The sequence below is a fragment of the Polypterus senegalus genome, chromosome 3 (assembly GCF_016835505.1).
Source record: "Polypterus senegalus isolate Bchr_013 chromosome 3, ASM1683550v1, whole genome shotgun sequence".
Classification (NCBI taxonomy): Eukaryota; Metazoa; Chordata; class Cladistia; order Polypteriformes; family Polypteridae; genus Polypterus; species Polypterus senegalus.
In genome coordinates this window covers 143,126,089-143,187,036 of record NC_053156.1, presented here as the reverse complement: position 1 = coordinate 143,187,036, position 60,948 = coordinate 143,126,089, and the positions used below count along the sequence as shown (strand labels likewise).

Sequence of the window (60,948 nt, the reverse complement as noted above, 5' to 3'; positions counted from 1 at the left end):
TGCTATCTTCTCAGTGACCATCAGATTGACATTAAGGTAGTGTGACATGCCACACTTCCTTAAGGAACTGTAGTGTTTTAGCATGAAGACAAAGATTTGACAGTCTCATGAAGGGGATGGTACATTAAAAGTCAGTGCAGCAGTTTGTTGAAGCTGTGCAAATGGCGGAGCTGGCCACCCTTCTGACTGTTGCCACCACCCTGCATGATGCTTTTTGTCTTTTATACTGACTTAAATTGTTATAGGTGGATAGACAAAGCATTTGCATTTCTATTCAGTTTAAAGGTGTTAAAAATAGTTTCACTGTCAAATTGTCTTTTGACAATTCCGGATTATATCTAAAAATAACATCCTTTTTAGGTTAGGATTAAAAAAAAAAGGCTGTTTTTGAAATGGCAAATCACTTTTACATTACACTTTATAAAAACAAAAAGGCAGTGGAACAGCACAAGTGCTTTTGGTAATAAATGCAAGTTCATAAATAAGCACCTTTGTCAAGAGTAATCAAAAGTACCAGAAAAGGATATCATGGCCAGCGTTGTGGGCCAATCACATATTCATGTTGCACACTGGGAGCTCTTTAAGGTTGAAAACTACAAAAAACTAATGGATTACAAAAGTGCACTTTTTCTGCACAAAGGGATTTGACAATTTTTATTTATTACACACAGGCACACATAGCTGGCTATGACAGGTAGCATGTCTCCACTCCAGAGTACAGCAGGTGGATCCTTGCCTACCTTCCCAATCTAGGCCTCACCTCTGCTCAAATTACAGTTTACCACCATGCTGCATTACCCCTCTGGTGTCATGAGGAACTCTTCAATACCTCAGCAGTACCTCTCGTTAAAATCTATGTGAAATCGAGCAGGGTTTTGTGCATGAACGTGACATCGTAACACATCCCCCATCTGGACTACAAGTCTTTTACAGTAGCAAAGTTGTGAGCTTTGCAAACTGAAAATGCAGTTAATTTTTTTTAAGTCTTCCCCTTCCTCAACAACTATGTAGCTAGGGCATGTTCATGCAACCACATAATTCACACAATGGTCAACTCAAGATGATATCAAAGTCTGACATGAGTATGTACTTTACATCGTGGTAAATTTTGGCTTGTGCACAGCTTTTGCTATTGCTTCTATATAAACAAGAATGCTGTTATCCCCCAGGCCCACAATACACTGCAGTGGCATCTAAGATCACACATGCACTCTGGTGGTTTACAAATGTCACATTAACAGACAGAAATTCCTGGAATTCTTTTCCTACAGAATCATGCTATAAAAATATATATTCCTTCAGGTAATGACACCAGAATTACTTCTTAACACAAAGTGTTCTGTGAAATGCAGAACTGGAATTTATTCAGATTAATAATACAATCCATTCACACAAAAAAAACCATTATATGAAATCAGGAGAATTTGCTGAATTACCGACTTACACCTTACATTAACTGTGGTGCAGTGCTTCAAACATTAAACAGACACAGTTCAAATACTGCCCTGGCATGCCTGTATGCAATATTCCCCCTACACCACAAAACTGTGAATGATGGTTAAAGGCAACTCTACACAGATCCAGCATAAAATATAAATGTGCCTTGCAGTGAACTGATGTCCTATTTAGGACTGGCCCTGGCTTTGAACTCTAGACAACCCCTAATGACCTTAAAATTAAATATAAATTAATTCTAAAGGATTGCGACTGTGTACTAGGGGTGTGCTGTGGGTATTTTAATATTTCACTCATCAGAAACCATACTCAAAAAAAGTAAAAAAAAATATATATATATATATATTCTGCAAATGCATTACCTAATTAAGTTGTACTGTTAAGATATTTGTAAAAATAACTGGAGAATTTACACTTGTAAATTCTGCCTATAGTTACTTTATACAGGCTAATTCAGGACCAAGAATTTGTACATTTTTACCACTTCTATTTTTAAGTTAAGTCTAATTAACTGCAGACTTTTAGCTCAGGAGTTCTGTATTAAAATCTTTGCGTTAGGAAGTTGTGCATCAAAAAGGAGATAATAGTCTTAACAATGCAGGCTGAGCTGGACATAGACCGGAGTGGAGACCAACTGTCTTAAAGTATGTAATGTTCTGCGATAACACATACTGTAAAATGAGTTATAAAAGTTACTGCCAGCACATGTAACAAATTAGCAAGTATTCATAGTAAAATTCAGAATTTTACAGCACACACACATGAAACTAAACACCTTTCCATGCTGGATTTGAGTACCTGTGTGAAAAGTTTTAAATTTAAGATTAACAAATAATGGAAGACAGGAATTAAACACTGAACACCACTGAATGTAAACCACTGTTTTTTAACTAAGGTTTATTACACTATATGGCCAGTAAAACAATTGTACAATGGAAAAAAAAAATGCAGAAAAAAATCTGTTAAAGTATGCTAGAATAAATAAAAAAAAATAAAATGAGTTAACCTATCGTAAATTCAATAAATGTCCAAGCATCACAAATGCCTTGTTTAAGTTCTGAAGTAAAAGAAGCCACCACAGGCACCTGCAGCATGAGGAATTCACATTGTATTCCTCAACACCAATGCCCTCCCTCAAATTCATTCTAAAATATAGAGAACTGATCTGCAAAAATTACATGGCATTCTACAATGCTTCATTATACATACAAGATCATGAAGGGCATGAACTGGACTTCCAGCCATTTGTAAAAAGAATCAGAAAAGCCTAATCAATTTTAATACAGCAAATGAAACATAGGTGGTCACTGGTAAAGTAGTAATAGCAGAGGTCCATATGAACATTAACATCAGGGAGCACTCCAAAAAAACCAGTTGCTGAAGAATAAGTGGTTACCAGCGACAAAAGCTTTAAACAGCCTGTGCCCACAGGGGAAATATGGCACTTCTGCAATTCTTGAATTAAAAATGCAGAAATTGCAGCAATAAAAAGGAACCAGCAATGTCAAATGTTGTATTCAGGAGACATCTGTTGGAAAGGAAACACATTATTAGTAAATCAAACACCACCATTTTATTTATCTACTATAGATTACCGGACATTCTCTTATTAATCAAGAACAAAGGGTTGTAATAAATTAATTCCATCTATTAACAGTATACAGACTGCTCTGTCTTCAGTTTATTACATGCTCAATTCCAAAATGCGCAATATCATATGAGGTAGAAACGTATTTTTGTTCTAGGAAATGCAATAAACAGCAGAGGTCATACACACGTTAATATGGCAATATTTTTGAAAAATAAAGTTATGTGCAAAGGCACAGAACGCAAGGAGTTAAATGCCACTATTTTACAGCTGTATGCAGCTGTTGAAATGGGGGAGAAACACAAAATATGACTTGTCAGAGGTTTTGGCCACTTCCTGTTAATGAGTCAATGTAGATACTTGCTGTCAAAACAAACATACTTCCGTGTGTATGCTAGTGCTTGCAATTTAAAGAAAGAAAAAAAAAAAAAAAAAGTTTATTCTGGGAGGAAAAAAGGACTACAACATTACACAAGGAAGTGTAAAAGAATTTGTGCTGGCCTGGCAAATAAATTGCTGCACAGCTCTTCATGTTAAGTATGGAATATGGAAAACCAAAAGGGTTCTTTCCATTCACTGATAAAGAAATAAACCATGAAAGCTCCACGAATTTAAGTATGATTTGATTTTATGCAACATTACCATACATCCTTAAGTTAGTTCAGGGCCATGGGGTGCAGAGCATGTCCTGCCAGTACTACACACAAGACAGGAATTTAGCCCTGTATAGGGATGTAGTTCACTGCAGGATTAGTACACCCCCACAATTCCAAATTAAAACTGATAACGCACACACTTTTTGGTATGTGAAATTAACACAAAAATACCTGTAAAAAGCCTAATGTACAAATGGGAACAACAAGCAAATTCACAATCCCCATGCGCAGATTTCAAGCCCAGAACTGCACGTGTGAGATGGCAGTGCTCAACACCATGCTGCTAATTTTAGCTAACCCTAGTTTAAACAATTTTGCTTTGATTGTTACAGCAACTCTTGCTGCACGTTTATATTATGAGATTTGTATTCTGTCAGACAGCTGTCTACAAACGTACTGTAATTACAATACTCAGCATGGTGCTTCATCTTCAACACTGGCAGTTATGTGCTGAGCATTTTCAGGATATTGGCCTTTTGCTCAAAATTTATCATTAATATGTTGTATGAAAGGTTGCAAGTGTGCTTATTTCTATACACTTAGCCATTTTATCTTTCGGTGCTTTGTCAGTGACCTTAAAGTAAAACTAAAGTATTCCAATGCTTTTCAGTTTCAAAATTTTGAAAAAGATGATGCACAAACTACCCTCCTATGCAGTAATGCAAATTGTGCTACTCCTCTGAAACTATTAAGCTAAGCATCTTTCAAGACTTGTCCTCCAGATGGACCTGAATTTGACTCGCAATACAATTTAGTGCAGTAGTGGGTGTGGGCTGTATGCTGTGCACTGCTCTACAAAATGTTTAGATTCATAGTAGAATGCACAACAGCCAAAGTAAGTGTACAGCTAGCACTCATGAGAAAAAGGTTTTTCGTGGAAAGTTTATAGAGGGAGATTCTAATGGGTCAGGCCCCAAAGTTATGATGCGTTACTCACGTAATAATGAAGCGACAGAAACTAAATAAATGCAGTGCAAACATTATAGATGTGTAAATGATCCAATCACATTCCGTGTTGGAAATGGTCACCTCCTTCTTGCAAACACAGATTGACGCGACACTCCATAATGGCAAAGGTATCTGCAAGCATTGCAAGGGCGATTGCAGTAATTTCCTTTTCAGTGTTTCGCAGTAATTGTTCTGCCGCCCGCTGACAGTCCCTAAAGAACAGCACAATGCCTCACTCATTTGTACATTTATCCAGGAATTCGGTGATCTCCATTTAGTTTGGACTGCTTCTTTATTAAGACAGTAATAATAATTCATAGCCTGGTGCCATACCCATTAGAATCACCCTCTATTTCATGTAATCCATGATGAAACCAACAAAGTCTACCAACTGGCCACATCTTACCCCTGGACCCAGAATCTTGATTCTGTTTCATGCATTTTGTAGCTAAACCGAAAATTGGTCAAGTTACAGTATATGTGCAGTGGCCAACCCTACTAGAAATCTCTTACATTTTTTAAGAGTCTATTTTTGGAATGTGGGTAACTGTGCTGCTTCTCAACCATGTTGTTACATAACCACCCAGCTCCCTCACACAGGAGTGGAATCACACTGTATGAAGTTTTATCCTCTTCCTAAGCCCCATTCTAGAGAACCATTTATGTTTGCCCCTGTGAAAACGTCTACATTTACACTAAAACACACACACACATACATAAATAAAAAGTAATACACTTACAACTGGCAGGCTGTTCTCCAAATCTTCGCATTAACTGATCATGTGTGAACTTCACAAATGCATCATATTGTTCTGTAAGGAGGAAAAAAAAAAAAAAAGATACAAAATTAATATGAATCTACAAGGATAATTGATATTTTGTTATTAATTAAAAAAAAAGTATGTACCTGCCAGTTTTGTAGTTAAAATTTCTTCATACTCTTCCCGTATTTTGTCTTCACGTTCTTTTAGCAAGCGTTCACATATCATTCCAACTTGTCGCAAAGTGAATAATGGCTGATCTTTTTTAGCTGGTGACAGTGAACCAGAAGATGACCCTGGTAGGAAGGAGGGGTTAAAGTTATTTGACAGTCACTGCTAAAAAGATCAACTACTATATAAGCCAACGGTGGGGTGGGAGCAACACACACACATATACATATTATATATATATATATATATATATATATATATATATATATATATATATATATATATATATATATATATATATATATATATATATATATATATACCATACATTTATTATATATAGATATATATATATATATATATATATATATATATATATATATATATATATATATATATTCAAAATCTAAGATATGGTTAAATTCATTACAACTAACAATGAAAACAAACTTCCATTTATTTGTTCAATGCAGACTTTGGCACAAATACAGTAAACAAGAAAATCATGGCAGCAGTTCAGTTTAAAAACTACAGTAAAGTATTAATCTTCTTTGTAAAATTAAACTGGAAACTTGTTCTGTTCGCTATCTCAAGACTCGGTCACGGGACCAACTCATATTTTCTTTCTCTTTTAACATTTCCATTAATAGATGTGGCTTATAAACTTTATTTGTATGCAGGTCCCACTCAGCATTATTTAACAAAAATTGATTCTTCAACTGCATTTTTAAATGCATTAGTAAAACGAGACAGAGGATTAGCGAATTCAACTGCCCTTAAAATTTGCAGTGGTGAGACGCAGTTTAGTGGGTGGCAATTCTGCTGGGAAGCAATACATAATTAAGCGCTGTAAACCTTAAGTAATGCCATGAACTTTAGTTTTCCCCGACTCATCCATATATTTTATCAACTCATAGGTGTGCGTTTAGGGCAGGGTCAAGGGTTATATTAAATCTATCCCTGTAATCATATGGCACAAGGCAGGAGCAACATCTGTACAAGGCTGGCCTACTTATTGCGAAACTTGACTATTGTCAACGATTTAACATTTACTTGTCACACTACTAATGGCTCCACTCTACTGCTTGATGCTGCAAAACTGAAAACTAGCCATAATCTAAAGGATACATACTGCAAAGACAATTCATTTGCATCAAGTTGAACACACTACAGTAATACATAATTCATAGCTCTGAATACAAATTAATTCAAACTATAGCAGTAAGGACCATAAAAAGAACTATGACTAACACTCCAGGCTTAAAAATCACACTAAAGCAGATATTAAAATTCTACTTTTGAAATATAATCTCCTTCTCCCCCAAAACACCACTTAAACATAAGATAAAAACATCCAAAAATATTTAAAACTCCATCCATAAGTTTTATGAAATTACACAACCTAATTCAGGGTCACTAAAGAACTATAGCCCTTTCCAACAGCATCAGCCAGGATCCAACTCTTGATACAGCAGCAGTAGAGCCCAAAGTAAACTCCAGTAAATTCCCTTAAATGGGGCCAATTTAGAGTTGGCATTTTAAAAGTTAATATAATTTTTAGATCTGCAAGTTAAAGTGCTGCCCAGGGAAGACCCCACACAGACACTGGCAGAATATAACCACTCCATATAGGTTACGACAGGCCAGAATATTACATAGTGCAGGAAAACACCAGTACCCAGTACACAACTGTGCTGCCCAGGTGATAAATTATATAGGAAATTAATTTAAACAAACTTGCCAAGTGTCTAAAAAGAGGATTAAAAGAAGATACAGTACAGTACCTGGCAAAGTAGGTCCACCAAGGATGGATGCATTGGGATGTGCTTCAGCTGAACAGCAAGAGTCCGATTGCTGAAAACTGGTCTCTAGATGTCTACGCTTCTGCATACGCTTGTACTCCTGTTTTATGTTGTACAGAATTTGTTCTATAAAAAAAAAAAAAAAAAAAGGATGAATACTTAGATTCCAACATTAAGGATTTCAATATTAACTAACTAGCAAAATGCGAAGTACTGCCTTAAAATTTTTATTAAGAAAATTAAACCTTTTTAAACTGAGGGAAAATATACCAATAATTATTTGTTAAGGATCTCTTTGTATACCACATTGTAAGTTCGGCCCTCCGGTTGTAACATGACCAAGCTGTGCGCTGAGCTTACTCTTAAGCATGCAACTTACAGTTGGCCTTGTGAACAGTAATCTTGTTTCAAATCTCACAGCTTGGATTGCTGCTGTCATAATTGGTTTGAGTTTCATGGTTTGTTTCAATTACGACAGTATTTGCAGGACTTGTGTTGAAGAGACATTCGGCATCTGTCAAGCGTTGTAAGCATACAACCAGTTTCATTGATAACATTCATAAACATCAAACTGTCCACTACTGAAATCGTCACCTGTGAATCTAAGATGTTTAAGAGGCATTGGCGGTTGTTGAAAGGTGTAAAATATTTGGCCATTTCGGTACACTTGAAAGCGACAACCGAACAATTCACCGGCAGCCATCAACTCGCAATGCAGAACCATAGGTGAAGGGCTTAAGCATTTCACTCTTCTAGTTCTCCTGTGTAGTATAATTATCTCCTGTACCGTCATCAGTGCACACCTTGAACCTGTCCCACTCATTCAATACATAAGACACAATGTTCCTCTGGATATCAAGAGCGAGCCTGATATGGCCGTGCAATATGTAACAAAGAGAATGGAAAAGGTAGGTGCCATCTCTGGGCACGGAAACAACTCGGTAAGTGACAGTTCTTTGATCGATGGTGATCACCTCGATAGACATGTTAATGGGGGTAGGGTTGGAATGATAAAGGAAATGGGTACCTGAACAATGTAAAGTAAGTCTAAAATACCTACACAATAACTATAATCGTAATAAACGAACAATAAAACAGCGGAGAAGCCGTGAATTAAATAAAAAGGCTGTAGTTATCAGCAGGGAGACGTGAATCCCGTGGCGAAGCAAGGAAGGGAATGTAGAGACTGGAGCGATGGACGGCCTTACTGTATATAGGCAGGCAGCCAACAACGTGGGAGGCGTTGGGGTGGGGGACCCAACGCCGCCTCACACGGTGACCGAGCTGCAGGCTATGGACGTAAATATGTATGTAAGTAGGATTCAGTTAGTGTTGTGAACCTGTGTACCAAATTTCTTGAAGATGGGCCCATAAGTAACAAAGACTGTTGGAAAGTTCAATATGGCGGCTGACAGTGGCGACATACCACCGAAATAAGTACGTACATTGGTTTCGTTTAGCGCAGGTAAGCCACCTACCAAATTTCGTGAAGATGGGGCCATGAATAAGAAAGTTCAACATGGCGGACGTTGTTGACCGTTACGCGTAGAATTTTGAAATGAAACCTGCTTAACTTTTGTAAGTAAGCTGTAAGGAATAAGCCTGCCAAATTTCAGCCTTCTACCTACACGGGAAGTTGGAGAATTAGTGATGAGTGAGTGAGTGAGGGCTTTGCCTTTTATTATTATAGATTCAACATTCTGGAATCCTGCAGTTTATATTGTTAGTCCTTGAGGAAAGAGCACAAAGAAAAACAATGTATTAAATTGGCAGAACACATGGACTTGTGGTCACTGCTACTCAAGATGTTTCAGGGCATGATTTACTGTTGCAGCAACTACTAGTAATATGAGAATTTTAAGATTAGAGTCTCAGAAGCTTGGCAAAATACTCATGTACAAATCTTTGTGCCAAGGAAGCATTTGGAATCTTATTGCAAATAATGAACTATCATTGTCTGCACATTTAAGATGGCATCTGTCACAAAACATTCATAAAATGTGCAAATAAACCAGGTTAAGTACTTGAAATGATAAATGGCAAAACTATATCTATACCATAAACATTTTTATACCTAGTAACTGTCCAGCAGCTCAAGTAGGATGAAGGGCTAGGTGAGCAAGCCAACCTGATATAAACACACCAAGTGTGTGTCTGTGTGTTTGTCATGTGCTTTAATAACCCAGTTTTTCACAGAAACCGGATTAAAAGCAGATTTCTCAGCGAGTTACCCGGTTTATACGACTAGGTAAAGCCTTCACCAAATTACAGTTTAGGATTTTGTATCCTGTGCATGTCTGCTGCACTGACTTGTGGATGTGTTAACTTCACACACACTTCCAAGCAGCCAAATGTAGAATATGGTGGATGAGTCCACAAGATCGCATTTTTGTCGGGGAAATTTTCAGCTGATCACATTATTCCTTCCACTAGTTGAAATAATCTCTGTATTTGGAAAAAAAAAAAAATCGCTAAGCTTGTTGATGAGCAGAATGTACAGTGAAACTCAGTAGCACACTCTCAACAGCTCTCAACAGCAGTAGGGTAACACATGAAAAGCAATGTGCGTTACATAGTCCAAATTTTTAAAGTAATGAGCACCTTAATATGTATTTAATTGGATTATTTTATTGAAGTAAAAAATACCTGCATTATCATCTTAGCAGCACACACACATATCGGTGCACTGCTGCTTTGCATATCTTAATAACACAGCCAAGCAGAAAATAACTTTTTATATGTTGTACATGAAGCACTTCTTGATACAAATTAGAAAAAAGTTTCAACAAAGACTGCTAGAAATAGATGCAGTCAAACGTGTATATTTGTTTTACTTTTGTCTAAATTAAAAAAGACAGACAACCCAAATTAGGCAGGAAAAACCTGCTACAAGAACCACTACTTTTAAGTGGCTTTATGAACTTTTAGGGGAAAAAATGTAATGGAAATAAAATGAACTACGCATCTAGTACTACCTTATTTCCGTAGTGCAGAGGTGGGCAAACTTTTCTCTAAGAGGGCCACATAGACATCAACAGGCCTCATGTGCCAAAAACCTAAATTTGCTAAATAATGAATATTATTTTCACACAAAAATACATTAGTCATATAACTTTGGTACACAAAAAAGCAGCAAATAAAATTAACTTTTTGCTGTAATTCTTCAAATTGAACGCCTCAAAAACTGCAAGACTGCCATGGCATATTTGGCACAGTGCTTTACTTTAAACATTTGTAAAAACATGGCATTCATCTTTAATTTTATGTTTTTTCACAATAGCACTCGTTAATAACAAAATCTTCTAATATAATAACACTACCGTGGCTGTCCATTTCTCTGTCCAGGGTTTGAAATCACCTGTAGCTTGCAAACCATTTGATCTATTCACCTGAAATTTGGTACACATATACTACGTGACCGGCTACTATCTGCTATTGGGGGTGATGATTAACCTCCAAGGTTATTCCTCTTTTTATTATAGAATCAACTCTTGGCAGCAGCCAGCAGGACGGCTGTGTGGCGCATGTGTATGGGCGCAGTTCTCATCCCTATCACCTTCGCCATCACTTCCTATATCTCTTCATATCTTAAATCATTCTTGAGGCAGATTGAAGACTTAAGTGCCGACTTAAGTGCCAGCTTAAGTGAAAAATTAAGGAAAACATGAAGTAACTGCAACACAAATACTGACTTAATCAGTTTTAATGCGAAAAGATGCAGACGAAAGAAGAGAAGTGGGCCACTACAGTGGAGAAAAGGCGAGCTGCTCAGGAAGCAGTAAGCACATCAACCTCTGAGCAAACGAATGCTAAACGTACAAAGAAAGGATGAAAACTAGGAATGCTCAAGTCAAATGTATTCCCTGCACGTTATCGTGCAGAACACCGTTACTGGTTTGAAATATAATACAGTGCTTGAACGGCAACGGTTGAATTAATCCGGCCAATCCAAACACGTGCCAACAATATGTGCTTACATAGCAACCAGTCTTCGAACTACATAGAATCAAAACTTCAGTGTACACATACGGTTACACGCAGTACAAACTCCAGTTTCATAAACACAGCCTTCTGCTTGTACCCTTAATATAAACTAGCATGCTCATTTGTTCACTTACTTCTAAACATGAATTATGTATTTAGTTCATCAATTTTGTTAATAAAATCCTGAGTTTTAAACTTGTGTGGGCCACTCAGATTGACATCGCTGTCTTTTTTTTAAATCATGAAGGCTTTAAAATTTGTAAAACAGTAACTTGGAGTTTAAAAGGTGCCAGCAACAAGAAGAATATATCAATTTATTCTTTATTAGAAGAAATAGAAGAAAAATATTTGGGAGCAGTACGTATGCCAAAATATTCAGTGCTCATCTTAAGAGAACAGACAGTCACGGCATCTGTTTATTGTGTAGTTTATTAGTGTAACAAACTATCAATCTTCTACATTACATTTCATTTGTAAATGCAGTTCTTTAAGCTTGAATACAGAAAATGCATTTTCTAACTGCCACCCCTCGTCTCTTTCCATATGGACTGCTTTAAAAAAACCAAGCACAGTTTGGCCTAAAGAAATTACATCAATCACAAGGCTTTTGATTCATTCCCCACCAGTTTCAGAAAGACTGTTAGTACCTTTAACATAAAATTAAATTTCACAAATATTAGAATAATCGAGTATAAGATATTGTAATTTGCCAGCCATTTTAGCAGAAATATCAGCAACATTTATACAGACCAACTCCCAAAACAAAATATGCAGTGCCATAGTTTCTGCCTCATCCAATAGAAAATTGTGCATGTCTGCGACACAGCAAGTAGTTATTTCAACAATTATGTTTGTGTGAGCTATTTTTAATTTGCCAAATAACCCAAAAGAAACAGAACTTTCTGCTTCAAGTGTGAGCTGAGATGAAAAAAAAAAAAAAAAATCACATAGTTGAATAATCATGGAGGAGTTGTGAATGGGAATGTAAAAAAATGGTTTTGGCATGTCTTCATATAAAAACCAAAGTTTACTTACAGTTAATGTAGGGCTATCATAAAGAGTTACATGATTTTTAAATGACACCCACAAGGTGACACGTTTAAAAGGAAGCATAATTCTTTTTAATATTTAAGGAGCACGCATTTATAATAAGTAATTTTACTGGCTTGCTCCATTAAAAGGCATGTTTTGCTGGATGGCGTTAATACTGCCAGTTGTACTCTGTGGTACTCCGATTTTCCCATTATTTTTAAGAGTGCAGTTCTACTATCTATATATAACCCTGATGGCTGCAGTTTTCTCCTTTTTTTGCTAAAGAATTTCTTAACAGGTATGTTATTTCAGTTTTTTTTTTTTAAATAGCTCTTGCTTTCTATATGCTAGATCAGAAAGGGCTACATATGTATACTATATAGGGCTGTCAAATTAGCCAAAATATAAGTTCTGAATAATCAAATTAGAAACAATTAAGCATTTGGATATATTGGAACTTAGGTTGGGAGGCACGGAGGCGCAGTGGTAGCGCTACGGTAGCACTGCTGCCTCGCAGTTAGAAGGCCCGGGTTCGCTTCCCGGGTCCTCCTTGCGTGGAGTTTGCATGTTCTCCCCATGTCTCTCTGGGTTTCCTCCCACAGTCCAAAGACACTCAGGTTAGGTGCATTGGCGATTCTAAATTGTCCCTAGTGTGTGTGTGTGTGTGTGTGTATACACTGCCCAGGGTTTATTTCCTGCCTTGTGCCCTGTGTTGGCTGGGATTGGCTCCAGCGGACCCCCCATGACCCTGTAGTTAGAAGATAGTGGTTTGGATAACAGATGGAACTTAGTTTAGTGATTTTGTGTGAAAAGGAGCTTAAATCCTTATGAGCCACATATGCGGTCAATGCACTTCTCTACATTTTTTTTTTTTTTTTGCATACTTGCTTTTGAAAAATGTTGCTTGGGTCCTGTTTGTACACTCCACTGGTGCCTTGAGCTACAAATGTATTGTGATATATCTTGCTGCTCTATGAACAATTATGAGGAACGGAAAAGTAGGGTGTAGATAGAGCCCGGGGAAGCACTTTTTGAGGGCACAGGCCACCTCCATAGAAGAAGCTGAATGAAAGGTGGTACAGGATACGTAGCAGTGCTTTCACAACAAACCAGCTAAGTGGTTTAAGATCAGGAGGAATACACGGGTCATTTAATAAGATGACAGGGTGAGAATAGCAAGCAAGGTTAAAAGAGCAGGCAAGTCAGACTTGTTTTATTATTTGGAGGTGTCCAATGGGGGGCAGCAGCAGGGTACACACACACACACATATAGATATAGTAAGTCTGTCTGTCTACAGCTGTATATATATATATATATCTCACAGCATTCAGTTGAAAAACCAGTCAGTGACCTGTGGACTTACCTGGAAAAGTAGGATCATCACAGTATCAAGTTAGGGTCTGTACAGTTTACTTCCTCCAGCCCGCCCCCCCAAACCCATTTTTTGCAGATGCAACAAAATTTTTTTTTAAAATGTGGCTAGATTATTTCTAATTAGACCTCACTGTTTTAGACATTACGTATGAAACCAGCAGCTACGTATAATACAGACTAATTGTGAGACACAGCGTGTTTACAGATACTGACAAGACTTTTTAAAATGGAGAGATTAAAGCATTGTAAAGAAAGGAAAAATCTGATTTATTAGTTATTTTCCATTTGCTTTAATGAGGTCTTAGTGTTTAGAAAAACTGAAGAGCACAGTTGTAGATTAAAATGCAGAGCACAGAAAAAGAAAAACCACTACATTGTGAAAGTTTTACTAATGAAGATAAGCCAACCATTCAAAATTACCAAAAGGATAATCATAGAAGAGAAGCGCAAAAACAGATCTGTAAAATACCGTTGCTTTGCATAATACTTGTGGTGTAAGCCGATGCCAAAATTAGTGAGGATTTAAAAAAAAAAAAAAAAAAAGTTTACAATTGAAAGTCTGCTTTTGCCTTGAATAAAATCTTTTTTAAACAAATCGAATTTTCATTCTCTGACAGCCCTATTAAAAGTATCAAACAAATTTCTATAAATTGCAATATATTGGTACCATTTAATCCATCAAAATGTACTTCCTTAATACTATATTTATATACCATGATTTGAAGAACCCACAAACACACACACAAAACAGAATTTCAATACTGTTAGTTAAATAATTTACAGTTCAGTTTAATTTGGCCAAGGTAAAAAAAAAAAAAAAAGCACTCAAGGGTTTACATTTTTAAGCAAAGTAATGTATGCCCCCTTAAATAAACCCTTGTGCTCTAAAAAGCTATTACTAATAAGAATCTCAACTAGTAAAGCAAGTAAAACCCACACCAATAGTATTGTCTGAAGCTACAAATATCTAAAAACCCATATCAAGAAAACAGGAAAATATGCAATTTGTGGCTTAAGCAAATCTTTGAGACATCTCATTTGAATTAGGTTTCTTGAAAGAAAGAAAAAAAAAAACAAAAAAACACATGAGTGAACGCTATTCCAGCAGCACTGTACACACCAAGAAATGGCCCTAGAGTGGCAAATTCATTTAATAATTTTATTTGAGTAAAATTTAACTGCTTCTTTTCCTTTATGTGATTAACACATCCCTGCAATACTTCACTACAATACATGGCTTACAACACTGGTTCCACAAGATGGATGAGGTGCTTAAAATGATTTAAATATAAAAATTAGCCTAATTAAGTAATTTATTCCATTTACTGTATGCTTACATACATAGGTGTATCAAATTTTCTTTTATTACATTTTAGTTGTAAATATGTGCAAGCACCTCCAGCCTGTATTTAATCAATACAGCTATACAAAACTAAACCGAATGGAATTTAACAGCATCATGTTTTTAAAAAAATCACAAATTGAACCACGACCAGAAACTGACAAGTTTCTCTTGTCCAATTACACTGTGTTGTGTTGCATTTTACTTCAGTTAGTAAGCAAGCATGTTAAGTGCGAATAGAAGAATTTCAGAGACACTAAAAGGCATTTTGTACAAATACAGTGAAATATGCTAAAGTAGGACATCGTACACATACTAAACAGATCTCTTTGTTTTAGTTGCCTAGCCTTTTCAAGCGGGTTATTTAGACCAACAAATATATTTCAGATGCTACACAAGTCAAACTACATGTACAATGTTGTACAATGTTGTACATGGCTACAGTTAATTTTACTGTTATCTAGAACTCCATTTGTACTAGTAGGTAGGAGGAGGAACCCCAAGTTGTTAATGAATTTTGAGATGCATTAAGCACTACAATGTTAAGAAAATTCTTTAAAACAAATCACTGCTATAATACCAAAGCAGGGTTGGAAGCAAAAGGCACGTAAAATGATTTTTGATTAATTGAGAGAACTGATGCACTGTGTTGACAGTAAACTTAAAGATTAACAAAAAATGTTTAACATAATAGAAAAAGAAAAAAAAAAAGCATAAATTGCTACCAAACTGCCATTAATGAAAGATATTGGTTATATAAGGGTTAAGTGGAAAGGGAAGACATTGGTCCATGTTAAATTAATCACAGCCTGGAAAGGCTAAAAAGCTACATTGTTAAATCTGGAAGCTGAATTAGAGTTCAGGGCAGGGAGACAGTGCTACCCACAGACAAACAATCCCAATTCAATGCATATATCTTTTCCTTTATATGCGAGTTTAATTGGGTAGGTAATTATGCCCAGCACATCCCCATCAAACATGTATCACATATGTCACTTGTCTCTAGATGGCACAAATGAGACAAACTTAAATGCTGTATGCTAGGCAAAAATAAGTAAAAAAAGATCTGTTTTGTTACATGAGCACTTTAGTGGTACCTCAGTATCAATCTGGTGCTGCATATGTTTTACATGCTAGCTCACTACTGTCTGGTATGCATTATTCAAACTGCATCTGAAATCATCATGTCCCATAGTATGTACAGCGTCTTCCATAATATTTGGGACAAAGACATTTTTCCTTCATTTAGCCCTCTGCGCCAGTTTCAAATTACAAATCAAACAGTTCAGACAAGATTAAGGTGCAGACTTTGAGGGTATTTAAATATTTTTCGTTCACAGCATGTAGAAATAACACCTTTTTTTTGGCACAATTGCCACCATAACTGTTTAATGCTAAACATTACAGAGGGCACTGTATTCATGTAGCGTAAGATCTACATATGCTAATGCATTATACATGTGCATACATTAAACTGAATGTCAGTGTGGATAAATGTATTTGTTTTAAATGAACTTTGTTGCTGCCAGCAATAAAACACAGCTCACAACAGCCAGTTAGTAGTATGACACCACAACACCAAATTCTAGAAGAAGCAATAGTCTTTCAAAACTGACACCAACTAATTAGAACCCACATCTCCAACATTGGCTAACTTCAAAGAATTATCCTGTCTCTGCAATAGGACACTGCAAATCAGCAATTTTTGTGTGTGCCATGGACTTAATTGCTTTTATTGTAAACACTGTGTGGTCACTGAAATGTTTATTACTTAAATATCAATACCAATCAATAAAAGGGAATACTGCATTAAGCTTATTCTATCTGGATTCAACAAAGAAAAACGTATCCAATTCCCACACGCCCATGATGGGTTTTTATATATACACACACACACACACACACACACACACACACTATATACCGTATTTACTTGTGTACCACGCGCCCTTGTGTAAGGCAGACACCCTAATTTTTACAAAGAAAATCGCGAAAAAATCTTTTGCCCTGTACGATGCGCGTTGTGATTGTATAGGAAGCGAGCGAGGTTGGAGTAAGACACCGACGTGAATAACTAATGGAGAATAATTATGTCTTGTTTAATTCTTTCTGCACATGATCCTTTATTAATCCCAAGGGGAAATTCACAGTGTATCTATCTACAGTATATTGTATTGGAGTACTAACTAAGCAGTACCCCTACTGCAGAACGTTTGTCACACCACGCTGCGAAAGGTGGAAATGACAAATAGCCCTGTGAAATGAGAAAAGAAAGAACCGTATAGAGACAAATCGGACTGTAACGGCAAGTGGAAAATTATTGTGCTCACCAGACTATTCCAGTTTAATCATCATCTTCCAATTCGCCACCGCTACGGACGTCGTCGCTTTCCCATAAGGGGTCGTCTTTGCTTCCATCCACGCTGTTGGATATGCTGCACTTTTTGAAGCTTTTCACAGCCAAATCCTCTGGAATAAGCTTCCAAGCACATATCTGCACCAATGTTGGGGCTTTCATTTTGCCAGTTGGCGTTGTCGTGTCGTGTACCGCTGTTGCAGGCCATTCGGTGTACATACTTGACACATGAGCCTTAAACAGCTGATTGATGCAGACATCTAGGAGGTTGTAGGAGCGAAGTCATGCCTCCAGGAATTATCACTTGATCGGTTTTCCCATCTTTCAGTCTTTAACACCTTCAGTTAAATGGCCACGAAAGCTGTCCATGACCAACAGGTTTGGCATTTTCAGGAGACTGCCCGGCCGACATTGCCACACATATTTCAACCAATCGATTACGAGATCATTGTCCATCCAACCCTTTTGTTGAGCTCTGACAATGATCCCAGGAGGAAACTTCTCATTTTTCTGCAAGGTCTTCCTTTTAAATATTACGTAGGCGGTAGTTTCTTTCTATCCACAAGAATTGTCAACATCATGGTACACCGCTGCTTCTCTCTGCCTCCCGTGCGTACTGGGACACTCTTGTCTCCAACTGCATTAACAGTAGTATTTGAGGGGTTCTCAGAATAAACTGGCGTTTGATCAGCAGTACCAATTTGCCCCATTAAATACATTTTCTGTTGCATCAACTGCATAACGCACTTTTAGAAAGCTAGTAAATTTTCTTCATATTCGTCTGGTAGACACTGCGAAATGGTTGTGCGGCGTCTTATTGATAAGCCATTCCTTCTCACGAAGCGTGTAACCCATCTGCAGCTTGCTTTGAACTAAGTGATGGGTATTCCATGTTCTTTCGCTATATCACGAGCTTTCATCTGAATCATTTCCGTGGACACTGCATATCCAAGCTGACGCCTGTCTTGAATGTAATCAGCGAGTGCAACTTCAAATTGTGGGAACTGGGCACGTTTTCTGCAAAATGCCCATCTGTTTGTTGCATGACAAACGTTTTTCTCTTTCTTCCGTCGCCAATCTCAAACACATGACTCTGGAACACCGTACTTGCAACCTGCTGCCCAATTTCTGATCTTCTCTGCTTCCAAAATCACTTTTAGTCTCTCTCCCGCCGTGAAGGAGCATAAACACTTGCTACTATCCATGCTAAATGACAACACCAAACTGATTCAAAAACAAAACCTACCCCTACCGTATTCTTTGTGTATGATGCGCACCTGATTTTCTAATGCTAATTTTTGGGGAAAAATGTGCACATGGAACACGCATATATATCCCACAGATACATTATTCACCGGATTCTCCAACAGTAGAAATATTAACACCGCTCATAGGCTTACAGTCCTGAAATAAAATACTCAATAATGCAAGGGCAAATTAGCTGCTGGACAACTTCATATTATTTTCATGGGTTTGCACTACTTTTTAGTTTAACGTTACACATCTCAGATGTTAGCTTAATGCAGGGGTCCTCAATAACGGTCCTGGAGGGCCACAGTGGTTGCAGGTTTTTGCTCCAACCCAATTGTTTAATAAGAAGCACTTACTGATCAAGTAACACTTTTGCTTCACTTTACTTCTCTCGCTCATTAAGATTTTGAACCATTATTGCTCATTTTTTTAGTCTTAAACAGCTGTATTCTTGGTTTTTAAATGCTCCTAATTAGCAATAATATGCAAATGACAAGAGACCAGCATTTCTCCATTTAGCTTGTTACCATTTACACCTTTGTGTATTTATCATGCAGTATTGGGTTTAAATAAATACTTGGAAAGAAAGTAAAGAGAAAAAAAAAAAAAAAAATGGACTGACAATTACTCATCCATTTTAGCCTTCACTTCATTTGGACGATATACTTAGAAAGGGAAAGAAAATCGAGGATGAGAATTACCAGACAGAGTTAAAGCACTAACAAGCCATGAAATTAAATTATTGGAAAGAACAAAAAACGGCAGGCACCGCGGCCCTCCAGGACTGATTGAGGTCCCCTGGCTAAATGCATAGTGATATAAACTCAAAAGCATGTTGAAGGATCAGTGAATACATACAAAAACATTTCCAAAAAGCAAGAATCTTTGCTGCAGAAAGCAAATATAGTAATATTCTGTATTTCTGGGTAAAAGTGAAAAAATAGATACATCAAATAAGTAATGTAAAGAAATGCAAGGTCTGTAGATAAAGTTGTACCTGAACACTGAAATAGAAGTGAGGTAGACCATTTACAAGGCACACATCCCATGTCAATAGATGTCTTGTTCAAGGTGCCACAATGAGTGTTAGTGTGTCCCCTGGAAATACCCTATAGAACCAACTAGGGCTGTGCAATGTCTTAAAAGTTCACATCATTCCAAAACATTACTATCCTAGGGGGCTCTGCCGCCTGCTCACCAACCCGTGTGGGTGGGCCTTACACCCTACATTTACTGGATCTGCCGGTTGCGACAAATCTTGCTGTACTTTTGGACAAACATGAATATCAACTCTGTCTTTGATATCCATGTCTTTCAAAACTATTATCGCTGACAATTTGTCACGTTGGTTTATTATATATGCAAGCGTGATCTTTCGGATTGACACAAAAATTCAAGAAAACTTGTGTTTTTCAGATAAATTTCATGTAAAGTGCCATACTTTGGCGTATTGATTTGTATCCATCATTGGCTGTAGAATTTCTTATACGTCTAATCGTTTAACCCTTTTGATTCTTTGTTGCATCTCTTCTCCGTGATCATAAATATAAACCTGACCAAGTTGTGGTTTCTTTGAAATTAAACTTGTAGTTGCTTTAAATTGTTGCGGGGCCACAGATTCTCATAGCGTATGGTCTTGAATCATGTAAATCTACTTTGAGTACTGAATGATGTGAACACAAACAGATTATTGTAGATTCAGATTAGGGATGGGTGGTATCCAAATTTTGATACCGTCAAACCTCCCTATTTTACCTCGGTATACGGTATTACCGTGAATAATAAAAAAATTGTGACGTAAGGCTCAGACAGCATCACCAAACTGTTGGCTTGTGCCTAAACCGTTCAGAAACTGAATATCAAACACTAATACTGAAACAATAACAAAATAACATGCAGAACAATATTAACAACTTTTATTAGCAACAAATAGCAGTTTATAAAAAAGTGCAAATACAACAGTCAAACAGAATTAAATTAAACATCCAGAACAGTTTCCCGCGGAGACGCGCACACAAATCAATTAAATTAAATCACACCGCCTGAACAACTTTTAATAACAAATATGAGCAGCTTATAAAAAAGTGCAACTAGACCCACAACAGTCAACCAGAGTTGAATTAACATAAACTTCATCCATATTATAAAAAGTATTGCCAAGCAATAGTCCTAAACAAAAACGTCTTCTTTCCAATATCGTTTTTAACGTAAACCAAATAAAAATACCTGAATCAATTAAATAAAAATAAACACAGTGCGAAAAGGAACGAATGGCAAGTGGCATCAATCTATTCAAGATTTCGCTAGAAAAACCAGCATGTTTACTTTGTCTGGCTTTAACAGGGCACGTTGTGGACCGACAACTTTACCTGCGGTGCTGAAAACCCGCTCCGATGGTGTGCTTGTGGCACAGACGCACAGGTACTTTCGTGCCACTCGCGACATTTGGGGAAAACGCCCGCAGCATTTTTCCACCAGAGAAGTGGGTCCTCGTCTCCTTGAGTAACTGGCTCCAAACAGTAGGCTGTTATTTCAGCTCCGACTCGGTCCTCTACGGTGCCGACGGGACCTGCCATTGCATCAGATTTTTTTTGCAGCATACTCCCCAAAGTCATCTTTTTTCATGAGGGTGCAGGTTGCTCCTCTCCCTCTTCCACTCTGATGGCCACTGGACCTGCTGCCTCTAAGCTCACGATCTCAGCCTGTAATTCAGCCTTGGTCTCAGCCAATGCGTTGTCATCCGTCTCATATCCTCCACGGTAACGAGGGTCGAGGAAAGTGCATTTTCGCAATATTTTGCGCACTGAATTGGATTCATACTTGGCCTCCAGCTTTGTTAGAATTCCAGTTTTGATTGACTTTGTTAGCTGGGGGTCATTTTCTGACGCAGCCAACACATTGTCCCTGCAGAGCTGTAGTATGGGGAGGATACAGGAACTGGTCACATAATTTTCTCCTGACAAAATATCAGTGAAGTCACCGACTGGTTTCAGTGCTTCGTGAACAGCTTTCAAGACATCCATGTCTTGCCAGGTCAGGGACAGGCTGCTCCTTCTGTCATCAGACAGAACGTGTCTGATCGCTTGGGCCTGCTCGAGGATTCGCTCCACCATTGCCAGTTTGGAGCCCCAGCGAGTTGCGCAGTCCTGCCGACGGATGGATGGATGAATTAATTAATGAATGATAAAATAAATGATTAAAGTATCTAAATGAATGAATAAGCCTAAATAAACAAATGAATGAATAAATAAGCATAAACAAATGAATGAATAAATAGGCATAAATAAACGAATGAATGAATAAATAGGCATAAATAAACGAAATTCTTTTTATTTAGGCCAATTCATTCGTTAATAAACGAATGAATGCATAAATAGGCCTAAATAAACGAATGAATGCATAAATAAATAAGTCCATTAACGTATATTATTCCACTTGGTGAAATTTGCATGCACATTTATTTCAGGCTAAATAAGTCCCTTATGCGCATCAAGCCTGCATTTACTTGATAAAAAAATACAGGAAAAAAATTACAAATTTAAAAAATTGTTTTCTATTTTAATATAACCTACTTTTCAATATAATGTATGTGATAGAGATATATATAGAGATAGAGATAGAGATATATATAGATAGATAGATATATAGATATATAGATATAGATATATAGATAGATAGATATATAGATAGAGATATAGAGATATATATATAGATAGAGATATAGAGATATATATATATATATATCTATCTATATATCTATCTATATATATATCTATATCTATCTCTATATCTCTATATATATATATATATATCTCTATATATATATATATATATCTCTATATATATATATATATATCTCTATATATATATATCTATATCTCTCTCTCTATATATATATATATATCTATATATATATATATATATATCTCTATATATATATATATATATATCTCTATATATATATATATATATATATATATATATATATATATATATATATATATATATAGATATATATATAGATATATAGATATAGATATAGATATAGATATAGATATATACACACATACATATACACACACACACCTTTTTTATATTTGAGCCCCTGCGGAAAACTCTGCACGTTTTATGCTTACCGTTATGAGACTATGTTTTGGGAGTCCCAAGTCCACTTGCTTCTTGTGGAGTTCATGCTTACGTTGCCAGCTGTGTGAAAAGGCCCCGACAATATTACGGCATAGTCCGAGGGCGCGCTCGGTTTTTTGCCTCTGGTCATGCAATCCATTTGTGACAGCCAAGTTTAGATTGTGACCGAAGCAGCATAGCCACGGCCAATGCAGGGACCTGATTGTGGCATGAATGTTGGCAGCGTTGTCAGTGGTTATGGCTGAAAGTTTTTTCTCGTCAAGTTGCCATTCCTGAAGTGCAGCTCTGAGCGCAGCAGCAAGATTGTCTGCTGTATGACTCTCAGGAAAATACGTAGTTTGGAGGCATTTGGATTCAAGTTTCCAGTCAGGTGTAATAGTATGGACAGTCAGAGACATATATGGTGTCATGTTAACTGACGACCACATGTCAGTTGTTAAGGAATAACTGTGTGACGCTGACAGCAGCACTTGAACATTGTCTCTAACTTTACTATATAAATGTGGGATGGCTGTTTGTGAGAAATATTTCCGTCCAGGCAGCTCGTACTGGGCATCTAGGACCTTTACCATGTCCGTAAAGGACTTTTTTTCCACTGTGTGGAAAGAGACCATTTCCTTCGCCAAGTATTTTGTCACTGCATCAGTACAGGTGACACTGTCCCTTTTGTACTTTGTTGCTTTCCCGAAGGCCCCCATTATCGTCGGCTGCGTACTGGCGGTGGACCTAAATGATGTTGGTCCTGCATCGGGAGGCGTTGAAACTGTTGCACTGAGTGAATTCGGGTCCATCCTCGCAGCAGTGAGTGGATGGTGGTTTCGTATATGCGACCTTAGGTTCGATGTATTTCCATCTCTCGCGTCACCTTTTGTTGCACAATTTGCAAATTGCCTCGTCCGTATTTACGCCTCTCCTTCTCGCTCGGCGAAACCGAAATACTGCCAAACTGCAGAAGTTGTGTTCTTTTCGAGACCAGGTCACTTGGTGCGACTCGCCATCTTTCCCCACCTCTCTTTCTCCTCCATGCTGTCACGTGATGACAACCACGCGCATACGCATTTTTAGGCATTAAATAAATTATATTTAATATTTAATCCTTGTCTCCTATATAAGTGCATTGTTTTTATGACGGTATAACGGTATTGAAACTGACACCGTTGCTATTTTTAGATCCCGCGGGATACCATATTACCGTTTTACCGCCCAAGCCTAATTCAGATATTTTGTCTGTAGTGTTTGTGGATTTCACTTTCACCAAATACATCTTAATTTTCGCATATACACCCGTTCATTGGGAAGAAAGACTTCTTTTCCCTGTTGGCAACACTAATAAGACGCTCTACAAGTCTCTGACTTAAATTTTAAAGCCAAACAATATTGCATACTTCTGTCATATCACCTATGTCCATATATTCCATCTCTTTTCGCTGTTCTGTTATTTCACCAAGTAATAATTTCCGTTTGTTAGCATAATGTAATCAATCAGTTTTGAGACTTTCGAATTTTAGTACTTTCATAATCTCTAACCTGCTCTGCACATGTATCACACATTTTTTAACCTCTTTACGATGTTCTTTGTCTTTTATTACCACCCCCACTTGGACCTATTAGGTTTTCAATTCCACTTGGTCCAGGCCAATTATAAAAAAACTTTCCTTAGTTTCCCCGAATTTGCACTTAGATTATTATTTTTATTATTTTTCTTTTTTTAATTCTTTTCTCTCCAAAACTTTTTGGCCTCTTTTCGACACACTGCCCTTTCTTAGCTTAGCCATTGACTAATATATAAGGGCTGAGAGCACAGGATTGGTATCTGACAATAGCATTCACACGAATGAGAGGCGAGTAGACCATGGGCGTGGTTAAATCTCTTGATACAAAGTTTCATCTCGCGGGAAATTCTCTCTGAAAAAGTCTCATCTTGTCCCAGGATTCTTTTTTTTTTTTTAAATATATAATAGACAGATGCGATACCAACTCAGTATTTTTGGCATGCATTTTTAATCCAGGACACAGTAGTTTTGTTGTCTCACAGACTGATGCAATCCTATACTCGTAGGGGTATTTGGTAATGTTACCACCATTGTTCAAAGGTTCATTTAAAGTTGCTACAAATCACAACACAGTTTAGGCACAAAATTCTACAATTAGATTTGATTCACCATAAAATGGATTTTGAATAAATGTCTTACCAACAGGAAACTAGCTTTTTTTGGAAACTATAAGCCAATAGCTACTTTTACTCATTCAAAACTACAAACATGCTGCATAAAACAGAGTGTCGACTAGCATTATGAGCTTTCAATACACAATGTGCAAGCAGGAAGTCAATGGCAAAGACTTTTTAAAAAATGTGAGGCACTGCTTTAATATATAGTGTAATCAGTTTATTGCAGATTATTGCATGTGCACAGTACAATTACATTCCTATTGTACCAACAGAGGAAAAAGGACAATGTGGATTGTGGAAATAAAATTGAAAGGCATATTCTTTAAGGTTACAATAAAGATTAAAAAGGAGTATCATCCTTAATTGATATTACATTAAGAAAAGACTTATGGCCTTGTAGAATACCCAGAGGCCGCTGCTCTGGTGTTTCAATTGGACCCAGAGCATACCATCTCATTATCTTGATTTGTGCACTTTTGTTCTTTTCAGTCCAATTAGTTACTTGACCCATCCAAATCCCACAGCCTGCTCCAGATCGTGTTTTTAACCCTTTCGCCTCGTTGCACAGAAAGACACACAGGGTCCTCCCCAGTGAATGTCAAATTGTGGCAAGTCAGGTGAGCTTAGCCCTCAGTTTCTTTCAAAAGTTTTAATTTGCATAAGCTGAAGTCCATTGGTGGCTGGTCCGTCATGCTGGCCAAACTTCCAAGAGTCTCTGGGACTAGTCCACTTCAAACACTCTGAGCACTCCCGAAAATGCAAGGACAAAAGTTTCCAATTTTATGTTTGTGCATGACACACTAATCAGGCTGCCTTCAATCAAATACAGCACACTCCTGCAAAACAATTTAAGGGCGTGCCTGCTGATAGAATAGGAGTGCATGATAGCTTTCTTGTTGGATGTAAAAGATTTAAATTTTTTTTTTTTGGGGCAAAACTGCACTTTTATATCATCAACAGTGTGTCCAGCCAGTCGTCGATGGACGATGAGTGACCATCAATTCAGCCCTAGAACCAACTGGACAGAAGGCAAACAGCAATGATTTTCCTTTTCAGTTCTCGGGGATGGCTGTGGTTACATGTTTACATACCATGGAACTATTTTAAATGAAACACAAATTTTAATTATGCAGGAGGTTGTTTCTAGGTATCTTTTTTTTGTAGAAGGTATATACAACAAAGAGTTTAAGTTTAAAAAAAAAAAAACAGAGCAACCATTTCCCTGTTTTATACAGTTTAGAATTTATTTCCTAAAAAGTAATTAAATTGCTATATTTACTAAAAATACTGTCACACAAATACTCATTTTTAGAATTCAGTATTGTTTGTACAAGTATGGTTCTGCCGGTCACTAACTGCCATTTTTCAGCTAATTAAAAAAGCAAAATCCACAGAAAAATCCATTTTAAAAACTAAAACAAAGTGAAGCCTTTAAATATATGGGGAAAACACTAAATTTCTTATAAAAGAAAAAAAAACATTACTGCATTTTCCTAAATGCAAAGTATGAGAAGGAAGTAAAAGTTGTCTAATCAAATAATTGATCAATGACAGGAAAAGGTTGAAACAAAAACCTGCAGCCACAGGAGGACCACAGGACTAACCTGAGAACTGATGCTACATTGAAAACAAGATGATTCTTCTGGACTATGTAACTGTCAGTGCGTAAACAGTAAAGAAAGCAATATATTAATTTACAAGATGTAAATTCAAAATTCAGTTAGGAGACCTGGGTTCGCCTCCCAGGTCCGGGTACTCCGGTTTCCTCCCACAGTCCAAAGACATGCAGGTCAGGTGGATTGTAGATTCCAAACTGGCCCTGGTGTGTGCGCCCTGCCCAGGGTTTGTTTCCTGCCTTGTGCCCTGTGTTGGCTGGGATTGGCTCCAGCAGACCAGACCCTATAGTTAGGATATAGCGGGTTGGATAATGGATGGATGGATTCAAAATTACTGCCTAGAGGTCTGCATACATACAAGTATAGTTATGCTGAAGCTTGTTATAGTTCTGTCCAGATTTTGTACAGGGTTGTCACATCCAATGTCAGCATATGACCACAGTTCAAATGTGAACACAAAATCCTTGAAGGAAAAAAAACAATCTGAATTGCTGAAGAATTGGTGTTGGTTTTACCTTACCCTAATTTTGTCACCGTGTTACTTCACCAATACTATGGAGTATTGCAGCATATTAAAGATCACTTTCTACACAACTTCCAGGAACTGTTTTGCTGATACAAGACAGTCTTTTGCTTCCTTCACAATGCATTTTGGGACAGATTTCTCTACCTGACTCTACTCTCTAAGTAGTGAGTAAAAGGGTAAAAAGCAGACTTAGGCATTGTGCAGCCCACAGACCAAATGTGGCCCAGGGTCTGGTTCTGACTGGCATGTAGAAGGTGCAGACTTCAAGTACTTGCCTGGGCGTATCAGTCTGCATTATAACTAGATGTGACCATGCAGACGCAGATCAAAATCGATATGTATATGAAACTGCATCTGAGAAAAGGGTGACACAGATTGTTCATGTTACACTGAATAAAGAAAGAGGACACAGGTTAATCTGTGTCCCATCTGCATTTTGTGCTAAGACAACAAAAACGAGTGGTTAAAAAAAATAAAATAGAATGAAAAATTTGATGCAGAAAACAGATCATTCAACAAATGCTGGACTCAAGTATTTTTTCATGGAGGTTAGCAATAAGGCAATCTGTTTCGTATGCAAAGAACACATTACTGCATTTAAAGACCAAGCATGCTGATATATACAGAAATCTATCCGAAGAGGAGAAGGTGAGGACCGCAGAGAAGTTGTTTAAGCTAAACTGCAAAAACAGCCATTTTAGAAAACTTCATACAGCAAGGGAACAAACAGTAAAAAAAACAGCTATATATTGGCTTGCAAAATTGCCAAAAGCAGTAAGCCATTTTCTGATGGAGAATTTGTTAGTGTGCATATTAGAGAAGAAGGGTGCATTTGAACATCTGTCCCTCTCACAGCGAACTGTTACAAGACAGATTGAGGAAACTGCCAAGAATCTGGTAGTACAGCTGAAACACACTGTAGAATATGTCTAGTTCTTCACCTTGGCTTTGGATGAAAGCTCTCATGTTCGTGATACTGTACAGCGCAGCTGTCGATTTTTGTAAAAGGAATAACGAAAGACTCACAGCTTGTTACACCTCTGGAGGAGCATGAGACTGACACTGATCTGGGCTGCCACACAGCAGTCAGGTGGGTAAGCTTGGGCAAAGTGCTCAAACAAGTCTGGGATCTGAAACCAGAGATTCAGGAGTTTTGTCAAATGAAAAGAAAAAGCCATCCATGAACTAAGCAGCACTGAATGGTTATTAGATTTATAGCGGATGTGACTGTACTTAAGAATAAACACAAAAATGCAAGACAAAGAGCACACAGCCTAGTCAAGGCTTTCATGAGGAAGCTGCTGCTTCTGTCACAACAAGTAGAGGGGAACACCTTCCCACACCGGGAGGAATCTATGTGCTGAACAGCTTAAAAGATATGCAGCTATATTCCAGGCACTGCATGAGGAGTTTTTCAGGTTATTTGAAGACTTCAAAGAAGTGGAAACGGAAATGTTCACCATCTTCTTTCCTTTTACATGTTATGTGGACAGTGTCCCCAGTAAGGTACAACTTAAACTTGCACTCATATGCATTGCTGGCAGAACATTTCAAATCTGTGCCATTACTGCCATTCTACAATACTCTCAAAAAGGATAATGTCCCACACTTGAGAAGACTAGCCGAGAGAATGCTTACCCTCTTTGGATCAATATACATATGTGAACAGGCATTCTCAATAATGAAATTCAACAGTTCCAGGTACAGATCTTCTCTCAGTGATGACCATCTGTCTGCTGTACTGGAAACAGCAACAATCAGGAATTACACCCGACTACAGTGCACTAGTTGAAGCTCAAAGACTTAAATTCTTCCCACTAAGTTGTAAAGGTACAGAGACAGTAAAATACTTATCAGTGAATAATGCAGTAAAATGCATTTCTTATTTTGTTTTACAAACTCAGGAATTGTAGATTTTGTTAGAGAGCATGGTATAGTGTATGTATCCGTGTTTAAATAAATAAAACAATCTGTGAATATGTGGTCTATATTAATTATGGTGGGGAAAAAAAAGAATTAACATTTCCTGTAATGTAACAGGTGACAAAATGTGTTCAGCCTTCCTCAACAAGCTGGTTTTATCATGTGGCCCCTCAAAAATAGATGCCCTCCCCTAGTATAATGGCTACATTTTTTAATGACCTTATTCAATATTTACAAACATATATCCACTTAATATAAAATTTTATATACAGACCTTCTGATTTCTCTTGTGCTCTATTACCAGAATACTTTGACAAGTTTTTAAAATTATATTTTAGCTAAAGTACCTGGCATTGCCTGGGTATATCTGTAGAAAGGGTTAAGAAATAAAAAAAAAAAGATTTACATGTTTTTTGACCCTGTTGCTGCTAGCTGTCCCATTCTTCATGTCTCTCTTATCAGTGTCTCTGCATTCAAGAGTTGATAATGTTTTGGGTTCAACTGGATTGCAGAATTGCACTAACTCCTTGCTGGGCTGTAACCATGAATGCTGTCATTTCTAACTTGTCCTCTTAGTTGAAGGTCTAGAGCTTGTAGCTTTTTAAAATGTTGAAGAAAAGCCAATAAAGCAGGTAGTAGACAACCACACTTCTACACACAGCAACCCCCTACATAAGCGCACAATACTCCTTTTTATATTACAGTGGGCAGAAGCAGCATAGAGTTTCCCCAAGTTAGTAATGTTAAACTCTGATCATTTTGTCTACTAATCTAGCTTCAGTCTATTTGGATATTCCACATGCTTTGAGCCAGCAGGTGGCACTGGTGGGCAAACTGTAGCACATAAGAAAAATGTTTAGGATTGTATAGGGAGCAGACATACATTCTATTTAGATGGAGATCGATAAATGAGCGAATAAGATTTTGAGCTTGATCGGCAGCTTTTATTTTCAAGTATCTCAGAATGTGTACATTTAACAGAGGATGTACCTTATAACCCACATAGCATCCAATAACATTTTTAACTTTGTACTAGGAATATGTATATTTAAATGCAAACTAAAATCCGGTATAAAATATTCGAAGGTGATAAATACCAAAAACACCCTTTTAATTTATACATCACAACATCATCCTAATTACTTTTAGTGAATACTAAAGAGTAAGCACAACTCGGCATGGAGAGGTCTGTGGGTACAAAAACAAAAATGCTCACGATATTTCCAAACTTTTGGTTAATAGAACAAGAACTTTTCAGAAACGAACCCCTGACTCATTGCATTTGGCATGAAGTAAACATATGACTGACATTTGCATTATATGACACTAGAAATTGGATCACCCACCACTAACGAAATTTGTAAGGTTTGCTATTGTTAAATTTGGATCCAAATTGAAGCCCACTGTATCAGAAATCTTGTTCTCTGAGTAAACACAAGATTAAAGTTTTTTTTCGACCATCACTACCTGCATTGCAGGGTAAGTAAAAGATACACAATATGGCTGGGACTTTGTGCACACTCAGGAGGTCAAACCTGAAGGAAGGTAAGGGGATACTTAATATTGAAGCAAACTGTAAAAACACATTTATAGCACTTTCACCATATTACCTTTTCTTGTGCATAGCCTTACTCTTGCGGATCATTGCTGAAAGTTATTTATTTATTTTTAAATAAACTTTCATCCCAAATCATTCATAAACACATTATATAACACATCCTACTAATACATACCCTTTGAACTTTCCCAGAGACATCCATGACTGTTTAAAATTTAAGATAATTTAAGGTAATAAAATGAACATGGAGAAGGCTGAATTCTGGTTTAAGTTTGACTTCATGTATGGATTGTTTTTTTTCTGCAAATCAATAAAATAAAGAACTTGAAGATATGGCAAAAAAAATTCACAATTCTATTAGTGATAGGCAATTCACAAAAGATTCATTCTTTTACAAAGACTATTCAGTGAATCATATGAACCGATTTGTAAGTACAAACAAATCGATTCAGCGGAGTTCAATGGGAGTGCTAAAGCACATGCAAATCCTTCCTGCTTGATGTCATCAGCATCCGTTATGCTGGTAGATGTTTAAAGCACATTCACAGAACTGCTTGAATCATGAGTTCTGACTCATTTGGATTTACAGATAAATCCAAGAGTTGCACAATTCTCATCCATTTGTAATTTAGTAATAAAACATCTTATTTTAGTTAAGCATCTCAAATGTGTAATACTTTGTATACGGAAACATGAGAGTGGCATATGAATTACCATAATATATAATTTCTACATTTTGTGAACAAAATGTATGTAAAACACCCTTAAAGTGTGCAAAGTGGACTTTAATCACAACTGAGTTGTTAGATTTGTAATTTTTTAAATTTGGGGCAGGGGGTAATCAAGGAAAAATGGGTCTGTCTCAAACATTATGGAGGGCACTCTGTGTATACATAAATTATATATAAAGTAGTAAACAATTTATATACACACTGTATATCCAAATGTAATCATACACTTGTGACGTGATCATAGATGAACTCAGACTTCCCTTAGATGCCATACTGTAAATAAATAAAAACAAATCAAATGAAACAAAAAGGACTAATTCACTTGAACACAGTTCAAAAGAATCTAATCAGTAAAGTGATATGAGAATAAATAGAGAGAGATTAAAAACTTTCTGCTCCCCCATTGAATTTCTGGAAGCAAGGAAATGAAAGTTCAAAGACACATCAGTATTTTGTATCAAGGTAGGCCAAATCCTCCAAAAGTGAATAAAAAGCACGTTATGCTTTCAATCTAATAAAAAAGTCAGAACCATGCTGACTGCTTATTTACTCAATGGTAGGACAGGACAGTTGTGCAACCAAGAAGCTACAATTTTACGGAAGGCCATAAAATTGCAATATGGCTTTAAAATTGCTATTGTTCATAATGTTTATGAGTGTATGTGTTTGTACATTAAAGAACAGGATATAAAACCACCTGTCCAATTTCTAACCCTCTTATCTATATCAGTTAGTTGTAACAGTACTTGTGAAAAGCACATCAATTCATCCAAAGTAATTAATTCTATCAATTTTTGATTACAATAGATATTTGATATCACCAAGACACTACATTTTATTCATGTTTAATAGCACATCTACTCATCCAGAGGAGGAAAAAGGAAAAACGTATTTACACCAAGATGGTTATTTTAAGTAGAGGTCAACACTGATTTATTCCTACAGGATTCTTAACAATCATTATTGAATAAATATAATTCTAATTTTCTGTAAAATAGGAACCTTTTCCAATATTTTATGACAGGTATTTTTGCATCTGTATCCATAAAAGCAAGTCAATGTGGCATGATGACAGAGTAGTGCAAGTTACAAGCCATTATACAAATACAGCTATTACAGGATTAAGGCTTAGGATAAACATACTTACATATAAAAACTAGAGCTGTCAGATCAAATGTTGCTATTAGAACATAATTCAAAATTATTTAAATTAAAAAAGTCTTTGTCAAAAGCTAAAGCTGACATTCAACTGTCAAAGAACAGCCGTTTTGATTGTTTTACCTGCACTGATTTTGGCACCATGTTACTTCAGGCACGCTATGCAAAAGCTGCAGTTTCTGTTTTTCGCTTCAATTCCAAGATCAGCGAGTTTGTAATTTTAAATGGTCAACTGGTTATCTTCAGTAGTAAAACTTGCAGTCAGACAACCTTTACAATGTAGCATCCACCCTTCCTGTCCCACTGCTCTGCACTTTGATCTAAAACTGTGCTCAGAGCAGTGTTTCCAAACATTTCTCCTGTGCTCAAAGTATCATTGTTTTTGCATCTGATCCATTAACTCTTAAACCTGAGATTCTGAACTATTGTTTAAAGTGAACACCTTCTTATTAAATCAAATGTAAAGTAACTCAATTCCGATTTTCATTTAATTACAGTGCAGTAAAAAATAAACACTTTTATGAACAATGTCAGCAAACACTATGTCCCACATTTAGTGGCTTATGTGGCTGCCTACCTGACACACCCAATGCTTAATACAATAAAGTATAATTTGAAATAATTTAGGTAAAATACTGTTGCATCAACAAAAGTAGACAGATTGTTTGAACCATGACTTGATATTATGATGATCCACTTTTCCAAGGGAGTCCAGAGGTGCCGAAAATGGCGTTTTATTATGTATGCCACAAAATAAATACCCCAACGCCACCCATTGGACACTTCCAAAGAAATAAAACAAGTCTGCATTCAATTTGCCAGCCTCTTGCCTGCTTTTACTTTGCTCGCTATTCTAGGGCTATCGGTGTCTTACTAACTGACCTGTATTCCTCTTGACCTTAAATCTCTCTGCCTGTGCCTGTCTGACAGCAAGACACAGGACAATGTGCTTGCAGCTTATTACTCAGCCGAGTATGGCAAGTGGGACCCAGGCAGTAGTGTCACAAGCCCTTGATATGCAGAATTAAAAAAAAAAAAAAAGGAAGTGCAGTGCTACTATGTGTGGCTATTAAGCATTTTAGCAGCCTTTCTGTAGCTGTTTATATGCTTCACTATGCCAAGAAGGACTTGTGCACCCAATTGTCAGTACAACTAAGGGTTGGAGATGGTGGTGCAGGTGGCACTTATATTTAAATAGCAGTTGCCAGATTACTTCTAGTATTTTTTTTATCCCCATCACTGTTTGTTCATGCTGTAGCCACCACTGCAGCCGTTACCACAATAAAGTTTGAAAACTGTCCCTACAAACTTAAATTTCAATACATTAAAATATTTACTTATTTTTAATTTGAATATTCAATCCTTTTTTGGCAGCCCTACTATAAACATACATTTTCTTCATAGTCTTAGCATGAGGAATTCTAAAAAATGTGCCCCAACACAGCTGGAGCCTGAGCTTTCTCATAGTTAAGGCGTTGAGCCAAACTATCCAAAACATAGACAAATCAAGAGAAATGCATGAATTTGAGTTGAGTTAAGGCATGTTTATCCATATGTTAAAAGTTTGTTACCAAGTGAGGACTACAATTAAAGTTTAATTTGAAAATAAAGATTTTGCTTGTAGTGCATCCTATGTCTTTTAAAAGGGAGGGAAAAAAATAAGCCTTTTGGCACCACTTCTAAATCATTTCCTTGTGGGCAAAAATTTCCTGGAATATCATGCCTTAATATTAAAGCCACCGATTTAAACCTTACCGCTCAAATTAAATCTTAATTTTGGACAGTAAGAACAAGACTACTCTGTTATGGTATAACATAACAAAAACCCGTAGTGCATTTGCTAAATTGTTATTGACATTATTACCAATTATCATTGGTTGAGAGTCTGGTTTTTAATTCAAAATGTACAATATTGTGGTTGTATTGCACCTTTCCCCATTTACTATGAACACTTTTCAGGAAGTAGCTGTGAATATTTTAACAAAAAATTCACACATTTTGCATGCTTGGACCATACATATAGATATTAATCAAGTGGAATGTGCGACACCAGTTTTTCATGGACATTTATCACATCATTTGCCACTGTCCAGAAATGCTTAGAGCTGAGCACTGTTGAGTTTGAATATTTAAGATATGCTTTCTCCACAATTTTTTTATATTATATATATTCATATTCCTCAGCCACTACTACAAATTACATGAGGTAGTAAAATAAAAAAAATAAAGTTTAAAAGGTGGAATATTTCTTTAAGATTGTGGTGTTTAATGAATTAGCTTGAATAAATATAGACCATTAATGTTTTTGTACGATATTTACGATTAAAATTACACAAGCAAAACCTAGTGTTCTCAAAAACTGATAAAAGTGTCACATTAAATAATTAGCAGAGAACAACATGTGATGCTTTACAATTTTTTTTAGGAATATTTCATGGACATTACAGATTTGCACTTACATGGAGATTAACTTTGGTCAATCAGGATGACAGCAAACAAAGCACGCACAACAGGTGAATGTGACAAGTGCCATCAACCCTGTATCTATGATTAAATCGGTTTTTGCACGTGGATACTCTGTATAAACCAACCTGTAAGAGAAATACAATCCTATTTCCAAGTTAAAATTTATTGTCATGTGTACACTGTATAATGGAATTCTTACATGCAGCTCTACCTAAAACAGTAACTATACCAAAAGACAAACACACACAAAAAAATGTATATTATTATACACACACTTATATATGGATATAAATGTGCATGCACACAGTATTTTTTAATTTTACTGGCTGTTCGGTAACATTACTATCTGTGGATTGAAATGGCCCCTGAATCTCCATTTGCCAGAAAGTAAGAGTGGGAAAAGCAACTGCCCAGGATGTCTTTAATCATACTGCTGATTTTTCAAGGGCATTAAGTGCATTTCAAGATGTCCTCAATAGAACATTCTGTGCCACCTTCACTATTCTCTATGAGGCTTTACTTTCTTGAGGCAAGCAGGTGCGGTACCTGTAAAAGTTAAGAATAAATGGAGAAATCTCAGCTTTTCCAAGATGTCTGAGGCTCCAGTGAACTGTCTTGACAACAGTTGAAATGTGTTTTGGCCACTTTATTTCATCTGTGATGACCACTTAAAGAAATTTAAATCTGCTCAACCACTCCAAATTATCCACTGTAATGCAGAAAGAAGTGCTGTCTAGCTTCTGCTTGCTGAAGTTTAAGACCAGTATATTGGTTTTACTGGTATTAAGGACGAGATTGTTGTCCTGGCAGTACGTTGCAAGCAGATAAACCTCTTCTCTGTAAATTGTCTCATCCTTGTTCATGATAAGATCTAGGATGGTAGTGTCATAAGCAAAAAATTTTAAAATGGAAGTACTGGAGGGGGAGAGAGAGAGAGAGAGAGGGGAAAAAAGCAACACAACTTGTTGAGCCACTGGGAATAAATTGGATAAAGGCATTAAAGAATGCAGTAACAAAATTTCTGACCAAAGTTACAAGGAAAAGAAAAATAAATCAGCAAGCGATGCAAAAACTTAACTGCACAAAATTAGTCATTTAGAATCAAAGATCAAACAAACAAACTTCATTTGACTCTTATAGTCTCTTGAAATTTCCAATAACTGATTTATTAGATTCCTTCAGTATTTAGTTTTGCTAATATTTGAATGAAGAAAAAAAATCATGAAAGCTGTTGTGTAGAATTAGGTTAAAGCTTTAATTAAAAAATAGCATTTTACATTTTGAAAAAAAAAACATCATTGTGAAGTGACTTTTGCTTGAGTACTTTGATTTTCTCTTAAATCTCCCAAAATGTGTGTTAGATTGTACAATGCTGGTCCAGTCTGAGCACTCTGTGATGGACTAGTGCCCTAGCCAAAGCTAGCTCCTGCCTAGCACTCAAAACTGCATGGTGCTCTATGTCCCTTAATTCATTTAAAGGAGTTAAAAAAAAAAAAAAAAAAAATTGAACAGCATTCTTAAACCTGCTTAACTTTATGGTATTTGTATTAAAAAAAATCTTAAGTAAAAGAAAGAAACATTAGTAACGTTATAGACATTAAATGCAACAGGGTAATAACCCCTTCATGTTCATCAGAGAAGATACTCTACTGCCAACAGCTCCTCTGAACTTAGAATATGGGGTGTTGGAATGTAGATCATCAGAATGTTCCACAGTTAAGAGTAGTGCAACTTATGGGATTTCTGCCTAGGCTTAACCTGATCAGAATTCGACTTGCATTGTTATAGGATTGCAGCTATGAAATGAATCAAAAATACAATGGCTGACATCTGAATTATATGAACATTTTTATCCTCAAAGCTGAGCAACACTCTAGATTACAAGAATTGTAGTTTCAGCTTTATGTATTCAAATTATCGTTAATCAAACCACCTATCCAATGTAAAATTGTTTATATACTTTACATTCAAAATTGCCAACTAAAGCAGACATCAGTCATAAATCCATATTACTGTTACTATTTGGACTCTATAATGACTATTAAAACAAATGATTAGCATTAGTAATTGTAGACCTTATAAAATTAAAAAAAAAGACAAATATGAAATTAACTATCACTAAGCGCCCCCTATCTCATTCAAAAGACGTGCATGGATGCAGTGAATCAACATAAACAGTTAATATTTAGGGAAATGGGACAAGACTGGCTTCATTAAAAAAGAAAGATACTTCACTGGTTAGGGTATCAAATTTGTAATACTACAATTTGTGTTAATACTAGTAATCGTTTAACATGGTAACATTTTAACAAACTCAATCACAAACATAACAGTCTTGAACTAGCTGAATACACACTGGAATTCTGAATAAATATATATATATATTTAAAAATAAAAAGCTTGTTTATATCGCAAGTGTGAGCATATTATTCAAAGAACTGTGGTCGTGCGAAAATAGGTTAGGCAGTAAAAAGGGTTAATATCGGTACACCCTCCACCCCCAGCTGCAAAGTCCTTCAGCTGAATACTGTACTGTACTTAAATACGCTGGGGCTCAAGTTTCATGAGTGGCCATATTGAAAGGTTAACAAATGCTTGTTTTTCCTTTTTTTAAATTTAATGAATCAAAAATGCTTGACGGCAAGTGTATTTTCAGAAAAGATCGTTCTGGGTTACTAAATAAAATTTCACTTAAGCATCCGCCTCTACATGCAGACAATTAAGAGAACCCCCCGATAATTTAGATAGAAGTCTTTATTTACTGCCTAAAATTAACCACTCCACGGGGATCAATCATCATGATCTAGTCAAGCATGAAGAATACCACAAAGGAATCAAACAAGAAACTGTAATACAATTACAGGGATTGAATCTAACCGAAAAACGAGGCCTTGGACTGGAGTACGCCATCCAGTGTCGTAATAATTATTTCTCGTTATGGTGTACATGAAATCTAAAATACGATGCAAGAAATATGTCAAGAAACCTTTACTCACATCTCCAATTACACATTTAAATAGCTGCACATTATCTAGGAGAATACAGAGCACTTTACCCTTTGTTTGCTTCCGGTCACCAAAAATATGCTTATCTTCACCAGAATCACTCAAAAAAGAACACGTTCAAAATATTCAAGGTATACGCACCTGTGGTGAACCTGGAAGAAACCTCGCCAAATGGAGACGGTTCCAAACGCAGATATTTTTGAGGAGAGGCTGAAGACGATGACGGGGTTGACATTGGGGTACATCTCCTTCGTTTGGGCGACGCCGGACTCATCAGTGGATCAAAATCCATAGTCCTTTTTAACGTGGCTCCGCAAGCCATGATTTTAAGGGAACAAAGGCGAAACAGTAGACCACCGTCTGTAAAATGAGGGAGGTGAAAGGGAGGGGAGGGGGGATTTGAGGCTTTCCTCTCCCTTTCTTCTAACTTCTCTCAGGGGAGGGGATTCAGTTTGGACGAAACCCTTTAAGGTACACTTTCTCTTTACGTTCGATGTCAGATTCCTGTTGCTCTGCCGTATCACGAAAAGACTACGAATTCAATCATATGTAGTTTTTCCTCAACAAGACAACAGACAATGTCGGATGATGACGGATTTAATCTGTTATCCCCACAGTACCTCCTGTTTATTTCCTCTCCTGCAATTTACATGGCGTGCACAACAACGTCAGGGTACACTACTGCACCCATGGACATGCGCGATCAACCGAGGCCGCTACTGGGACAAGTAGTTTATAAGATGTGTCACCAACCACTTTTGCTAGGAAAATAAGACTACATTTCCCTAAATGCACCGGGCCGGACTATTTTTCCGGCTTTCAAGTCGAAAACGCTCATTGGCGCGTTTAAGAGCAATCAGGAACATTTAAATCAAGCAGCCTGTCCTGTTTGTTTGATGGGTCACACGTGCATTTTAAAAGTATATTACGCTTTTTTTTAGAATGGTGTGAAACGTGAGACAATTTCTTTATAATATATTAATATTATTTGTACATTGTATATTCCGAAAATATGGAGTTTAGTTGTAGTAGTTTAGCGTATCATGTATGTAGGCCATTGTTTAGTTAAACAAATAGAAAAAAGTAAAAACAATCGAAGGCGCTGTAAAAGTGTTATCTTTCTGATACGGATATTATACTTTATGCAGTATTTTACTTAAGCCAGTGCGCTTATTTTAGCATAGCTTACTGTTTATAGTTTCCTTTACCTACACAATTAAAAAAAAAAGTTACAATCAATAACGACCTAACAAACTAGCCTGTTTTTCGCCATCTGTCAATAAAATATATCCTAAAAGGAAAACCCTTGGCACTGAAACCTTTTGCAACTTGCACATTGGAAGTACAGTTAAATCCCTTAAGAAAGTGGAGGCCACTTGTTTTTAAGATTAGGCACCCTTACACTATTTTAAGATTAGGCACCTACTCTAAATTTTTAAGATCAGGGACCCTGGTGTACCTGGCCTTACCCCCACAAACCTCAAATTCAGGGTTTGTAGTAAGGGTAGGCCAGTCTAAAAGAAGTGCCGTTCGCTTTCTGAACAAGACCCGATCCCTTTAACAGCTTTGCCACAAATATCACAAAAACATTTAATGTATATGTAAGTCACTATTTTAACTAAAAAACAATCATCTTATTGTACTAGAATTGGTAAAAGAAGTATGTGAATATTCTAGTAATTTTGTCATAATACAGTATATCTTTAGATAGTTGAGAGAGCATTGCAAATAGGATCTTATGATCAAAATTTTAGAAAATTAAATGGAAGTCACTCATGACCCTGTAGTTAGGATATAACGGATTGGATAATGGATGGATGGAAGTCAGCAGTATACAGAATAAATACTTCCCCAGCCAGATTGAGGCACAGTTGAATACAGCTCAGAACAGTTCATCACATTCTCTCTGTGTTCTGGATTAGATCCTACATTTTAGAGACCCTTCATGCACCTGTTTTTTTTACTCACATTTGACTTTGCCTTCAACTTAAATCATTAATAGACTACAATTTAGGGATTTTTGAGATTATCATAAACCTTCATCCTTAATAGCCCCTTTTGGAGTAATGCCAGCACTCAGTTAACATTCTAGTACAGTATAATTTCGTACAATGGGAAAATGCCTTTTAAATTCACACTTAAAATAGTTCAATATAGTATATGGCAGTTTTTCATTAATGCCATGTCCAGTTAGCACTGCAAAATAATGCGCTCAATCACAGTCCTTTTGGACATTTTAGCTTTTCTGACTAATAATTTATTTAACAAACTAGCTGTGCTACCTGTCTAAGACAGGTTGAAATCTGAGAAATCAATGTAGACCACAGTGTTAATGCTCGCAGTATATGGTGTTTGTAAAATCAGTGTTAATGCTTGTGATGCACCTTCTATTGGAATGACATTTGCAATGCATTTTATTACAAAATATTTTTGTGATGCACCATCTTTTGGAATGACAGAGACATACAGTAGCTACCAGATAGACACACTGCCATTTATCCTTTTATTGAGGTGGATAGTTTTTGATTTAGCATAATTATAAAAGCTTGAGCATGTGAAAAAGAAATCCAATTAACTCAAAGTTAAGCAGAACACACCCAAAGCATAAACTGTTCCTGGAAGGGAAGCCAATCCATTACAGAGCATGGTTAAGTAACCTATATTAATATAAAGTGCAAAAAATGTGGCTTTTGACCAACATGGGCAAGTCAAGTCAAGTTGGGGAGCATGCACTGGTACAGTACGTTGTCACACCCACTACACGACGAAACAACTCGGGATCCCGGTTTGCAACCCTCCAGGCAAGACATGTGGTCCAGTCCCACCCTCCGGAAATGACCCTGTATCTGCCGCAGCCAGGTGTTATGTGGGCAACCCCTTGGCCTGGTCCTGTCACTCGGGTCCCCAACAATGAGGATATTACAAGTCGGATTACCCTCAGGGAAACGCGCCACATGGCCATAGTGTCGTAATTGATGCTCTCTCACAATGCAGATAATGTGCCTCATTCGAGACTCCATGAGCAACCGCTCATTCGACACAAAGTCAAACTAAGGGTACCCAAGGATTTTCCGGAGAGACACAGTACCAATGGAGTCCAGACTTCAACTCAGGTCACTGGATAGCGTACATGTCTTGCAACCATATAGCAAGACAGGAAGCACCAGGACTCTAAAGACTTGGACCTTCGTCCTTTAGCATAGATATCGGGAGCACCACACTCCTTTCCAGCGACCTCATGACCACCCATGCTCTCCCAATCCATCTACTGACTTCATAGGAAGAGTCACCAGAGACATGAATGTCACTGCCAAGGTAAGTAAACCTCTCAACATGGTCAACACTCTCTCCACAAACAGACACACTGCTGATGTCTGTGCCTAAGAGGTCATTAAAGGCCTGGATCTTGGTCTTTATCCAGGACACTGGCAAGCCCAGACACTCAAACTCCCCGCTCAGTCTCTTGAGCGCCCTGATCAGCACCTCTATTGACTCAGTGAAGATCACACCATCATCAGCAAAGTCAAGATCCGTGAATCTTTCTTTACCAACAGATGCCCCACAGCCACTGGACCCCACGACCTTGCCCAACACCCAATCCATACCAGCATTGAACAGAGTAGGATCAAGATCACATCCCTGACAAACCCCAGAATCAACTGGGAAAAACGCAGAGGTCCTGCCTCCACTCTGTCCAGCTCTCACAATACCATTGTGCAGGCCGGCCATGATATCCAGCAATCTCGAGGGGATCCCGCAAACCCTCAGGATGTCCCACAGGGCAGCTCGATCAACTCGAGTCAAATGCTTTGTGAAAATCGACAAAGGGTGCAAAGAAACTCTGCCGATATATATACAGTATATATACATACAGTGTGTATATATATATATATATATATATATATATATATATATATATATATATACACTGTGGCATGGGGCTGGGGATGGTACCCAGTATGTGCCACCTCCAGACCACGAGGGGGCGACCGCCCTGGTTGTGTTGGGGGCCCAACCCTGTAGGGGCCCGGTGCCTGAAAAACCCTGGACCTCAGAACTTCCATCACACCAGGAATTGCTGGGGAGAAGAAGATGGGGACACTCGGAGGGCTTCCGGGTGCGCAGCCAGCACTTCTGCCCCACGGGGGTGTGTCCACGGGGGATTGCCCCGTATATGGCTCGTATATGAGGTGACACCTCCCTTCATTCAGGAGCAAGAGTCGGATGGAAGAGGACAGAGCTGAGAGAGAGTGGAGTGGAGGCGGCCAGGACAAAGGCACGAGAGACTGTGAGGCCTGGACTTTGGGGGATCGGTGCTGGAGGCACTGGGTTGTGCACTTATGAACTCTGTAAATAGTGTATATAATAAATGTGTGTTGGGTGAGAAAATGATGTCCGCCTCTCTGTGTCCGGGTCCCATTCCACAATATATATATATACATTATGCCTAAGAAGTCTACCATCGACCGCATTCCTCGCATCTTGGCAACATGGGCAGACAACCCAATATTATCTCAAACTGTGAAACATTGTTTAGACATCACATTTTGCTACAAGTATGGAAGAGTAGCCACTGTTAAGACTGTAAAGACTATCTTGTCATTTTTGAGAATTGTATCTACAGGGCTTCTAGGCTGCAGAATCAGTAAATTAATTGAAGTAACATTCTGGTTTTGGTATGTTTCTTCAGTATTTAAATATCTTTTCCTTCAAGGTTGCCTGGAGAGAATATTTTTGTATTACTGTCCATGAACAATGGTGTTTCTAGAGTATTTACAAAGACATCATGTCTAAGTAAGTTTTGCTGTAGACTGATTACTGCTCATTTCTATCTACTCATTCTCCTTACAATCAATTAGATAAACAGTTTACATCTGTTCATTAATTCATGTTTTCCTCTACTTGTTACATATTAATGTTGCATAGAATCAATGCCTTTCTTGACAGCATAAGGTGCAAGGTAGAAATCAATCCTGTATAGCATGCCAGTCTGTCCCAGGATATGCACATTTGACTTAAAAAGCATACCTTTGAACTGTAAGAGGAGCCTTGTGTGAATTCCAGTCCACACAAAGGGTATCTCGGGTTGCCAAAGGTTGCTAAAGGTGAACAAAAGCCATAAAAGTTGTAATGAAGCAAAGCCTTACACAGCACAAGAATATGAAGCTTAGATAGCTATGGATAATCCTCTCTCAATATGTTACTGTATCCAATAATAGTGTTATTGTTTCCACTCCTAAGATACTACCATATCAGTCAATTTTCTACATAATTTTTTCACCTTTTCTACTCGTGAACATATGTGGTCCAGTCAATCATTTACAAATTCTATTTGCATAAAAATGAGGCAGTTATTTTAAATGAAGCTTTTGAATTTGTATCATTTTTCATCTTTTACTAAGTTTATTTAACATTCATTATTTCCATGTAATATAGGACATTCATTTCTAAAGCTGAAGCCTTATGCATGAGAAAGTACAACATAAACAGAACAATAAAAGTGTTCACATTAATAATGAATTATTTCTTAGGATTTTGTTAAAGCTGACAAAGATAAAATTCAGCTAGGTACAACCAATCACTCAACAGAAGTTAACTAACCTCTTCTAACTTGACATAGTATTTAAGCTTAGAGTCTGTACCTATGTCTAGTCATAGCATTCTCCATGTTCTGTGACACCCTATACTTTTGACTGGTCCTGATTCTGTCTTTTTGCCTTCCTCTTGTGTTATTGTTTATAGCATGCCTGTTCAACAGTATCATCACTATCTTTCGTAACTTTTCTGTCTAACAGAGATCCTACTCAGAAAGTACATTATAGCACCCATCTTGGACTGTCTTACTGTATTTTTGAAGAACAAACCAACTAACATTATCAAGTTGAAGTCCCTGAAAGCAGAATTGCTTTTTATAGCTGATTTCTCTTCTTCTCGGGTTTTGGCTTGACAATATCACAGCCCTGAGGACAGAGAGGACCTCACAAATTCACATGCATGCCGGACTATATTTTTGCTTTTTAAACTGAGGTAGACTAAGTCATTATGCAAAAGTAATATGGTCATGACATGTCCATGACCATTGATATATTCAGCTGTGATGAGCGAGCAATGTAACTGATTATAGACCTAATTTTTGACATTTGGAAAGTTGACCTGCATCTTATCCGGTTTCCTGCAACACTGACACCTTTATCAGATGGTAGATTATCTGATTCAAGATAACAGAATTTAGAATAGATGTACTAAAAATGGTAATTTCAGAATTATCTGCATGCACCCTGAAGCCAATAGCAAAGCAGAAACAGTCTTCAAAAGAGTGAAAAGCGTAAAGGACAAAACGAATTCTGAGAGCAGTAATCTGTGGAATGTTACTCTGCGCTGTAGTAATATGCCCACAGAAGGGTACTAGGAGCAAACTTGTTCAGGACATAATGTCAAAAAAGTCAGAATAGTCATATATACCCTTGAAGTTAAAAATCTGAGCCATATTCCTATTATTCATCATGCAATACAAAATCCCCTGGAATTTTGTTTGCAGCCATTGAATGAGAAAATTGCCAAATCATTTTATGTACACTGGGTCAAGTTTCTGAGCGGAACTCAATGGGACACTGAATGAAGAGATGGAAAATTGTGCCAAACATCACCTCCTGTTCCTGTCTAATGGAGGTTGTCTCATTTTGCTAAAGTATTCCAATGTTGTTAAACAGATGGTAGTTCTGATTTTTTCAGCTTGCAGAATTTCAGCATAGAGACTATGAAAATAAGTCTGCTCGCTAAACTATAAAGAAATGCAGACTCACACTCTTGACAGGGGTGTGCTCAAGCTCTGTACATAACAGGCTTAACCAGGTACTAGTGAAACAAAACATTTTTTCCCATTGTGCACCTTCAAACATACTTACTTGAGAGACATGTACATTATCTATTCCATAGTTCGGCTTGCACCTTCAAACATACTTACTTGAGAGACATGTACATTATCTATTCCATAGTTCGGCTTGCTATCTCAAGGCACTATAAGAACTGATATGATTTATAGTTTCAGTTATCTTGAAACACTTAGACTAGTAAATGTGTTAGTCCTTAACTTTTTCTATTTTTCAGTGATATACATTATTCAGTTTGCCATGTAAAAACATCCTGACCAAATACTGTACAGTTCTGTTGAATAATCTTACAGACTCAAATGTAAACTGGTGCCACCTAGTGCCATGTAATTGTATTGTCTGAAACTTCTGCAATAAAGGTGTAAATGTATCAAACATACTGGCAATCACAAAGTTTAACAGTTTCTTACCCAATGTTCTTGTATACTTTGTGCTCCGAGAGACTACACTGGGATCCCAGCCTGGCCATTGCCTATGGTTAGTGAACATGTTTTTCCTGCATCTTTTTAAGTTTATGTTTTGTTTAATTTTATATTTTGGTTTGCACTGCTAACAATGTACTGATTTCATAACATTGTATAATAGTTTAACATTCTCAACCCTGCTTATTCCAGTTCAGAATCAAGAGTAGCAGGAGTCTGTCCTTACAGCGTTAGATGTAAGGCAGGGACCGGCCCTGAACAGAATGTCAGTCCATCATAGGTTCCCACACACACACACATCCGCAATCACAATCATACGTTTGCCAATTTGGAATAACCAGTTATCGTAGTGCACATCTTAGGGCATGTGGGAGGACAACTGGATTGTCCAGGGGAAAAAAAACACACACACACATATGTGGAGAATGTGCAGATTTTACACAGACAACAGCTGCACATAGAATTTAAACCCTGGATGCTGGGTAACAAGGCTGCAAATGTAACCGCTGTGCTGCCTATAGCAATAATAATTTATTCAATTCAGTGTTTCAGTATTGAATTGAGGCTTATCTTTCATTTGAACTGTTTTTAAACTGACATGTTATTAGGTTTCTACAAAAAAAGTACATTGTAATGATTATTACTGTTATAATGTATTACCAGTATATAAAATAAAGGCTAAATGAGTAATAGTACTACTACCTCAATGCTATGTATTCAATGGATAATGCTTCTTGTGAACAGTGCTATATAAACTAAACAAATATTGATTATTATTTTCATATATTCTGTATGTGCGGAAAAGTGACACATATTTCTTGAATTAAACTTGTCCTTTATCATTGTCAACTAATATATAAATCTTGGAGATAGTGCCATTGCTGTCAGTTTGGCAATTTGGTATATTTGGTATACTTGCTTAGTATTATTGATACACTAAAGAATAATTTTTAGTGATGTTTGCCATTTAAATGGTCATCATTATATTGAAAACTGTTTTGAAAAACAAGACTGTTCTTTTGTTAACTTTGTAATATGCTACTTTTTCAAATGTCTTTTTGACATATTGTGAATATTGCAATAATATACAGCTTTATGTTTGTTTTCTTTTCTTTTGAGTAAAAATTTTTTTCTTCATCATTTGCAAACTTAACAGTTGAACTGATTTTTCACAATAACTCCATCATGCGCTAGATGTCACTGACTCACAGCATGTAGAGATGAGCTTAAGCACATCACCTGCTCTGGATTACTTAATGTTTAAAAGCTAGGCATCTTTCTAAGTTATTTTTCAATATTTATGTGGGAAAAAATGATTTACAGTCTTGGAAAAATCCCCAAAAGGATTTCATTAGTTAGGTGTTTATACAGATTCATTATTTATAAATCTGGAATATAGGATCTACAGTAACAAAGACGAGAATAAAGATCATTGTTTTTTTTAATTCTTGTAAATTACAAAAGAGGGGCTCATTGCATTACATTGTGTTATGTGTTAACTTATTAGATAGCTGTATACTTGCATATCCTCTACTTAATATACACTCACTGGCCACTTTATTAGGTACACCTAGCTAGTACCAATTTTGATCCCCTTTTGCCTTCAGAACTGCCAAACTTCTTCGTGGCATAGATTCAGCAAGGTGCTGGAAACATTCCTCAGGAATTTTGATCCATACTGACATGATAGTATCACACAGTTGCTGCAGATTTGTCAGCTACACATCCATGATGCGTATCTCCCATTCCATCACATCCCAAAGGTGCTCTGTTGGATTGGGATCTGGTGTCTGTGGAGACCATTAAGTACAGTGAAGTCATTGTCATGTTCAAGAAACCATTTTGAGCTGTGCTTTGTGACATGGCATTTTATCCTGCTGGAAGTAGCCATCAGAAGATGGGTACACTGCAGTCAGAAAGGGATGGATATGGACAACAACAATACTCAGATAGGCTGTGGCATTTAAACAATGCTCAGTTGGTACTAAGGTGTCCAAAGTGTGCCAAGAAAATATCCCTTACACCATTCCAGCTCCACCACCAACCTGAGCCATCGATACAAGGCAAGATGGATCCATGCTTTCATGTTTTTGATACCAAATTTTAACCCTACCATCTAAATGTTGCAGCAGATATTGAGAGTCATTAGACCTAGCAACATTTTTCCAATCTTCAATTGTCCAATTTTGATGAGCCTGTGCGAATTGTAGCTTAATTTGTCTGTTTCTAGCTGATAGGAGTGGTATCCGTTATGGTCTCCTGCTGCTTTAACCTTTCTGCTTCAAGGTTTGACATGAGTACATTCAAAGATTCTCTTTTTTCCCCAGAGAACTGCTGCTCACTGGATATTTTCTCTTTTTCAGACCATTCTCTGTAAACCCTAGTGATGGTTATGCATGAAAATCCCAATAGATCAGCATTTTCTGAAATACTCAGACTAACCCATCTGGCACCAGCAACCATACCATATGATGTTCGGTTTGAGCTTCAGCAGGTCATCTCGACGATGTCTACATACCTAAATGCATTGAGTTGCTGCCATGTGATCGGCTGATTATATATTTGCATTAACAAGCAGTTGAACAGGTGTACCTAATAAAGTAGCTGGTGAGTGTACACACACACACACGCACATATATATATTTATATATATATATATTTATATATATATGGGTCCCGGCGGGCTGGAGCCCGGCGGGGCGCAGGACGGCGTGAGGAGGGCTTGTGCCTCCTCCAGACCGCGAGGGGGCGTCCATCCTGGATCTGTTGGGGGCCGCGGGTAGAGGGCTTAGAAGCCCAGCCCTGTAGGGACCCGTGGCCACCGCCAGGCGGCGCCCCAGTGCCTAATTATCCCGGGATCCCGGCACTTCCGCCACACCAGGAAGTGCCGGGAAGACGACCGGGGACACCCGGACGGCTTCCGGGTGCGCAGCCGGCACTTCTGCCACACAGGGGTGTGGTTAGTGCTAATTGCCGGGGAGCAGCTGGAGCCCATCCGGGTTCCCATAAAAGGGGCCGCCTCCATCCAGTCATTGGTGGAAGTCGGGAGGCAGTAGGACGGAGCTCGAGAGAGGGCAAGAGGCGGCCAGAGCAAAGGCACAGAGACTGTGGGCCCTGGACTTGGGGGATTCAGTGCGAGAAGCACTGGGGTGTGAGTGCACGACTTTGACATCGGAACTGTAAATATTGTACATAGTGTTAATAAACGGTGTGTTGGGTGAAAATATGTTGTCCGTCTGTCTGTGCCGGGGCCAGAGTTCACAATATATATATATATGTGTGTGTGTGTAAAACACAACACACTTATACTCTCACTCTCACTTTAATGTAGTACTGGCTTTAAGGGAGCAAACAACTATGGGCAAGGCTCAAGTCCTCCACAAGACATGTACAAATGTATGCCCACATTTACACACTGGGGCCAGCTTAGAGTCATAAGTTAACCTAAACCTTGTATCTTTTGCGTTTTAGAAGGATATTTGCCTAGGAAAAAAGATATTAACTTACAAAGGTAATAATGAAATTTGTAAATATAAACTCTGATAAAAAAATCTTTTTCGTTTAGATCTATTATTCTAACCACTGTAACTCTAGTCATGAAACAGGCAATTTTCATATATGAATATACAGGAATATAGAGAAAGATTTTTTAAGTGTGGAGGATAGAGCAGGGGCTATTAGCCTTAAATTTCTGTATAATATGAAAAATGCTTAGTTAAGTTCAGGTCTCGGCATCATACCTCTGCAGGGTACATTCATTTAGAGTATATGGAGACAATTTGGACTTCCATTTTCATAATTTTGGAATTATGGTGAAAAAACAGAAGAGGTATAAAGTACAGGATAATTTGAAATCTATACAGTCAGTGACCAAGCTTAGGAACTGAACCCAGGAATCTGGAGTCCTAGAGTGACCATGTACCGCACAAGACTCAACGTAATTAATAATAAATAAAAATAATAAACATAAATATAACTGTATAATCAGCAGATCTGTTTTGTTTAATAGCTACATTAAACATATTGTAAACATGTGTTACAGACGTCTGATTAAGGGTGAGCCTGAAGCAGCAAGTCAACCGAGATGGGTGCTGATTTGCTGTGACCTTGAATTGAATAAGAGTGATAGAAAATAGATGGATGGATTGATGAATGTATAAACATCTGTTACACATCTAACTGCAAGCATTCACCTTTGATGAATTACTTTGTATTTTTCCACTCTTTTATAGTGACATTTTATTATCCCTATATATCATGGATAAACTTTTTGTCCCATATTGTACCGTAATCATCCTCATCCATCACTTCCATCTCCCACTCTTCCATTCATAACCAAGGATACTTCTCTCACTCCATCTCTTACCACCAATCACTTCTGTTTCTAGCACCTCTCTAAATGCCTCTTTTTATATTTGTTGATATCCCATTTTAAGGTGTATATTCCAGTACTACATTTATGATTTCATTTCCTAAAAATATTCTTAACTTAACTAATCTATTACTGCAAGTCAAGGGATGGTATGCTTAAAATAAAGCATTAGTGAGGCCTCATCAGGAATACTTTGTGCAGTTTTGGTCTCTATATTACAAAAAACAAATTGCAGAGTTAGAGAAGGTTCACAGAAGAGTGTCTAGACTGATTCTAAGACTGTGACATATGAGCTATGAGAAAAGACTGGAGGAGTTAAACTGAGAATAAGAGGTGAAATTACAAAAGTGTACAAAATAATGAAGGGAATTAGCACAGTAGGTACAAATTGTTATTTTATGATGAGTTCTTCAAAAAGAACACAGAGACACAGATAAAATCTGCTAAGGTTAAATTTACTAAAAACATTACTTTTTAGTTCAAACAGAGCTATAGGTATAATGAATAAGTTACCAAGTAGTATGTTCGAAAGTTGGCAGTTAGGGACTTTCTTAAAGTAATTTTGGAACAATTAGTTGAATAGCATTGAAAAGTTGGTTGGGATTATAGTACTATTCTTGTCTAAATTGTTCTAAAAGTTACTTGCTCCCCTAACTTGCATCACCTTTCCCCTGCATTCTATCCTCAATGTCACTTCCACATCACTTCTTTCATTTTGTGAGTTTAAAAGTATTCTGTGTCTCCTTAGCACTTTCTTCTTTCCACTTTGTTTCCTGAAAACAAATACTGTAGCATAATATTCCATTATTAACACAGCCACAATTTATCTTTCCTTACTCTTAAGGACTTTCATAAGTACCAAACCTAATATTGCACTCTTTCACTTTTTTCTTTAAACCAAGTCATGTACTCTATAGTATCACTAATCCATTTCTCATATCAGAAGGGGAACCCAATATGTGTTGCCTATTTGGACCACTCTAGCATTTCTAACATTCCCATACTCATTAGGCATGGCTTACAATTTGACCTCAAGTTTTACAAATGCATGGTCTTGCTGATATCCAACACTGTTTTTGTCATGGGCTTACACTTTGATTGATTTGAGTCAATGCCTAAAGGCATCAGCCCCCTTTTTTGTTTGTTTTCTATATTTGTTCTATAGATTTTTCCCGTAGTTGACATGTTGCTGTTTTCAGGTGCTAGACAGTAGTGGTGAGTGAACCTCTCTCAATTTGCTTCACCTCGGATTTGGTGAAAACACAGAAATGTTCAGGAAGTTCAGCAAACTTGGCAATTGAATTGAAGTCAATGGAGAAGGAGAAACTGAACTAGCTTTGAATGGATTATAGTGGTCTTTTAGATGAGTTCCAAATTTAAATTGAATCATATTCTGACCTAGTTAATGAATTGGTAATAATTCAACAGAATGACTTCAACCATGCATTTCCAATTCCATTAAATGCCACCCGCTTTGCATTGCACTGGGTATGTACAGTAAATATGCTTGAACTTTGTCCTGAGACTGTTCTTTGGATACATTCACTCGTACTCTATCATGCCCTTTATGATTGTACTTGTGGATGTATTTAATACTCATAACCAATGCACAATACTCAACATTAATATGACCATCGAATCGTTTGAGCAAACACCAGTTATATGGTACAATCATTGAATTATCAATCATCACAATTTTAACAACTTTCTTTCCGTGATAAGTATGTTGTTTGTGACGATTATGTCTGCATCGATAATCAGGAAAGCCAGCCTTAGTCATATCTGTTGAATTAGTGAAAGCTTTAGGAAATTTCTTTAAACACTTTTTTGAATTCCCAACATACTGAATCTTTTAAATGAGGTCCATTAGACATGTGTTTAATGACTTTGTACCATAATTCAGGATAGGTTTCTCTGTTTGGAATTTCAGCACAGACAAAATTATCTACATCATCAGGTGTTAATAATTTATTTTGCAAAGTAACCAATAAATGCATGTGAAGGTTTTGCAGACAAATTTCATGTAAAGTGCAATACTTTTGGACGTATGACTTTGTATACATTATTGGCTGTAGAATTTCTAATACGTCCTGTCATTTAACTCTTTTGATTCCATTTTGCATCACTTCTCCGTGATCATAACGTTAAAATTTATAAGAGCTGAGAGAGCAGAAAATGTGTCTGTCAAAAGTATTCACACAAATGAGGTAAGAGTACCGTGTGTGTGGTTGTATAGTTGAGAAGAGGGCGTGACTTGAAAAAATCTCAAGGCCAAGGTCTCAACTCGCAGGACTTGAAAAAAATCTTTTAAAAAGTCTTGTTTCGTCTTCCAAAAAGTCTTGTCTCGTCACAGGTTTTTTTGTATTATAATAGAGAGATTATAACTTTTATTAATTGTTATATTTCAGCCAGGGTGTGCACCCTGGCTTACGTTTATTGTAATTTCTTCCACCCTTTTTGTTATTTCAGATGTGGTTTTTAATAGTTTTTTTAATATTGTTCTGTTTATTTATTATTTCTTTTTTATGTATTTTTGTCATTTTCCTATGTTTATTGTGCTTTGTGGGTGGAACCCCAAGAAGCAGGACCACCCTGATGACACAGCTTAAGCTTAAACACACTCGGTCTACATTTGAAGCTAGGAAGTAGGTCCTTTAGTTGTATATTCATGTCTAGAAAGTGAATTAGTTGCATAAGTTTTGATTTTCTTGTTTCTGGATTTTGTTTCTGTCTTTGAGTTGTGCTTTAGGTTTGTGGATTGTGATTAGTTCATCTTGGATTGCATTTTTGGCAAATCCTTTTTGCCTTATTTTGGCTCTACTATTTTTTTTTCTTTTTTAATGAGTATCTTCATTTATAAAAATTCTTTGTAAAACTCGTCTCAACAAGCCAGAGCTTCACAGTTTCTCTCTTCCCTTTGGATATTTTTTGGAACTTTCCTTGTATTTTGAACTTTTAAAACCTGCTCTCCAGTTTGGTCCCTGTTTAGGTTGAATCTTGTAGGCAGTAGTTGGGAATTGGCTGACTTGGGGTGAGCCTCTTTTGGAATTTGGCAATTGAAAATCCACAATGCAAAAGGTAGTAAAAAATGCAAAACAATGTCTTTACTAACTCAGATGCCTCTAGGATTTTGAGCTGCTATCCTAGATACTAAAGAACTTCTATATATTCACTATTGAAAGTATCATGACCAGTTCAGAATGACCGAGAAGGAGCTCATTTCCATAGTCCATATGGATTCTATATGAGGGCAGTGCCTAGAGCTACATGATGTCCTATTGTTTATATATTTTTGTAATATCAATACAATACACATTTCTGCTTTCATTGTACAGATTGAATTTACTAATATTTATAGAGTTATATTTAATGTTTATTGTATTTTATGTTTTTCTTCAAATGCACAGTCTTGAACCTTTAAACACTAATCATATCATTACATATTGTACTATATTTGTAACTATAGTTTACAAATAGCATTTATTTGGTTTTTGATATAATCTGATTTTATCTAAAGTCCCTGGCCTGCTTTGTGGCACTTTTTAGAGACCTCACACCCCTTTTTACTATGTTTTGAGCTCCTGTACACAACATTAATATGGTATTGTTTGTTTATTGTTTTGTTTCAAATTTGTGTTGTATTAAGAATGAATGAATTAGTGTTTTTTGTCTTCTGCTCTGTCAAATTTCAAAGGGTGTGGCCAGCTGATGATGGAGCGAAGGGATTTCCCCAGCTGTAGCAATTGTAACTTTGGTATTTCTGGTTTTATTCTACTGGGTTTTGGTTGTTGATTCTTGTTTAGTTTTCCTGGTTTTGACTCCTGCTTTGATTATATGGTACTAATATTGGCTTACTGTTTCTTTGATATGCCTTTTTTTCAAAACCTATTTTTTTGTTTATTTGTGGATTGCCTTTTTATGTTCCATTTTTTAATTTTTTGTAATAAATATTTTAAATTATTCAAAGAACTTTGTTTTCAATTGGCCAGAAGGTTTTTTGTGTCATCTTTTTTATATCTATGGAAATTTTGAATTTTTAGCTACATTTCGTGCCTGTGTAGAACCTGCCTTTTGAATCTGGGGCTAAGCAGCCTGGAATGTGAAGTCTAATTTGGAATCTAATTCAGTGAGGTTCTGGTCTGGCTGGTGGTATTTGGAAGCCTGGTTGAACATAAACTTGCAAAATAACTGGTACTTTCTTGAAAAGTCATGTTCCAGAAGTATTTCAAAATGTACAGCCAAACCAGCACTAGGCATATTGTTAATACTGTTACCACAGACATTCTGAGAATTTTGATCACTGTCTAACAGGATTTTACATGTTCTCTCCTTATCTGCATGTTTTTTTCCCATATTCTGAAGATATACACATTAGGCTAACTGAAAGTTCTAAATTAACACATGGACAAATGTGCCCTGTAATGGACCGGAGGCCAATATCAGACAGTTTGAAAATAAGTTAAAGGATGTGTTTCACTGTAAACAGCTTCCATGCAACCTGAGGGAGTTATGCAAAGTCAAATGGACCTAGGTTACAGGTTCCACATGTGCTAAGCTGGTAGCTTCAATCTTTTAAATTTTCAACTGATGGGAGTGGAAAATATTAAAGGAAATATATTGCCCATCTTTAAAAATGGTCAGTGGTGTACAAAAATAACAAGTAGCTGGATGACCTTTTTAAGCAGCCATGACTCACCACTGAAATAAAAATTATAAGGGTGAGATAGGCCCTGTGGAGCAAATAAGAAAAAGATCTACCACATCAAACTTGAGGGACAGAGAAAGACAATCCAGGCAAATGAAAAGATGTTTTGAAGATGTGGGAGCAGACCTGTAGAGACTGGTTGTTACTGGATGGTAAGGTAAATAACTATTTTTTGTCAAGTAATTTAGAATGATTTGTACAATGTTTAGATCCCTTTGACAGTTCTAAAGTATTTTTGCAAATAATGCCAGCAAAATAACTTGATATTTAATATAGTAGCATAATAAAACATTAAAATAATCCAATGAATGAATACTTTTATAGCCACATTTACTAATACATAAGACTGTAGCCTGTGTTCACTGGTTTTGGAAATCTATCAGTTTGTTCCTGGCATGTTTTACGAAGCTCAGTTGTCATTTACATGCTGCCATGTGGTCAACTTCTGAGATGCAGCTTTGAGAAAATGTGAACATGGCCTTCCTTGTGAAATGTAGAGAGTTGCTTAGGGATCCATCTGGTGCACTCTTACTGAATAACAGTTGTTCATGAATGATTGTTTAACTACTACAAATTCTAATTCTTAAAAAGATGCTATACACAGTAGGATAAGATGCTGTTTTTTATTTGAGACTATAGTATATATAGCACTGTGGCAAACCTGCCTGCCTAGGCAAAAACTAGACAATTGATTTTGGACTAAGCCTCAATGGTTCTAAAGACATTAAAAAAATGTTTTATTAGTGAAACTGATTTATACATATAACAAGTATGAGGACTGCGGTGGGCTGGTGCCCTGCCCGGGGTTTGTTTCCTGCCTTGTGCCCTGTGTTGGCAGGGATTGGCTCCAGCAGACCCCTATGGCCCTGTAGTTAGGATATAGTGGGTTGGATAATGGATGGATGGACAAGTATGAGGAATTGCGGAATTCTTAAAACAGGCACTTTTTTTTTTTTAATTATTTTTATTAATTTTATTTCACTCCATACAAAGCAATCAAGTTTTTACAAAAAGAAAAATAGAGTTAAGAACAGATCGAAAACAGGCACTTTTTAACAAAGCCAAGAACAACATACTTGACGTCATACCTTCTAAGAAGTCCACTGAATGATATGTACTGTAGTCAAGAGCTGCTTGGAGCTGGTTAAATACAGCTTGTTCAGTTTGTTTTGTAGAATGAGAGCCAGATAGGACATTTCCACCAGCTAAGCCTTGTACTGAAGGTAAAAGACAAAAGCAGTTTACCAATAACCACAAGATGATGAATATGCTTGCACAATATTCTCAATTCTTTCAATCTTCTCTCTTTGTTAGATGATGTACTTGTCCCAGAAAGGAGTATGCTGCAATATTTAAATAATATGTTCTGTATAATACTATATGTATATCTATAATATGTTTATAGTTAAGTAAAAATTTGATCATATGAATAAACTGGATAATCATTATTAGCTAAGCAACCCTCAAAACATTATAATTTTAATAATTTTTGATAAATCCAAAGTCAGATCTTATTTGCCTATGTTGTAATTCTCATCACAGTAACTATTGTTCAGTTACTTAAAATAGTATATCATTAAACATAATTTCTTAGGCACTAAATTATAGTGTTGATGTAATATGTGCATCAGCATTTCCATTAAACATTTGTTTCAAAAGCAGTAATAGTTGTCACACTGTGTTTTATGAAATTGTCTTATTTTATCACACTGTAAGTAAATGTTTGATGCTTAGGCAGCCATGGCCGATTAGATAAATGTATGATGTATGAGAAATCTCAGGCACAGACTCCCCAGATCTCACTCATCGAGCCAGCTGCATGAAGGTGATAAGGCTGCGGTTTAATCAAGTATCCTTTGGACCTTGAACAAGATAAACAGGTAATGAAATCTGATGAATGGACAAATCCAACAACAGATATTCCTCTCTATTCGATAAACCTAATATAGCAACTTGCATAAATTTGGAAAAAAAGTACTGTGGAACTGAAGTCAGTGTTCAATGTTGACAGTTTTTATGTATTTTTGTGTCTGTTTCTTTAACCTTCTTGTTCTCAGTATAAAAACACAAACTAGGTTGCACTTCTTTTCTCTATATTTCCTCTCACATCTCCAAAGGTGCGCAGGTTACTGTGATTAGTGACTCCAAATTATCCCCCCACGTGAGTGTAGGCTTGTGTGTATGTGGGTGCCAGAATACCATATATTGTCTCTCTATCCAGGGTTGATTTCTAGGCTCTGGTCTCCTATCACCCCTAAATTGGACTAAGCTGGTGTGAGAATGTTATGTTATTTTATGCCTATTCTTAATTTTAATTTTCTAGATCAATACTATCCTTTTTTTACACATAGAAAACTGTCTTCTTTAGGCCTACAATAGATGCCCAGGTCAGCATCACATGAAGGTAAAGCCTGTTCTTGCAGTGGTAAAAAGAAATAACTCAGAATACAATCCAAATGAGAATCAAACATTTAATTAAACATTCAAATATAGATTTTCTTTATTTTTTGTATTAAATGTTATTGATGGTTTCTGCAGGGTAACCTTCTAGACATGTAGCTGTACCTCTTTATGAACAATTTATAGTATCTTGAATTTTAGATGGCTTGAGAAGTTTGTCAAACTCTACTATAAGCAGTGTATTGACCTGCAGCAATTCTGTTTTGTCAAAGTATATGTTGATATAAGCCAACAGGTACACATTGTTACACCTTGATGTACAGTGTATAGAAACTCATAATATTCCTTTAATACTGTATGTTAGTTGTTTCTTTGTGTTCACTAAATTTGCATTGCTAATCTCTGCAAATGCATTCCAAATTTTGTTTCTGGGCATTTCTTCAGCAAGTAACTTTTTTGCCTTTTCTCCATACTCATAAGAAGAATAGTATGCTTTAAAAATTATTTGCCATGTCTTTGTTATAGCCAAAAGATTAAATTCTGTTTGTAATGACAGACTTCCACAGAGACTATTAATGGTCAATCCTGCATATTCTTGATTGGTCAAATATGAATAAGTAGTTCTCGTACCCTTCTAGTTTGCAATTTATTTTTATGTGACATATATGAAATGATTTGTCCCCTCAAATATTCTTTTAATGTTTCCAACAGTGTTCTCAAATATGTTGGTTTCTATTAAAATATAAGTTTGTGTAGAAATGAAATGAATACAAATCTGCTAGTATTAATGGTTTTAATCACCAATGGCAACTATCAATTTTCAAGACCTGCTTTTTCTATTGCATTATTCTAGATGCAGGAGCAAAACTGGCAATAACCTTTGTTGTGACACTCATTCCACTGCAAAGGTACTTTCACTCTCACACATCCATATTCAATCACACCGAGCCATTTTAGTCATTTGTTAACCCAATGGGCTTATTTTTGTTGTTGCTGGACTAAGCTGATGTGTTAACTTCACATAAGGTATTGACCCAATCCATAAGGTAGTGCTTTAGTAGTGTGAACCACTGCACCATTTTGATGCCCATCAAGCAAACATAAAATTAGAAATAAGGACAAACATAGCTCAAAGTTCAAATGATCAATGATAATAGAGTAGAGGTGATCAAAATCACTAGGAAGAAAATAACAAAAGTCCGTAGGCCTGGGGTTGTTTCTTTTAACAAGTGTCTGACATACAGTGTCTAAGCCAGCTGGCACACAGTACCTCTCATAATTATTTGTGATTTGATGGATAATCAAACAAAATGTTGCATCTGATAAATAAGCGAGTAATACTGTAGAAGTTATTAATAATAATTTACTATCTGTTTAAAAGAGCAGTACATTCAATAGTCATGTGATACTGCCTGGTAAACAAATAACAAATACCACACAAATAATGCAAAAGCAATGTGCCTAAACTCAGGCTATTCATTTTCAGTTCACCACAGAATTTTTCTATGATACAACCATGGTCCTTTTGTGAATTCAGCAGCAGGGTTTATTTGTGACAGCGTCATATATAATAGTCTATGTAAATGCTTCTACATTAAATACTGTAAAATGTGCTTCAATCAGTCACAGAGTATAAATCTACATTTACTCATATTGGCCAAATTAGGTTTATTAATTAACTAGCAGAATACCCGCGCTTTGCAGCGGAGAAGTAATGTGTTAAAGAAGTTATGAAAAAGAAAAGGAAAAATTTAAAAAATAACGTAACATGATTGTTAATTAATTGTTTTGTCATTGATATGAGTGTTGTTCTCATAGCTATCTATATATATTGTCACACATGTGCGATTAGGAGGCAGTCAAAGAGCCTAAAGGTGAGTGAAACATCGCGAGATAGAGGGTTATCACGTGGTACTTACCTAAGTCTCTTTTGGTCAACAGAAAACCTGAAGAAAAATAATTCCTCAACTTCTGGGTTTCAAAATGGCCGTGATGACGTCACTTCCGGCCAACCATGACGACATCACTTCCGGCACCATCACATCACCTCACTCCCATCTCATCTTGATGACGTTGGTTCCGGTTCCTGTTGCAGCATCACTTCCTGCCAACCATTTCCTGTCCCATAATCCTTTTTGCTATAAATCTGCCATTTTGGCTTCAGTAAAATGTTCATTGTTTGACTTAAGACTTTGAATTACTTTCTGAATTACTTTTTACTGGACGACAATATACGGGGATGGTCCCCAAAACTTTGTTTTGTCTTGTGACGTATTATTTTGGCAAGAATAATCACCACATATATATATATATATATATATATATATATATATATATAAACTGCTCAAAAATTAAAGGAACACTTTGAAAACACATCAGATCTCAATGGGAAAAAGAAATCCTCCTGGATATCTATACTGATATAGACTGGGTAATGTGTAAGGAACGAAAGGATGCCACATCGTTTGATGGAAATGAAAATGATCAACCTACAGAGCCCTGAATTCAAAGACGCCCCAAAATCAGAGTGAAAAATTATGTGGCAGGCTAGTCCATTTTGCCAAAATTTAATTGCAGCAACTCAAAATTGTACGCAGCACTTTGTATGGCCCCTGTGTTCTTGTATACATGCCTGACAACATCGGTGCATGCTTCTAATGAGATGACAGATGGTGTTGTGGGGATCTCCTCCCAGATCTGGACCAGGGCATCACTGAGCTCTTGGACAGTCTGAGGTGCAACCTGGTGGCATTGGATGGACCAAAACATAATGTCCCAGAGGTGTTCTATTGGATTTAGGTCAGGAAAGTGTGGTGGCCAGTCAATGGTATCAATTCCTTCATCCTCCAGGAACTGCCTGCATACTCTCACCACATGAGGCCAGGAATTGTCGTGCACCAGGAGCCACTGTACCAGCATAGGGTCTGACAATGGATCCAAGGATTTCATCCTGATACCTAATGGCAGCCAAGGTGGCTTTGTCAAGCCTGTAGCGGTCTGTGTGACCCTCCATGGATATGCCTCCCCAGACAATCATTAACCGACCACCAAACTGCTCATGCTGAATGATGTTACAGGCAGCATAATGTTCTCCATGGCTTCTCCAGACCCTTTCACTTCTGTCACGTGCTCAGGGTGAACCTGCTCTCATCTGTAAAAAGCACAGGGCACCAGTAGTGCATCTGCCAATTCTGGTATTCTATGGCGAATGCCAATCGAGCTGCATGCTGCTGGGCAGTGAGCTCAGGGCCCATTAGAGGACATGGGGCCCTTGGGGCACCCTCATTCATTAACACCACAGCAGCTGAAACTGATTAACAACCCCCTCTGCTACTTAACTGGCCAGATTAATATCCCATAAGTTTCATTGACTTTATGCTATACTCTGATTAAAAAGTGTTCCTTTAATTCTTTTGAGCAGTATATATATATATATACTGTATACATATATATATATATATAGCAAAATACCCGCGCTTGGCAGCGGAGAAGCAAAAAGAAAAGGAAACATTTTAATAATAATGTAACATGATTGACAATGTAATTGTTTTGTCATTGTCATGAGTGTTGCTGGCATATATATATATATATATATATATATATATATATATATATATATATATATATATAAATATATATATATATATATATATATATATATATATATAAACTGCTCAAAAATTAAAGGAACACTTTGAAAACACATCAGATCTCAATGGGAAAAAGAAATCCTCCTGGATATCTATACTGATATAGACTGGGTAATGTGTTAGGAACGAAAGGATGCCACATCGTTTGATGGAAATGAAAATGATCAACCTACAGAGCCCTGAATTCAAAGACGCCCCAAAAATCAGAGTGAAAAAATTATGTGGAAGGCTAGTCCATTTTGCCAAAATTTAATTGCAGCAACTCAAAATTGTACGCAGCACTTTGTATGGCCCCTGTGTTCTTGTATACATGCCTGACAACATCGGTGCATGCTTCTAATGAGATGACAGATGGTGTTGTGGGGATCTCCTCCCAGATCTGGACCAGGGCATCACTGAGCTCCTGGACAGTCTGAGGTGCAACCAGGTGGCATTGGATGGACCAAAACATAATGTCCCAGAGGTGTTCTATTGGATTTAGGTCAGGAA

At 36.9% G+C, this 60,948-nt stretch overlaps 1 protein-coding gene across 1 annotated transcript; it reads right to left on the bottom strand.

The window, feature by feature from the left end:
• Positions 1–2,276: 2,276 nt before the first annotated feature.
• Positions 2,277–38,703, bottom strand: akirin2 (akirin 2). Its single transcript, XM_039748006.1, has 5 exons — positions 38,162–38,703; positions 7,364–7,507; positions 5,555–5,704; positions 5,388–5,459; positions 2,277–2,983 (listed from the first exon to the last, which is right to left on the bottom strand). Exons 1-5 carry the CDS (start codon positions 38,340–38,342, stop codon positions 2,973–2,975), a joined length of 558 nt encoding a protein of 185 aa, XP_039603940.1. The 5' UTR covers positions 38,343–38,703; the 3' UTR covers positions 2,277–2,972.
• Positions 38,704–60,948: the final 22,245 nt, after the last annotated feature.

Bases quoted from the DNA above. Each gene is read 5' to 3' on its own strand.
- akirin2 (XM_039748006.1), bottom strand. From the start codon at position 38,342: ATGGCTTGCGGAGCCACGTTAAAAAGGACTATGGATTTTGATCCACTG. The intron at 7,508-38,161 runs GTGCGTATACCT...TTTTTTTTATAG, and splicing joins TTCTTCCAGGTTCACCACAG to AACAAATTCTGTACAACATA. The intron at 5,705-7,363 runs GTACTGTACTGT...CCTTCCTACCAG, and splicing joins TGGTGGACCTACTTTGCCAG to GGTCATCTTCTGGTTCACTG.